Genomic DNA, 72,089 nt, shown 5'->3' with positions numbered 1-72,089 from the left:
ATAAATGCCTAGAAGTGGGATTGAAATATCACATGGTAAGTCTAACTTTACCTTATGGGATATTGCCAACATTTCTTCCCAAAGGAAATGTAGAGTTTTCCATTTCCCATCAGCAATGTATGAGAATTCCAGTTGCTCTGTATCCTTGTCACCATTTGATATTGTCAGTCGCTTCAATTTTAGCTATTCTAGTAGATGTATAATGGTACCTCATTCTTATTTTAATTTGCACTTTCTGAATATTTTTCTTCTGGTGTTGATGGGTTGAACCCAGGGTAACTTGTGTGTTAAGCATGCACTCTTCCTTGAGTTATACCCCCAGCTGCCCACTGAACAATTAATACTTCAGACTATTGTTTACTTATGTTTTCTTTGGTGAATATTTGTTTAAACATTTGGAGCTTCCATTTCTTCTTATGCCCATCTTTTGTAGTTGGGAAATTATTCTAAATCTTTTGATTGGGTGCATTTCCTTGATATATTAATTTTTCTCGTGTACCTGGAGCTGTTTTCTTTATCCTGGAAGAATCCGTGGTGTTGGTGACTGACTGCAGTTATGGTATTAATGACTACAGCAGTGTTCATGTTAACAATCTTTGCTTTGAAAGAGGTGAACAAATGGACAGTGTTCTTCCTGAAGATATATGAACTTGACGTAACTGCTTTCAACTCTGTGTTGTACTTTATATGTAGACTTTTCTGTATAGCTCTGGATTTTTGAACAATGGAGAGTAGGCATTAAAAGGCAGGAAGTTGTCAATTTTAATAAGTGGAAGAATTTTCCAAGAGTTATCAATGACCAGTAGCAGAATGATCTCTCAGTGAGGAAACAGGTTCAGGTTTAGATGCAGGCCAAGAAGGAAGGCCATCTGGCAATGATGCCATCACTTTTATTAGCCAGGGTACAGAGAGCAAGAGTGACCTTCATGGTACTGATGGACACAGATTCTGCAATGCTCAGGGTCATGTAGACAGAAAGTTTTGATGAAGCTCAAAAGATTATTGGATGTACCAATAATAAAAGATTATTGGTTTTGAAGCATGTACTAACTCCAGCCTCTTTTAGAGTGACATGTCACTATAATCAGACTGCCATGGGGCACATTCTGACTCTTGCTGGCTCTGCTAATTCGAGTGGGTTACTTCCTCATAGGCTTGTTGAGTGAGTTCCGTGGGATAATGCATACAGAGTTGGGTAGTCCGTCACCCACTGGGCACATTCAGACTTACCCCTGTCTTGCTGTCTCAGCTCTCCCAGAGAATGTATACACTCCCAATTATGCAGGAAATATTTTCTCTATTTTGTCACCTTTCTAAGTAAATAAGGATCTAAAATTCACTCCCCTTCATGAGTATTCACCAACAGGTTTCCAACCAGGGTTGCCTCCACATGGATGTCTGATCGGGGAACCCGATAATCCCAGTTATTGCACTTCAGCCTATGTTGTCTAAGTCAGGTTGTTCCTTATTCTGTCCTGGGCCCAGTTCTGGCATTAGTGTTTACTTAATATCTAAAGAAGGTATTCTATTTAAATTTCCACTCTCATAAGGTTTTAGAGTCATGAGGATGTTTTTTTTTTTTTTTTCCCCAAAGAAAAATCACATGGATCCCTCACCTTGCTCTTCACAGTTCCATCCCGTCTGCAAACACATCCCCTCATTTAACCATCCATAAAAGCCCAGTTTCAGGGCGGGCCACACAGTCTGTTTCCACTTTCCGCATTCTGGTTGTCACCTAAAGGGGAAAGGTCCCTAAAACCACGACTCGGTGAGATATTCTAACAGCCACTTCCAAGGGAGTGTTTCATAATATTGCCCAGTCACCTGGGTCTGGTCTAAGAGGAGCAATATTGAGCATCTCTAAATGTCTCCAGGCTTCGCCCCGCCCCCCCCATTCAGAACTAATAACTCCCTGAAATGGAAAAGGAAAGATGAATTTCTGCAAGTCTTTGCTTTCAAGTTTCACTGCAAGTCATTTGCACAGAAAGTCAAAACATCTGTATCGAAGAGTTTGATCATTTTCTGAAAGACTCTGCCTTTTCATTAGTCAAACATATCATACTTTACTCCATGTCGGAGGATGACAGCAATTTGGGGAATTGAAACTGTAGGATCTTAGAGCTCAATGGAACCTTAGAAATCATCCAGTCCCATTTTTCTTTAGTGTAGGAATTTCTTCAAGAGCATTCCAAATGGCTTCAAAAAGAAGGAACTTGGCGTAACTGTTTTCAACTCTGTGTTGTACTTTATATGTAGACTTTTCTGTATAGCTCTAGATTTTTGAACAATGGAGAGTACGCATTAAAAGGCAGGTAGTTGTCAACTTTAACAAGTGGAAGAATTTCCCAAGAGTTATCAATGACCAGCAGAATGATCTCTCAGTGAGGAAACAGGTTCAGGTTTAGATGCAGGCCAAGAAGGAAGGTCACCTGGCAATGGTGCCATCACTTTTATTAGCCAGGGTACAGAGAGCAAGAGTGACCTTCATGGTACTGAATTCTGCAATGCTCAGGGTCATGTAGACAGAAAGTTTGATATTCTATTTAAATTTCCTGGGTGGAGGGCTTCTGGTGCATGGTAAGACGGGTTTTTCTGGTTAGAAACCTTTTTCTTTGCTATAGCAAAATGTCACAAATGACTTCCTAACCATTTGGGGGTCAGGCATAATTTTGTCTTCTGTGACATTTGCCCTCTGGTGTTATTCCTGTGAGTACGTTACACTGCATGGTAAAAAAGAACTTTGCAGATGTGATTAAAGTCAGTCATCGGCTCACTTTAGGATCGAGAGATTAATTTGATCCTCAGTATCTCAAACCAGAAAAGATACCACATTCTTGTCAATTGTTCTGTTCCTTGACCACCCTGCTCATGGACACTGACATCTAAATGGCCAAATACCCAGTGTTCCCAGGACTGAGAGTCTCTCAGAATGTGGAACTTTTGAAACTGGGAAAGTCCTAAGAAAACCAAGATGAGTTGCTTATACAGCCTGGTCTTACCAGATACTTGTTTATATAGACTTCGTTGCAATTTGAGCGTGGATTTGTGATCTAATGTTGGTCAGGGGGATCAGAAGGAAATCTCCTGACAAGTAAATTAACAGAGAGGTACAAAGAGAAACACAAAATACAAATAAAAAACACCCTTTATCAATTTCAAAGAAATGTCACTAGTACTATTCACATTTGGTGGAAATGTATTTGAACATGAACGTATTTATAAGAACTTTTGTGGGCTAATTTGCAACTGTGACCTCTCAACTCTATTTGATGGTCTTAAGTTCAGATACTTCTAATTTTCCCCACCTGAAGGGAGACAATTCACAGATTTGTTGGGGATGCAGAGCAGAAAAGTTATTTGCTTGTGCCTGTGTATGCATGATTCTTCTTATTGTCTTTGAGTATGTGAAGCTGTGAGGGCTGGAGCTCAGTCATCCGTCTTGTGATCATGAGCAGTTAAGCCTAGGGATCAAATCCATTTGATGATGGAAAAAAATATAACAAAAGAGTCTGGTCTTGAAAAAATGGCTGGTCCATGGCACCAACCCTGCAGCCTCTTACTTCTGAATATCTTGTTAGAAGAAAGAATATGTGAGCCACTTTTAGTCTGATGTTTTATTTCTTGACATTAAAAAAATTTCTCATGGATAAGACACTGTGGTAATTGCTCACTCTATACTTCCTGAACACCTGTGTATGCTTTTATGCGAGCACCATAGAATAGAATCTCTAATAGTACTTTTCTCACATTCCATTGCCATTATGAGTCCCAATTTCTGCTTATTTGAAATTCTGGCATATAAAGATGAGTTTTCCCTCAAACACAAGTGTCAAAGGTAAGGAGAGAGTGGCAAAGAGACTTTGTCAATAGAGCTTAGGAGAGATAAAGGCAGTTGTGGAAAAGCAAGCCAGCTTAAGAACTGTTTTCTCATATCTTTGAAGGACGGAGGTCCTGAAAGGCTCAGGGTGAGTTGACAGAGTACATTATTGTGTGACATTATGCAGGGCTGTGTTTGGGTGACAGAAACCTGAAAATTTGGGGAAGATGAGTAAGAAACACTACCTGGCATATTCTGTATATTTAACTTTCCTGCTTTGGGTTTTAGAGACAGAGTCAAAGGAGTAGACAAGTCAAAAGTGTGAGGTATAAATTTGAAGTTAATAAATGTATAGGTGCAGAGCTGGTTTTGAGGGGGAAGATGCAGCTCAGTGTGGATTCTATCAGCAGGAACATAGAGTGGGTTTTAAGCACATCTCAACAGATGTGTTAGCGCCAAATACAAATAAAAACCACCCTTTATCAATTTCAAAGAAATGTCACTGGTACTATTCATATTTGGTGGAAAGCCTTGATAACTGTGAACATAAACATATTTATAAAAACTTTCATGGGCTTATTTGCAACTGTGACCTCCCAACTCTATTCGAGGATCTTAAGTTCAGATACCTCTAATTTTCCTTTACCTGGAGGGAGACAAATTCACAGACATGGTTTGCCGCAGTCCGGCTGCAGCAAAATAACCAGGGGGTGATGAGCAACTTGTGTAGATTGATACAGCAGGAGTGGGAGCCGTTTATTGTAGGACAGGAGGGGTATATATACATTACACACAACTTATCTTAATTAACATAAACTAGATACAGCAGTCAACCAATAAGGAATCTCTACACTTAATGGCTCACTGGCGTTACTTCACAAACCACTCCCTCTGGCAAAATGCCAGGCGCCATCCTGACTGGTTTACAGACCCTAACAATGGTTAGGATACAGAGCAGAAAAGGCATTTGCTTCTGCCTCTGTAGGCATGGAACCTTCTTTGTATTTTTATGCTCAACTTTTATCAGGGTCAAGGGATGGGCAACAAATAGTTCCTGAAACTCACATCTTATCTTGCTGCTCCACTGCTTAATTACTTGAAATAGCTCTCACTGCCCATAGAAATAATCTCTGAGCTTGACTCAGTGCTTTATTTCAGCTTCTCTGGCTGGGCTCATTGCATGAGTTCAGCTTGTCTTGACTGCAGCTGTGTTGTGGTAATCACCATGACTGCTCTAGATGACCCTCATTGGTTTTTCTTGCATAGCTTACCAACATACTATCAATAGGGCAAACCATTAGAGTGGTAGGTGAAGTCTCAAAACTGGACACTGGCTATAGGAATGTGCCGGATTCTTTGATATTAGCGATAAATCATGTATGTTCCATCTTGAATGAAGTCACTTGTGTCCTAAGCTATATATTTACCCCCTTTTCTGACCTAATTTAAGATTTTGCTGCTTGCCACCCAGGACTACATTTCTATAAGTCTCCCCAATAAATTGCACTCAGTGCAATTCTAGATCTCTCTCTCTTTCTTCAGTCTCACGGCACTCTGGGGCTGGATTTCACATACCAAGATAGGGCTGATCAGGAGCACTCATCTCCAGACCCTCTGCCGTTGAATTTTGTACCCTCTGATTGCACTAGGTGTAATTACTATTCCACAAACCTATCTCCTGGTTTTTCACCTATGTTCCTTTAATTGATACAGTACCATCTTGGGCACATTTTTAATGCATTCCTGGTAAAAATCCTACATATTATTTATATCCAACACAAAGCCAGCTCCTCCCTTTGATGTAGGTGAGTACCTGGCCAAATGCCTGGCATAAATAATGTGCTAAGTGTCTATGGAATTGATTTGAGATGAACCAGGTTCAAATCCGGCTCTTTGTGAATTTGTTTGCAGATTGAATATATACAAAATAAATCCATTGCCTTTCCCCAAATCTATTGCCTTTCCCATACAACCAATTGAATATTTAAAAGTAGCCCCAGGCATCTACTTAACCTTTGCTTGTTCAGACTCTTCCAGTGATTCTAATGATGACTTGTGTGAGTTGCTGATGCTCAATCTTCATTGGTGTGCAGAACTTTTATGCATTTGGCCCACACACAGGTTCATGAGGAAGGCAAAGCAAATATCAATCTGTTGTTATTCTCATGTTGGAGATGAAGAAACAGCATTAGGAAAGACAAGTGACTTGCATGAGGTCACATAGCTATGAAGTTGGAAAAGCAGCATTTGAGTTCATTTGACTCATATTTCTATGTTCTTTTATATGCCGTGTTGAGAACAAATATTCCCAGTACCTCTATTTTGAGTCATCTCTGAATTTTTTTTTTTTTCAGTACTGGGGATTGAGCCTAAGGGAGCTCTACCACTGAGCTACATCCCCAGACCTTTTTATTTTTTATTTTAAGACAGGATTTTGCTAAGTTTCCCAGGCTGTGCAAGAACTTGCAATCCTCCTGCTTCGGCCTCCTGAGTAGCTGGGATTACAGGTGTATGTATGCTACCATGCTCAATTGTGTCACTTCTAGTTTGAATAAAATAATTTTACTTTTGATTGACCAGTAGGAGAAGTTTTGTTTTACTTGCTGAGATGCTTTATTTTGTCATTGGAGGTTAAGGGGGGAGCTGGAAAGCCTGGCTAACATTGAGCACACATGTCCCACAGGTGAAATGCAGACCGTAAGACCCATGTATATGGAGAGGCTTGCTGAGAGCGCCCAGACAGTCCCAGACAGAGGAAATTCTGCACTCTGTTCACTGTAGTCACTTGAGGTCTCCATCTGAAAGCTACTGGGCTGTGGGTAAGGCTGAGCTATGACATGACTTATAGGTATAAACACTGTTGATTCACACAAGAGAAGTGCCAAATTTTGATCAGGGGATCTCGATGGCGTCCTAAATTTTGGAAATGGCTTTATTGGGTCCAAGGAAATGCCACTTTTTAATGTGACAACCAGCCAACATGTATTCTTCTTTCTCCTCCTAAATTTAGGATTTGTGTGAATGTGTATTTTTTAGTGTGTCATGTTATGTGTATTGTATATATATGTGTATACAATATTTCCCAGTGTGTATTTGTAAAACCATCATGTTTTGTTGTGTATTTTAAGTATGTGAGCTGGGTGTGTGCTTTGTGTTGTGTGCATTTTGTTTGTATGTTGGGTATGTGTGTTGTGTGTATTTTGGTATGTGTATATTTGCTGTGTATGTATCATGTTGGTGTGCTGGAGTGTGTGTGTTTTGTAGTACCCACTGGGTATTTGTGTGATGTTGGTGAGTATGTGTGTGTGTGTGTGTGTGTGTATGTGTGTGTGTATGCACATACTCTGCTGGCAGAGGGAGAAATCATTGAAGAACAAGGAATGTGTCTTACCAGGAATGGCAGGGATGTTGAAAAAATCTTCTCTAAGTCCCTAATCTCTTCACCCAAGATTAAGCAAATAAAATTGTTGGTTTGAAGAAGTCAGATTCTTGATGACTCCAAAGAGACAGAGGCAAAGTGAGTCAAGAAGCTTAGCTTCCTATCAGCAAAGAGATAAAGGGGCTTGGGCTCTGAATGACAGTTTGAGCAATATACGCTAATCCGATTACCAGGGAATTCAGTGTCAGTCTATATTAATGGTGGATTTTTTTTATAAATGCGTGCTAAAGAGTCAGTGTTCATCATCCAATGACTTCAGTTGTTGCTCAGGATGAAATAGCCCTGGCCTGAGACTCAAGGTTAAGGGGCAGGAGAGGGGTGCGGCTGGGGTGAGGGGCAGTGAGGCTCATCTCTCATAAGGGTCCTTTGTTCTTCAGGGCTTTGTTGAAACTGTCAGCTTCTGCTCAGAGGACAGAAGAGGGAGTGGGGGGAGTGAGCTATGGCATAGGGAGGGGCCTGAATTCAACACTAAGTAAATTCCACTTTGACTTTCCTAGGTGCCTCCTTTAACCTCAGGCTAAAACAATTCCTCATTTTAAAACTCGATGTTCGGTGGGATTTAGCATCTTTTAATGCTTTGTGTATTTGGAAGAAATAGAAGGCAATGTGGTGTGAAAGAAGAGAGAGGTGTATTTCCATCACAGAGCTAATTAATCTCTGGGGGACTTGCATGGAAATCCTGGTGTGAGACTGAGCGTAAGAGTACAATTTGCAGGTAACAAACACACTCTTGGGTCCTGAATTCCAACCTTTTGGCTCCTCTATTCCAAATCCAAACCAGGCCCTTAAAGACTGACGCTCATTACTTAGCTGAAGGCTGATGTTTTGTGTATTTCCATAATGAAAGGTGTATTTCTAGAGTAGATATCCAGGACTTTTATGAGTAGGATTATGGTTTGAATATGGTTTCACCTGGAAAGTGACTGGCAAATAATTTCAGTATAAATACTCCTAGCCTAGGTGCGTGTTTGGGAAATGCCTTTCGAATTTGGGGCACTGTGAATTTAAGCCTGGATGTGATCTCTAGGGAAGGGACACCCAACATTTCCTCTAAGAATGCAGACATTAGGCCTGGGCCGAGAAATCGGTTAACTTGGTTGAAGAACAGCAAGTAACTTTTAGCTCTGGTTAGAAATCAAACTTAAGTGGAAAAGGGGGAGACCCTACACAGTTTCCACGAGTCTGCTTTTTCTAACACACAAAAATGTGGGGTGATCTCACATAGAGGACCCTCTTGTTCCAGCTTGGAACAAGTCTAGCTAAATACATTTATCATTCTCTAAAGGAGTCTCCAGATTGGGAGGCCAGTGGGACCTAAATTTAGTTGACCATCAACAAAACTTTGAAGGTGCTTATTGAACATATAGATTCCCAGACCAACTCTAGACCTCATCAGAATTTCAAAGAATAGGGTTCTTATAGTAGCTCCCAATTTAAGGATGATGATCAGCCAAATTTGGGAGCTACCAGTGTAGGACATCTTGGGCACGAGGAGGAAGCAGAGGACTCCAAGATGATTTAACTTTGTCTTGTTGTCTAATGATTATTGGCCTTCCCCTTTATTAAAACCTCTTTTTTAACTTAACACCAAAAAAGAAAATCAAATAACCCAATCAATAAATGGGTTAAGGAACTGAGCAGACACTTCACACAAGAAGATATACAATCAATCAACAAATATGTGAAAAAATGCTCCACATCTCTAGCAATTCTCTAAATGCAAATCAAAACTAAGATTCACACCATTCAGAATGCAATTATCAAGAATACAAGCAGCAGTCAGTTTTGTTGAGGATGTGGGGGAAAAGCACAATCACACATTGCTGGTGGGACTGCAAATTGGTGCAAACACTCTGGAAAGCAATATGGAGGTTCCTCAGAAAACATGGAATGGAACCACTATTTGACCCAGTTATCCCACTCCTTGGTCTATACCCAAAGAATTTAAAATCAGCATACTACGGTGACACAGCCACATCAATGTTTATAGCAGCTCAATTCGCAATAGGTAAATGGTGGAACCAACCTAGATGTCCTTCAACAGATGAATGGATAAAGAAAATGTGGCACAGAGAAGTTGGGACAGAGAATAACTGTATGGTCTGCATTGATGACTGTAGTAAGTAGAATTGATTGGGGACCGTGTTCCAAGCAGAGCAAGAGGGAACAACGGATGGAGAAGGGAACAAAGGAGGTACATTGGTTGGAGATCTTTTTGTAAATGGAGCAAAACTGAACCCCACCCCTCTACCCCCCTCCCAAATGGAGAAGGGAACAGAGATGATAGAAATTGGATGGGAAAAGGAGAATAGAGGCTGTGTGTTTTAAAATGGAAACTCATGAGGAAAATTAGCCTTCATTAAAGTTTGGAAAGGCTCTCTAGATTTACTTCAAGGGCTGTGGACCTATAAATAAATAGATACCAGAACCAACCAACAAACAAAAACTCTTGTGATCGAATCTTAGTAAACCTTGGAATATTACTCAGTCCTAAAGAAGAATAACCTTTTACCAGTAAATGGATGGTTCTGGAGACTATCATACTAAGTGCAATAAGCCAATCCCAAGAAACCAAAGATTGAATGCTCTCTTTGATGTGTGGATGCTAACACACCACAAGGGGTAAGGGGAGGAAGAATAAAAGTTCAATGAATTAGACAAAGGGGAATGATGGGAAGGGAGCTGGGTGAAAATAGAAAAAAAACAGTAAAATGAATCTAAGATAATTTTATAAAGTATTTATTTTTTAGTTTTATGTGGACACAATATCTTTATTTTTTTATATTTATGTGGGGCTGAGTATTGAACCCAGTGCCTCATGCATGCTCAGCGAGCACTCTACCCCTAAGTCACAACCCCAGTTCTCTAACATACCTTTTTCTATGCTCATATATGAATAAACCACCAGTAAAATTTCACATCATGTATAACCACAAGAATCAGATCCCAATTAAAATAAGTTACACTCCATGTATGCATAATATGTCAGAATACACTCTCCTGTCATGTAGATCTAAAAAGAACAAATTAAAAAAAAGAAATAAACTTTCTAAGAATATTTAAAAAATAAAGAAGTTCACCTCCAATATGTTAAAATTTACCAATAGAATGCATTTTACCTCTGGGAGGTTAAAAAAAAAAAAAGAATCTTAGTAAACCTTGGACAATAAGTAGATGAAATGGAGTGTACTGATGGTAGTTATCCAAAACTATACACCTTCTGTGTGTTCCTAATACCTTGTGTATATAATCCATCACTCTACATTTGCTTGAAGCAAAGCAGGCTGGAGAATGAGATTCTCACGGAAAAGCCAATGTGGGCAAAGCCTAACCCACAAGGGGAGCTCTGGAGAGAAGAATCTCCCTTCCCGTCTGCCTCTGGGGAAAGACAGTCTGTCCTGGGAGCACCATATTTGCACAGACAGTAGTTTTAGCTCATTGCCTTGCAAATAACTACAAAATACAAAAACATTAAAAAAAATATGAGAATTGGGACCATGAAAAGAACAGAGCTAAGTGACTGCCCATAGATGTCACTAGAATGAAAGGGAACTTGCCTTGCAGGAAGCTGGATTCCAAACTGTTTCCACTGACAAGATTAGGACTTCATTGATTCTGCTGCTACCCTTTGTCTGCATCACAGGCTGCCTAAACCCATTCCGAGGGAATCTCACCCTTTGTATTTCCATATCAAAGACGGACTCTGGTTCTCTCTCGCCTTGCCTTAGTGGCAGTTTGACAGCCAATATCCCACCTCCAATCAATGCGCTCTGCCAGTCATGTCTACAATGGAAACTTCCTAACTTCTCTGCTCTGAGAAATGTATTCTTTTCAAATTATCTGGGAGGGAAGTCTCGGTGGGCAGGGGGGAGTAGGGGAACCCTCTAGGCTTTTGGCTCTGGAGGTGAGATGAGACCCTCATCAGCAGCCAAGCTCACCTCCTCTGATGTCTGCTGGAATCAGAATTTAGTGGGATCTAGAATGAAACACTTGAGAACAAGATAAGGGCGATATTTTCGGGTTTAGTTAACCTTTGTTTCCAGCTCTTCGACTGATTCTGTAAAAAATCTACAAAGGCTCAGACAGGAAGAAGTTACTCTCTGATGCAGATCATAGTTAGGAAAAAAAAAAAAAAGTAATGTTTTCCACCTCCTTGATTCCATTCCTCCTTCCTTCCAAAAGTTTACTCCTTTTTTTTCCGCTGCATGAAAAAGGACTTGAGACAATAACATATTGTATAAAAGGAAAAGTCTTGGTTACAACGAGTTTTAGATAGGAAACAGAATGGAGAGCCTCATTTATTTATTATGACCAGCAGTACTCAAACGCGCACTCAAGTAATATTTTTAAGGCTCGGATTCTCACTGGAGACATAACTTTTAGACACTGGGGTATGAGAAAAGCTTAATCTTTCAAACCCCTCGCTCAGAAGGCAAACCTATGTATCAAAGGTTAAAATAAAATAAACCTTCTTGAATAGGCTAAGCCACTGTTTCCCTAACATATTTGATCAGAAAAATTGCAGTCACCCCTTGGTTTCCATGAGGGATTGGTTCCAGGACCTTCTCCAGATACCAAAATCTCAGGATGATCAGGACCCTTTTATAAAATGGTGTAGAGTTTACATATAATATGTGCATATCCTCCCATGGACTTTAAATCATCTCCAGATTACTTATAATACTTAATAGAATGTAAATGCTATGTAAATAAGTGTTATACTTAATTGTTTAGGAAATAATGATCAGAAAAATCGCCTATACCTGGTAAGTACAGATGCAAATTTTTTGTGAATATTTTTGATCTGAGGTTGGTCGAACCAGTGGATACTGTACTTTCTTTACATATCCTTTATTAAAAAAAATGTGGATCTGAATGGATAGAGAAACCGTGGTATATATACACAATGGAATATTACTCAGCATTGAAAGAGAATAACATCATGGCATTTGCAGGTAAATGGATGGAGCTGGAGAGTATCATGCTAAGTGAAGTAAGCCAATCCCAAAACACCAAACTCCAAAACTTTCCTTTGATATGAGGATGCTGACTCATAATGATGATGGTGGAGAGCATGGGAGGAATAGAGGAACTTTAGCTAAGGCAAAGGGGAGGGAGGGGGCAAGGGGGTAGGAATGACGGTGGAATGAGTTAGACATCATTACCTAAGTACAGATATGAAGACACGAATGGTGTGAAATACTTTGTGTACAATCAGTGACTTGAAAAATTGTGCTTTATATGTGTGATATGAAATGAATTGCATTCTGCCATTATGTATAACAAATTAGAATAAATAAATAATTTAATAAAAAAATTATGGATCTGGGACACTGGTCTTCTCTACCTGTCTCTTCTCCAACCAAGACTCCTCTTTCCTCGGACTCTTCTTTATCCTTTACTACCCAGACACGGACTTTCCTTAGTGCTTAACATTTATTTGTGGGTTTTTTTTCCCCTATGCCTTGCTTTGAGGTTTTAATTTGGTTTTGTGGATTTACACAGAAAACAAATTTGATTCAATGTAAAGTCTTGGTCTTTGTCCTCTGCTCCTGTTTGCACTCCCATGTGTCTTTCTGATGAATCCACTTGGAAGTCCCACTGCCTCACCCTTCCCAACTGAACTCAATTCATCCTTTTCTCCAATCCAGTCTTCACTTCTGCTTTCTTTCTGTGTTAATTGCATTGCCCTGGTTCTACCTTGACCGTCTGGAGGTCATGTTTAACTTTTCTCCCCCCTACTTGGAAAAAAAATGATTTCTGATATTTTCTATAAATATCTTGAGGACTCTTGCTTCTAGGGGAAAATACTTAATATTAAAAGAAGGATAAAAATTTAAAAATGCACAAAGAGGCAAATATGGACACGTCTGTTTGTGCCTTTAAACAACTGGAATAGATGATTGGTGTCATAAAATGTAAGTTTAATTGGAAGCGTATTTCCAATGAACTGTAATGAAATTTTGCCCCCACCTCCTCAACTTAAATAAATAAAGGAGGAAAATGAACAACAGGATGAAATTAAAGAGCAAAAATATACTATTTACCAAACTACAGGAAGATGAATTTTGGAGGAGAATATGTGCTGGGCTGTGTTGGGAACACACGGAGAAGAGAACACACCCAGTTAGCAAGTCTGATGCTAACACATCAAATGCTCTGCCACCCAGCAGGGGTGTCTGTGGCTGTATGTTTTATTGTGGCAGTAATACTTATTAATTGGGATTCATAACATATGAACTCTCTGTGTGGTCTGGTGAACGTGGATCCAGTGTTCCTTCTGCTTATTCTTTAAAATATACCTTGACCACATTAGTTAAATGCCTTGTTTGTAGAAATTATTTCTTGGAGTTCTGTTTCTTAATCCCTTATTTATTTGCATGCTTACCAAATAAAAACACAAACTGGCCAAGAGGTTAAATGAACAATACCTGTAATTTCATGCAAGCCAGTGGCTTAGAGTATGTCCCAACACCTGTTTCTGCTTCTGCATATTTATGTGCTATTTTACAAAGATTATTCCTCATTGATTATCAATATTAATGTTACTTTACTGGTTCATGGCTATTTTTTCCCTATTGGAATATTTTACTTTTTTTTTTTTTTTTTTTTGTGTGTGTGTGTGTGTGGTACTGGGGATTGAACCCAGGGTCTTGTGCATATGAGGCAAGCACTCTACCAGCTGAGCTATATCCTCAGCCCCAGATATTTAACTTTTATTACTAAGTTTTAAGGATACTTTTATTAATGGTTACTATTTAATTATGTGCAGTATTTATTTGGCATGTGTTCTATGCCAGATACCATTCTGAACTTTCACAAATGACACTGGTTATGACTTTTGATCCGTCTGTAAGGTATGTACAAAGATTATTTATTATTTTGATGTAGAATTGGAGACCATTTAGGAAACTTGTTCAAAGATTTGTGACTTATAAACTTAAGAGCCAAGGTTTTATGAAGCAAGATGATTCTAAATCTCCTTGATATTCAGTCTTTGAAAGAGGAGATGTTGAACGTTCCTAACTCAAAAATCTAGAATTGTATATTTAAAAAAAAATTGAAAAATTTTTCATAAGTGAAACATTTCCTACTATGAAACTTTGTTTCATGTACAAAATTATTAAAAAGTATTGTATAAATTCAGCTTTGGGCTATGTGTATAAGGTATATGTGAAATGTACATGAATTTCAAATTTGGATTTGAGTCCCATCCCTAAGATATCTCATTACATATGTGCAAATATTCCAAAATCAAAAAAAAAAATCAAAAATTCAAAATACTTCTGGCCACAACAATTCAGATAAGGGATATTCAACCTGGATTAATATTAAAGGCATTAGCCGTTTGGGTATGTTGTATTGCCTTTTGATTTTTCAAATTGACACAAAAAAGGATGAGACTTAAATTGCATTTAGCAAATAATAGAGGAGCCTTTTAAAGATTAAATCTTTTAAATAAAATTTCTTGAACAATCTCTTATTTCCCTCCACATATTTTTTCCAGTATCTTCAGACACTTTGGAATATTGCTTATATTTATTTTGCTTAACTATGTTTATTATTTTTTGAAACCTATCTCTTCCATTGCATTTTCTTGTTGATTTCCATTTCCCTTCTTGGGGGAATCGCTCTTCTCCATTCTAGCAATGTAATTCATCAGGAGCTTCCATGTCCTCAGAGATACCACCCACAGTTGATTGGCCCAAAGGTGGGCCTCCCACCCAAGCAAGGATAGCCTGCATCTCATTCTGGTGGTAAGAGGCATGGGAAGTGAGACCTGGGAGCTGAAGAACCATGTTTCAAGCTGGGTGGAGGAAATCAGGTTACAAGGAAAGACACTGAAGCTGATACACAGAGTAATGAAGACAAACAACAATAAGTATTGGCGAGGATGTGGGGAAAAAGGTACACTCATACATTGCTGGTAGGTCTGCAAATTGATGCAGCCAATATGGAAATCTGTGAATGGAACCACCATTTGACCTAGCTATCCCTCTCCTTGATCTAAACCCAAAGGACTTAAAAACAGCATACTACAGGGACACAGCCACATCAATGTTTATAGCAGCACAATTCACAGTAAACTGTGGAGCCAACCTAGATGCCCTTCAGTACATGAATAGATTAAAAAAATGTGGCATATATACACAATGGAATTTTACTCAGCAATAAAAGAGAATAAAATCGTGGCATTTGCAGGTAAATGGAGAAGATAATGCTAAGTGAAGTTAGCCAATCCCAAAAAAACAAATGCCTAATGTTTTCTCTGATATAAGGAGGCTGACTCATAGTGGGGTAGGGAGAGGGAGCATGGGAGGAATAGATGAATTCTAGATATGGCAGAGGGGTGGGAGGGTAAGGGAGGGAACAGGGGATTAGCAAGGGTGGTGGAATATGATGGTCATCATTATCCAAAGTACATGTATGAAGACACAAATTGGGTGTCAACATACTTTATATACAAACAGAGATATGAAAAATTGGGGTATATATGTGTAATAAGAATTGTAATGCATTCCTCTGTCATTTATTTTAATCAATAAAAAATTAAAACAATTAAGAGTTGGAAGGGGACTATATCCAGCCAGAGTAAAAGCTCCAGTTTCTAGGAGACTAAATTTCCAGCTATTTGTCCTTGAGGAGTCCTGATAGCAAATGAGATACCATGTATCCTGCCAATAAATTCTATTTCGCCTAATTTAGGTCAGAATGGTTTCAGCAACGCAGCCAAAGGAACCCTGAATAATGCACTGACCATTAATGTTGTGTAAAATGGCTATCAACTTTTTAAATATTCTGTTACAAGTGATCAAAAAAGCTATTTATTATTTGAAATAGTTCTTACTTAAACTTTTTGGATTCCCAGAAACTAATGCTTATCATCTATGAATGATGATAATGCTATCCCTTAATCCCATATCTATACATATAGATGAACACATATTTACATGTACACAACCCTACATAATGCCTCCTTGCTATATTTTTTTCTGATAGCTTTTGTAAGATCTTTCCAAATTTACTTAGAATAACAGCAGTACTGGCATTCCTGCGGTTCCTGATTTTAAGAAGGCCTCTAAACTTTTAGGGTTAAGTATGATCTTTGCTGTTGTTGATTTCAGATAGTTATACATTATCATGTTAATTGAAAGTTCTTTCATCTGTGTTTTACAAAAAAGCCATGCTTTTAGAGATGTTAGGAACAAATTTTCCATTTAAAAAATGCTTTTAGCATCTCTAAAGAAAATGGTATGCTTTAGAAGATCTCCTTTGATCCAAAATATCATTAATTACGTTCATAAATTTTTTAAAAAGACTAATTCATTTTTGCAATTCTGGAGAAAGACCATTGTGATTTTTTTCATTGTGTAGGATTTATTTAACATACTATTATGTTTGCTTTGCTAATATTTTTTTTATTAGTTTGCAAAATTAATCTATATTTTTAAAGCATTGTTTTTTTCAGGCCCTGGTATCAAGAAAATGTTAACTTTGTGAGATTTACTTGCTTTCAATTATTAAAATGCTGTATGAATTAGCTGTCTCTTGATGTTGGTTTAAACTACAGGTAAACTTCCTGAGCCACTTGAGGGTTCTTCAAAGTTATTACCTTTTTTAGGGGACTATTTCTGTTTTCTACTTTTGTCAGTTTTTGGTTTTTTGCTGGAAAATATTCATTTAATTGAAATAATACATGGATGAGCAGATTTGTAAATAGCATTTTGTATTAAGATCTCTTACCTATCTGTGATTACTTTCTCTTTCTCACTTCTAATTTTATCTTATAGAATTAACCTTGCTAGAGCTCCATTTTATGGTCAGCAAACCAGCTCAAGTATTTATTAATCAATTTAGCTTTTCTTCCAAATATATGAATTTGTCATTCCATAGAACAATTTATTAGAACCTTCCTCCTACTTATTTCTATTTTATTTTCCTTTTATTAATTTCCCAATTTGTGTGCAGAGTTCATGTATTTACATTCTTTCTAGTTTGCAACCAAACAATCGAAAGCCTTGAATTTTCCTAGAATTCAGATTTGTCTTTATCAAATAAGTATTGATGCTATTTATATTGCTATTTTCAACTTAGCTTGCCATGCCAGTTTTGATTCTAGGAGTTACAAAATGACAACAGTTTAAATTTCAATGTGGCTGAGCTGTTCATTTTTTTTTTCTATTATCTAGTTTGATCGTGTATGACTTGTTTTAACTTTTCATCGTTTCGACCAAATTACCAGACAAAAACAACTTAGAGGTCAAACCATGAGCCCAAAAAGTTTATTTGGGCTCATGGACTTAGAGGTTCATTCTATAGCTAGCTGGCTCCATTGATCTGGACCTGAGATGACCCTGCATATCATGTAGCAAGGGCTTGGCAGAGGAAAGCTGCTCAATTCATGGCATCCAGGAAGAAGAAGGAGGAGAAGGTAGAGGGGGAAGAGGAGGAAGAGGGAGTAGAAGAGGAAGAGGAAGCAGCAGCCACAGCAGCCAAGGAAAATATTTAGTATACAAAGGCATACTCCCAGTGCCCCACTTTCTCTATCCATGCCCTGTCTGTCTACAGTTACCACCCAGTGGTCCATTCAAATAATTAATCCATCAACTGGATTAATCCACCATTGAGGTTGCAGTTCTATCATTCAATCTTTTCCTAAAAACCTTATCTTTGAATCTTGCTGCATTGGGGACTGTGTTTTCAAAACACTAGTTTTTTGGGGGGAGGACCATTCCAGATACAAACTACAGCATGGCATCGTAGTCAGGTTTTTGTTGCTGTGACCAAAATACCCAAGAGCAACTTAAGGGGAGAAAACATTTATTTTGGACTCAGGGTTTCAGAGATTCAGTACATGGTCAGCCGATTCCATTGCTCTGGGCCTAAGTTGAGGCAAAACATCATGGCAGAAGTGTGTGTCGGAGGGAAGCTGCTACACTCATGGTGGCAGGAAGGATAGTGACCGGGGAAAGGGGACACAGGGATGATGAATGTTTCCAGAACATGGTCCAAGTGACCCACCTCCTCCAGTCATGCTCTGACTTCAATTCCCATTCAAACTAGTGTGGACTGATTCGGTTCCAGCTCTCAATGTCCATTCATTGCACCTCCAACACATTTCTGCAATAATAAGAATTCTGGGGGCACACTTCATATTCAAATCCTAACACATGGCCAAAGAATATGGCATGGATCATTCGTTTGGGGAGGAATTTACTTTTTGTTTGATCTAAAATAAGGCAAAGGGTACTAATTTGAGTAACAACACCACTAAAACTCCCCGAATCTATTCATCTCTTCATTTCTACTTCCTAATTATATTATTCAGATCTTCTTAATCTTATAAAACCTTGAAAACTTCCATGATAACGTCCCATTTTTTATGTCATTTCTCCAAAATATGACAAGCTCACTGTTTTATTTATGTATTTCAATACATGACATTTCATCCATAAAGATTTAAGTCAATTGTAATTTCTCTGTTTTTATACTCTGCAGTGAGTATAAGAGTCTTACCTTGTCCATTTCAGAGATTTTGCTCTGAATTCTACATTGTTTAATGCTGATGTGAATGTTTGCTTCTGAGTGTGACCACCAGTTGCCAGATTCAACTTTTCGACAGTTTCCTTTGATTATTATTATTATTATTATTATTGTGGTACTAGGGATTAAGCCCAGGGGTGCTCTAGCACTGAGCTACAACCCTAACTCTTTTTGTGTTTTAATTTTGAGACAGTAGACAGCATTTCTGTTAGGGTTTGGATGTGAGCTGTCCCCCAAAAGCTCATGTTTGAGACAATGCAAGAAGGTTCAGTGGAGAAATGATTGGGTCATGAGAATCTTAACCCAATCAATGAATTAATCCCCTGATAGGGATTAACTGAGTGATAACTGAAGTGGAAGGATGTGGCTGGAGGAGGTGGGACTTTGGGGTGTATCTTTTGTATCTGGAGAGTAAAAACTCTCTACAATCACCGTAATGGTAATGTGTGCTGCATCCTTCTGCCACACTGTGCATCTGTGATGTCCTGCGTCACCTGGATCCCCGAGGAACGGATCCCTCTGTTGACCTCTGAAACCACGAGCTCTCCGATAAATTTTTTCCTCCTCTACAATTGTGCTGGTTGGGTCTTTAAGTCACGGGAGCGAGAAAGCAGATTAAAACAATCTCCTTTAGTTACTGGCCTTAGAGGCTGGCCTCAAGCTGAAAATCCTCCTGCCTCGGCCTCAGCAGTTGCTGGGATTTGTGACCGGCATTCCATCAGTTTGCAATTCATCTAACAAGACAGTGTGAAGTGCGAATGAAAGAAGATGAGGGGCTTGTGTTCATGGAAGTTAACAAAAACAAAAGTTGTGAGAAAAAGTGAAGAGAAGGAAGTACATTTAAAAGCTGATGGGGAAAAGCCAATATAGAAGACGGTATTAAAATTCCAGATGAGAAAAGAGATAATGGATGGAATTAAATCACCAAAGAACTATTGGAAACAAGGTGAAGATCATAAGTTGGGTGGTTTAGCTTAATGCAGAAGGAGGGATGCCTCTTCTCATCCTGTTAGGAAGGTGGACTTGAACTTCAGGAGCACTGGTATCTTTGCAAATAGGGTGGCAGGAAAACAAATTAAATTTTCATTTTCTTACTTCTGTTTTACCGTGAAGCAGAGAGTTGTCTGCTGAAAAAGAGAAGTTTGATCATGTACAAATTTTCAGTGGTGGAGGTTTGAAATAGTCACCATATTAAATGGGATAAAATCAATAAAAGAAGGCATCGATGAATTGTCCCCGAGTACAAAAAGCTCAGGAGAATGCAAAAATCACAGATTTTTAGGTCAAACCTTTTTATGAGTGTGTGTGTGTGTGTAATTTCCTTCCCCATTACTTGGCAGCCTGGAAGAAGGACTAGAGACAGTGAAAAGTTCAGTCCATCCATGGGATGTCTTTTGCTGGGCTGATGTCACTGAAGAGCAGCAGAAGAGATGGAAGACGTGGATGAGAGTCGGTGGAGATGTTAGGCAATGGGATGCAGAAGGAATGAGAATCAGGATTGAGATACAAGGGTGAGCTGAGATGGGGGAAGTTCAGGACTGTGTGTGTGTGTGTGTGTGTTGCTGGGATTGAACTGAGGAACTTGTACTTGCTAAGCACATGCTCTCTGTCACAGTTTCACGTCTAGCTTCACGTTGGATTCCAGATTCAAAGTTGAATGACAGATGCAAGAAGTCATAGAGAGAAAACTGAAAACCTAAGAGGTGTATTTCCAAGACATAATGTCTTGGGCCATGATAATGTGAGGATGAAAGTATCAGAAAGCAGAGATGACAGAGTGACTTCCGTTTTTTGAGAGGGATGAGGAATGATTAGGGATATAGAGACCTGGGAAGCTTCCCGTTGTCTTGTATTTTTGTTCTGTGTGCTAAGAGACCTTACTCAAAATTTATGAAATATGCACATTTTGAAAACCCATCTAAGAAGAAATAGAAAACTTGGAATACTTCAAGTAAATTAGATGAATTTAATAGAATTAAAAAAAAATTGCTGCATATGAGAATTCAGTTCCAGAAATCTTTTCTGTTAAATCTTTTTTTTTAAAGAGAGAGAGAGAGAAGAGAGAGAGAGAGAGAGAGAGAGAGAGAGAGAGAGAGAATTTTTTAATATTTTTTTTTTTTAGTTATTGGTGGACACAACATCTTTGTTTGTATGTGGTGCTGAGGATCGAACCCGGGCTGCACGCATGCCAGGCGAGCGCGCTACCGCTTGAGCCACATCCCCAGCCCCTCTGTTAAATTTTTAAGAAAAAAAAAAATGAAACTAATTCCACACAACTCTTATTACAGACAATCAGAAAATAAAGAAAAATAAAATTCCCAACTGATTTTATCAGGCATCTACTACACACACACACACACACACACACACACACACACATGCAACACCCAGAAAAAAATTTAAGAGAAAATAAAACTACAGAACTATAACTCTTTTAAATTTTTTTTTCAGTTGTCGATGGACCTTTATTTTATTCATTTATTTGTATGTGGTGCTGAGAATTGAACCCAGTGCCTCACAGATGTGAGGCAAGCATTCAACCACTGAGCCATGACCCCAGCCCCAGAACTATATCTCTTATAAAAACCAATGATAAAAGTTTTATGAAAGTTTTACCAAATCACATCTAATAATATATAAAATTAGTAGTACATCATGAGAAAAATGTATTTATCTTGGGAATGCAAGGTTGGTTTAACATTAGAAAATCAATCAATATAATCAAGATATTATACAAAAAAATGAAGTTATATGATTATTTCAGTAGCCATGAAATAATTTTTAACATGTATTTATAATGAAAGCTTTTAGTAAGTTAAGAAAGGGAATCTTAAATTATTAAGAGAGGGAAATTGGCTCACCCTAAGAGATTGCACTGTACTCCTGGTAGAAGCTTTAGGATTTCTCCCTGAGATCAGGAAAAAGGAAGTGATGTCCTCTCTCATCCTGTCTACTCAACATTGAGTTGAATCTTATTGGGTGCAAGAAATCAAGAAAAGTGAACAAATGGCACAAGAGTGGTAAGGAAGAAGTAAAATTGTCTTTATTCATGGATGATGTGTGAATGTACAAAGAAAATCTAAAAAACAAACCAAGAAACCATCAGTAGTCTAAAGGGAGTTCAGTAAAATTTCACATAGGGTCAAAATAAAAGAATCAGTTATATTTCTCTATACTGGCCTCTATGGCTTGAATGTGGTGCTCCTCCAAGTTCATATTAATTGCCAAGTGACAGAGTTCAGAGATTGGCCTTTGGGAGGGGATTATATCTTGAAGGTGGGTCTTCCTGGAGATTAGTGCCCTTGTGAAAGAGATGGAGAGCATCTACTTGACCCCCCTTTTGCCCTGTTATAATTTAAGGACACAGCAAGAGGCGCCTCCCCACATACTGACTCTGTAGGCACTTTGCTCTTGTAACTTCCCAACCTCCAGAACTGTTGAGAAATAAATGCTATCATTCACAAATTACTTGGTCTACAGGACTTTGTAAACTAAAACACTAGTAACTTCTATTAGAAAATTTAAAAAATTTCATTACCATAGCATTCAAAAATAAAGAAATCAACATAATGAAAGATATTCAAGATGTATATTGAAATCCACCTAACATTATCAAGGATAATTAAAGACCTAAGTAAACAGGAAGTAGAACAGTCAGGCACTGAAAATGATCTACTGACTCAGTGTAATCCCAATTAATATCCTAGAAGAAATTTCTTTTTATTATTGTGTTTTTTTTTTCAAATCTTCTTACATTTATTAAAATTGACTTTAATTTTTAGTCGAGTTTTAGGTACAAAAAGAATTTTGACTTGAAAGTATAGAGTTCCCCCTGCCCTCACAGCCAACCTCCCACACCAGTTTAGCACATTCGTTATATTCAGCGAACCCACACCAACATAATATTTTCATCTAAAGCCCGTAGTTTACATTGGGTCATACATTCCATGGGTCTTAACAAATATACAATAACATTTACCTACCATTATAATATCATAGATAATAACTTCACTAACCCAAATTCTGCATACCATATTTTCATCCCTCCTCCCTGTTAACTCCTACCAACTAATGTCCCCTTGGTTTTACATTTTTTTTACTTGATAGGGTTGGAATCAAAGAGTTATGTAGACTTTTTAGACTGGCTTATTTTGCTTCATAGTATTAAGTTTCTTTCATGTATTTTTGGTGGCTTGATGGTTGATTTCTTTTTTTTTTTAATATTTATTTTTAGTTATCGGCGGGCATAACATCTTTGTATGTGGTGCTGAGGATCGAACCCGGGCTGCCTGCATTCCAGGCGAGCGCACTACCGCTTGAGCCACATCCCCAGCCCCTGGTTGATTTCTTTTTAGTGCTGAATACTGTTCCATTGCCTGGATGTGATATTCATTCATTCACCTACTGAGGGATATCTTGACTGCTTCCAATTTTTGACAACTTTGAATAAAGTTGCTATAAATCTCCATGTGCAGTTTATTTTGTAGATGACATTTTTTAAACCATTTTCAATGGATATTTCTGGATCAGGAAGCAAAAGTATGTTTAGTTTTATAAGAATCTGACAAATTATCTTCCAAAGGGGCTGTACCGTTTTTGCACTGCCACAGCCATGACTCTTTGTTCCAGTTGCTCCACATCCTTGTCAACATTTGGAATTGGCAGTGTTTTTGACTTTGATCCTTCTACCTGGTGTGTGGTGGTAGCTCATTTTCTGAATATGCAATTCTCTAGAGACATAGGATGCAGAAAGTCTCTTCATTTGCTTATTAGTCTTCTGTGCACTTTCTTTGGTGAGTATCTGTTCACATCTTTTGCTCAATCTTAACCAGATTATGTTATTGACTTAATACTAATTGCTCAATCTTAACCAGATCTGTTATTGATTTCTAGTATAATTCCATTGTGTTCTTCTTATTGTTGAATTTGAAGTTCTCAGTCGATTGTAGATAATAGTCCTTTATCTGATATGTAGTTTGCAAATATTTTCATAGTTGGTGTCATGTCTGCTCATCCTATTCACAAAATTTAATGAAATACAGCTTGTTAATTATTTCTTTCATGGATTGCATGTTTGGTATTGTACCTAAAATGTCATCACCATACACAAGGACACTTAGATTTTCTCCTGTGTGATCTTCTAGGAGTTTTAGAGTTCTGCATTTAGATTTATGTTACATGAAATAAATTTCGATTAAGTTGTATTTTCATTTTCATTTTGTTTGGATTTAAGAAAAATTTTATTGAAATTTCATCTTTAATCAATGTTTTATTTAGAAATATGTTTCATAATCACCAAGTACTTTGGGATTTTCTAACTAGATTTCTGTTATTGATTTCTAGTATAATTCCATTGTGTTCTGAGAGCATATGTTGTATGATTTCTATTATTTTAAATTTGTCATGATCTGTTTTATGGTCCACAATGTGGCTTATCTTGGTGACTATTCCACATGAACCTGAAAAGAATGCATATTCTCCTCTTGTTAAAAAAGTGGTCTACAGATGTCAATTATAGATGGCTGACTGACAGTGTTCTGGAGTTCAACTATTTCCTTACTGATTTTCTGCCTGCTTAACCTGTCCATTTTATGATAAAGGGTGTCAAAGTCTACGAGTATAATAATGAATTGAGCTATTTTTCCTGACAGTTATATCATTATTCCTCAGGTATTTTGAAACTTTGATGTTGGGTCCGTACACATTAAGCGTTGGAAGGCTTTCTTGGAGAACTGACTCCTTTATCATCATGCAATTCTTCTCTCTACTCCTGCTAATTTTCCTTACTTTGAAGTCTAGCCTCTCTGAAATTCATATAACAATTCCATTTTTCTTTCAATTAGTATTAGCATGGTAAGTTTTTCTCTGTTCTTTTAATTTATGCATGTCTTCATATTTGAAGTGGCTTTGTTGTAGACTTTAGTTGGTTCTTACTTTTTAATCTGCTCTTAGATATCAGTCTTTTAATTGGCATATTTAGACCATTGGTGTTTAAAGTGATTATTGACATCATGGATTAATAGCTAACATATTTCTTTTTTTCTCTCTTCCCCTCCTTTTCTGTGTTTTGTGGTTTTAAGCATTTTATATGATTCCATTTTTCTCTCTGAACATGTCAGTCATATTCCTTTTCTTTTTTTAAAAAAAACATTTTTAGTATCTTTCCACAGAGTTTGCAATAGTTATTTACGGTTAATACTAGTCCATTGTCACATTACACTACTTCATAGGTTGTGCAAGTACTGAACTAGAACAAAATATTCTTAATTCTTTCTTGTGAAGAACTAATCAACTTTTCTGTCAACCTGACTAACTGGGCTAAAGGATGCCCAGCTAGCAGGTAAATGTTATTTAGGGGGTGTATATTTTAGGGTAATTTTGGAAGAAATTAGTTCTTAAATCAGAATTTTGACTTCTGTGGGTGCACCCATGAATGCATATATATTTTTTAAATGGCACATTGGCAAGAGCACCATTAAAATATCAGGTGCTCTTTGAAATTCTGGAGAGCAACGTGAAGTGGGCCTTTGCAAAGAAGAGGGGTGGTGCTTATTAAGTTGATATATTTGTTCCCAGTTTTCACAAGAAACTTTAACACTATATTTCCTGCATCCAGGCTCCTTTTAGGATTTATTCCCTCCTTAATATAGTAAATCCCCAATAAATGTCAATGATCCCAGATACCGTGGGACCAAGGCTTAAGTTTTTGAATTATGGCAACTATAGACACTTGGCACCATGTGGTTCTGAGTTTTGGGGGTTCAGAGACATTTACCTCATAAATATTATACATTTCAGGAAAAAAAAACAACAGACTCTCTAAGACATAGAAATGTTAATAACAAAATGAAAGCATTATCTGGGCAGGAAAGGGCCTCTTGTTAGTTAAGTAAGTCTACTGCGCACCAGACAAAGTGCAGAACGGCATCTCCAGCTCCCAGGCCTGGGCCCAACTATAAACGATCCATTCAAGTCTCTCAGAGTCCATGTGTTAAAGGGCTTCCAGATGTCCTCAAAGGCAGGCACTCTGTTCTGTAATCTGGGTCTCATCGGCCATGTGGTGTTGATTTGGTTGCTGTGATAGAGCAACGTGGGATGAAACACAGGCTCTTTTGCAAGTTCCCCAAGAGTTGGAAAATTGTTTAAGGCCTCATCATTCATTGGGTTGGAAGTCCCTGTGGCAAACACATCCTGATTTCAGTGGGTTAAGGAGATGCGTAGGCACTCTCAGGAATATAAATCATTATCTCAGCCCTGAAATGACCCCAGATATTTTGGGATCTTAAAAAAAAAAAAAATTCCCATCCCATGGTCAGAAGCAAGGTGCTAAATTGGACCCGTTAAATGCAAAATAATAATTAGAATCTTCAGTGTCCACTCTTCCTTATGGGTCTTTTATTTCATTACCCAAAGTGATTATTCTCTTGGTAACAGCCAATGAATGCTCCCAATACAGCCTTACAGTGACATTTAGAGAATCAAAGACAATTAGAATAAAATGCGGACATTAGAGTCCCTATTTTGACTCTCCTAGCCTTCAGATTTCTGCTGCAACGTCCACTATGATCCTAGGGATGAACCCTTCTGTCCTGAGTGTCTTTTAAAATAAGACCACCTTGACTTGGAAGCTGAAGGGGGGATCCACTGCATTGAAATAACCACCCTGAGTTGCCAGGAGGTTGAGTTAGGGACATGAACACTGGGAGCAAAACCCGGAGCCACTTGGTCTTCGTCTGTTTAGGCTGCTCTCACAGAATACCACAGACTGTGTAGTTTTTAAAGAACAGAAATTATTTCCCATAGTCTTGGGAGTTTCCCATAGAACTTGGGAGTCCAAGATCAAGATGTCAATATTTGGTGTCTGGCAAGGGTTCACTTGCTGTATCCTCACTGTGGGGAAGGCAGATAGCTGAAGGTGGCTATTAGAAAGGCCTTAATATCAATAAAAAGGGAGGAGCCCTTGTGGTAACACCTCCTAAGAGTCTCATCTCTTTGTTGTTGTTATTTGTAATCCAGCTTTTTTAAAAATGTTTTTATTGGTATGTGATAATTATACCTAATAGTGAGATTTATTGTGACATATTCTCACATGCACATAACATAATTCGATCAATCCCATTCCCTGGTATCTCCCTTTTCCTTTCCTTCTTTTCACCCTCTTATCTTCTTCCTCTATTCAACTGGCCTCCCTTCTATTATTATTATTTCTAAATTAGTTCCTTGTAAATATATGTATGTATGTATATATGTGGATGTGTGTGTTTTTATATATATAGCGGTATTCATACATAGACATAGCATAACTTGGTCAATTTTGTCCCCCCAATACTTTCCCATGCTTTCTCTTCCCCCCATCCTTTTTCTCTACTTTGTGATAAGCCTTCTGTGTTCTTCAGATTACCTTTTTTTTTCCCTCTTACGACCTCCCACATATGAGAGAAAATATTTTACCCCTGATTTTCTGAATGTGGTTTATTACACTCCCATTCCAACCATTTTCTACCAAGTGACATGATTTCATCCTTCTTTATGGCTCAGGAAAACTCCACTCTGTGTACGTACCACATTTTTTTCTCTCTCCATTTGTCTGTTGGTGGACACCTAGGCTCATCCCATAACTTGGCTATTGTGAATTACAGTGCTCTGCATGTATCACTATAGGATGTTAATTTTAATAATTATTTTGGAAAAATAACAAGGAGTGGAATAGCTAGGTCATATGGTGGTTCCATGTCTAGTTTTTTAAGGAATTGCCATACTGATTTGCTAAGTGGTTGTACTAATTTGCAGTCCTACCTACCAATGTTTAACCCTACTTCTAATATCACAACACTGCAACCGTGAATATTTGAAGGTGAAAATTGAAATCATAGCCCATCAGTAAATACAATCTTGTCTGCTCTGTTCACTTTTCTGTCATAGTTGTTCTCAACAAATTTTTCTGATCAGTTTTCTAGGGAGGAAAAGTCAGAACAGAATTTAAAAGGACACAAGACAACATCAACAACAACAACAATAATAACAATAACAACAAAAAAGAAGTCTAACAGTAAAAAGATAAAATGAGCAAATAAAGTTCTGAGGAAGGCTGAATTTCTTGAAAGTTTTTATATAAAAAAAAATTGAGCCTGTTTGGAATTAAACTAGGACACCTGGTAAGTTTTCATTCATCCAACCAGATGCAAAAATAATCAGAACTCATATGCAAAAGCATAGTAAGATACACAGAAAGAAATTGGTACCTTGGTATCATGAAATAGAGAAGTTTTGGCAAATGTAAGCATGCACTGTGAATTACCCTGTGCTTCATTTTCTCCTGCCCCTGGTTACTAGCCTTCAAAATCAGGAAGTAACTTTCTGATCCATTTGCCTGCCTCTGACTGCTTACGCCTTTCCACATTTCTACCAAACTTAATGTCGTCTATGCATCTTCTTCCCCCTCAAAAGCCATCTGTGGATTGCCTGTTGAATAATGACCTTTGTCTCAGGGCATTCTAAGCCCAGCACCCAAATTGGCAAGTAGGTTTCAATTAGTGCACCAACTCTGATGGATCTTTGTCCTCTCTTTCTGGACCCTCGTGTTGAAAAGGGATCTAAAGCTACATCTGAATCCAATGAGGAGGCGTGTTGTGATTGATTGGGGATGCCTGCCATGGTTTTGGTAGCTGAGTGCAAGCCCAGGAACACATATTTCCTATCCCTACCAGACACTATCAGGTCTCATCTATCATTCCATCCTTACGACTCATTGCATTATCCCAGCTCTTTTTTTTTCCAGCAACTCCAAATTATCTTATGTTCGGTTAAATTAGGGTAAAAATGTATAAGAATGTCTTTCTTATTAGAGTGCCAGCTATTTAAGATCAGACAATCTATTCCACTTAATTTTTTTTGTATACATCCCCTTTAGCCTTCTTATCACTTTTCACTTAGTTGATACTTTTACCAATTCTCATCTGGCCCTTTTCACTATTCTCCTATCTGACCGTCATTGTATTGTGGTTAAGCCCTCCAGGGCCTCCCATTTCAATTTCCTTAGGTTGACTTGGAAGACCCCCAACTTTCAGTTAATACTAATCTTTCCAACATTGTCTCGGTATATCTTCAAATGCAATGTGAGATTAAGGTCAACTTTAACCATCAGTTTCTTGGGGTCAGGGTCCATGTCTCATTCACCTATGTATCCTACACCACTGTTGCTTACAGTACTGTGGATTTTAAATCAATGTTTTTTGACTGACTGACTAAATGAATAAACCCTGAGTACGGAATTGTTAGTACGTGTGTGCCAAATGAAGTGAGTTGAGTTCTGGTAACATTAAGTAGCTCTGGAAGATGGACCGAGACCTACCAGTCCTAGGAGCTCTGATTTCTGTCTCTGCTTTCCTCCCTCTTGCATTGCCCAGGAATGAAACTCACAGTCTTACTAATACTAGGCAAGCACTTCACCACTGAGCTATACCCTCAGCCCCAACGACTTTGAGAAATGCTCAGACTACAGAATTTTGCAAGCCTTTTCTCCCCCTCATATAAGCCTCAGCTCCAATGCCACCTTTTCCCATAGATTGCATTACCCTACTTATTTTCTTCACCTAGCTTTTCATTTATCTTCCTTATCTTTTGACTATTTACTATCTTCCATCTTTCCCAGGACCATGTAAATCATGCAAGAGCATAGACTTTTCATAATTGCTTTGTTTATTGTAGTATTACCAGATCCTGAAATAGTTTCTAAGTGTGGTTCAGTTTGTTGAACACTTGAATTGATGAATTCTCAGTACAGTTTTCCTTTGATACCCCGGAGAGGGGAGTGGTTACAGATCCTCTGTGAATACCAAAAGCCACAACTGCTCTGAGTCCCTAATATAAAATGACACAGTATTTTCATATCATTTATGTGTAACTTTTTGTATACTTTGAATCACCTCTAGATTACTTCTAACACCTAATACAATGTAAATGCTCCATGAATAGTTACCAAGTTGTATCATTTTTAGAATAATGAGAAGGGAAAAAATGTATATCTTCAATACACATACATTTTTAAAAAACTATCTTTTTTATCTGCGGTTGGTTGAACACTAGCATGTGGAACCTGAAGATATGGTGGGTGGAATGTTCTGGTCTTCATTTAGGACCTAGAGAGAGTGGTTAATTGGGACAATCTAGGTGGTGGCTGAAAACTTGGAGATGGTTAGGAAGAGAAAGATAGTGAAGTAAATTACTCAAAATACTCCATACCTAGTCTCAGGAAAGAGAACTGGAAGTAGTTAAGTAAAAACCCTGCCAGTTTTAGAGTTTGGGGAAGATGTGAGGCTCGGAAGGGAAGACAAGGAGAGATAACACTGATAGGTTGGCATCATGTGGGCTAGGATGGCTCCGGAGGTCCCCGATCCTGGGGCATGTTGACAGTCTAGGAGAATTTCAGGGAAGGATTCTGGTATTGGGATGGTGACATGTTTCCAAAATTGTGAGACAGAAAAGGAGACTTTGAAGTGGATAAGACTACTACTCAGGTCCTGATGTTGTGAGTCTTAAATTAAGAATTGGAGAAGAAATATGAACTTATAAACAGAGCCATGCACTTTGAAGCCTGCAGATTGGGGAATGCTAAGGAAAGAGGAAAATAGAGAAGGTTTGAGGTTCAGAGAAGAAACTAGAAGTCGTTGAAGGTCTGTCGTATATTCCTTACCATATCTGATTACTTACATGAGACATCCCATTTAATCGTGTGCTACCCTGCATAGTGGATACAATCAAATCCATTTTACAGGTGAGGAAATGAGATCTCGACAAAATTAAAGCACTTTCCAAGTTACATAAGTAATGGAGAAGCCAGGATTTAAACCAGTGGCCTGGGAGACTCCCAGATCTGTTCATGTTCTTATTTGGCCACAGTAGTTTTCTGTATCGCCGTGATTCATACTCTCTGTCCTTCTGTGGTATGTGTGATAAATGATCACACAAATGACATACTTCTATCTGAATCAGTAATTTTGAGATGTCATCTGATTCTCAATCAGTAAGGCATATCAGAACGAGAATATAATATTACCATGGGATAACCTTAAATTTGGGTGGAAAACAAAAGACTATTGTATTCCCAACTTGCAATTAAAACTAGTTGAGACACCAGGATGTGAATGGATCCAGGCTTAAAGGGGACACTTAATTTGCTCAAATCTTCCTGGGTCACCATAGTTGGTATGGAATTAAATTTTCAGGAGGTGAGAAAATACACTTTGCTATTATTAAAATCGATTAAGAAAGAGACAGTGAAATGGGCAATACATCTGAATTTGGAGCTCAGTCTGATAAAAGTTGTTGCCCTGGAACAATAAGTGGAAAATTAGCTGGACTGAATCCTTGGTTAATCCATGATTAATGAGGGATCAAACTTCCTTTTGTAAGTTGAAATGTATTGTGGATGAAGAACTAAAGTCAGGATTAGTTTTAACAGCAAATGTAAAAGATAGACTGATTCTAACTCTCTAAATGTAAACGAGAGCAACCCTAGCTTATTTGGATTGATCTCTGAACTCTCTGTACAAAATTCTAAGTATTTGTTGATTTCATAGACAATAAAAATGTGATCATTTTGTTTGTTTCCTTTGACCGCTATAAAAAAATTCTCACAAATTAGTGACTTTAAATGAAAGAAATTTATTCCCTTATCATCTTGAGACTAGAAGTCCAAAATCAAGTTGTCAGCAGGGCTGGGCTCCCTCTGAAAACTGTAGGAGAGAATCTTTTTTTTGGCATTTTCAGTCTACCGTTGGCTCCAGATATTTCTTGGTTTGTGACCACCTAACTCCAATCTTTGAAGATCCTTAAAGTAATCAGAGAGCTATTTTTTTTTTTTCAAAATAAGGTCACATTCACTGGTTCTGGGAGGTGAGGGAAGAGAAGGACCTATTTTTGAGGGGCCATCAGTCAAAATCCCTACGGTCATATTTTACCATGTAGAGGACATTAGCATACAGGTGAAAATGGCAAAGGACAAACACACAAGACAGATTTGTAGAGGAAGCGTCTACATTTTTGTGATGTGGGATATCTTAAAGCTGGATGTCACAATGGGTTTCAAGACAAATCGTATGACTACTGACATCTAGAAGTACGTTTTCTCCAAGAGCAAGAGGATGAGATATTTTCTGGAGGACTTCTTGTCGAAGACTGAACTTCTAGGGAAAAGGTAATTGGATGGAATGGCTTCTACAATAGTGATGGTTCCTAACCTAGAATACCTTCCCTGCATACCACTGCCTGACTTCAGTCAACCATGCAACAGGCGTTACCATGGGGCTCAGTTCTGGTCAATAACCTGTTAAAGCCAATGCTCATCAGGTGTTCTGGTGCTTACAGTTGAAAGCATTCCTTATTGACAGAGTTGCTTTGCTAGAAGAATTCAATCTTTTTTTTTTTTTTCTAAACAAGATTTTTTAAAATTACTTTGCAGGCTCCAGTCTCAGAAAGGGAGAAACAAAGAATGAAACTGTTTTCCTCTGACTTAGAATAATGGTGAGGTCACCATGAGGTTTGGCACTGCAGCTGGTGGACTCTGAGCCCTTCTCATCTCCAAGGTGTTAGTTGGTAGTGGAAGCTTTGCTAGAGGTCTGCTCTTGTTATCCAGCTAGCATTTTAAGAAATCAGCAGCTTAAAGGAGGTGACCAAGATGGAGAGAGGACCCGGGAGAAATCTGTGGATCCATCGTGGTCTTCAGATTGGCCTTCCAGTTTTGTGATTGCACCTACCACTCAGAATGCAATCACATTTGCCCAATTTTTATGCAAACCTATGTACCAGACTTTTCCTCCAAACCTTCTGCCTTCCAGTTTTTGTATGCACACATACAAATTCATACATACATGTGTTTTAAATTACATAGAGTTAGAATATGAATATCTTTGTTATTTCAAAAGCAAACCAACAGTACCAATAAAATTAAGAACATCATTGACTATTTTACTCCCATTCCTAGCAACCAAAGATAATGATTCATGAGTCTTTGGATAATCTTATAGGTTTCTATTTGTGCATTTATAAAATGCACATACAGAAAAATTCATAGTTCAATTTTTTGGCTGATTGCGTGAATGCATTTAATATAAATGATCTCATATAGTAAGGACAATTGTGTAATCTTTATTTTGAAAAAAATAAGGTATTATATATATTTACTTTATATATATATATATTTCCTTCCCTTATTGATAAACATACCTATTTTTTGCATCATGGTGTTTATAGCTGCCATTCTTTTCTTATTTCTGATTATAAAGGAATGTTTCTAATGTTTCATTTTTAGGTATGATAATCAATGCTGGTTTTGTTTGATACATTTTACCAGGTTAATAAAATTCTCCCATAACTTCAGTTTGTGAGAACTTTTTAAAAATAATAAATGAATGTTAAATCTTATTGTTTTAATTTTTAAAAATTTGTTTTAATTAGTTCAACATGACAGTAGGATGAATTTTGACACACCATACATAAATGGAGTATAACTTCTCATTCTTCTGGTTGAACGTGAGGTAGAGTAACACTGGTCATGTAATCATATATGCACATAGGATCATAATGCTCAGTTCATTCTACTATTATTCCTACCCTCTTACCCCTTCATTCTCCTCTGTATAATCCAAAGTACCTCTGTTCTTCCCTAGCCCATGTGCCCCTTGTTGTGAATTAGCATCTGCATATCAGAGAAAACTTTGGCTCCTTGGGATTAGCCTGTTTCACTTAGCACAATATTCTCCAGTTCTATCCATTTAGCTCCAAATGATATAATTTTATTCTTCTTTTATGCTGAATAATATTCCATTTCATATGTACTCACTTCTTTATTCATCTGTTGAAGAGCATCTAGGTTGGTTTTATAGTTTAACTATTCTGCATTGAGCAGCTATAAACATTGATGTGGCTGTGTCACTATAGTATGCTGATTTTAAGTATTTTGGGGATAAAACAAGGAATGGGATAACAAGGTCAAATGGTGGTTTCATTCAAAGTTTTCTGAGGAATCTCCATGTTTTTAACTGCTTTCCAGATCGGTTGTACCAATTTGCAGTCCCACCAGCAATGTATACGTGTACCTTTTTCCTCACTCATCAACACTTATTATTCTTGTATTTTTGATGATTGCCATTCTGACTGGAGTGAGATGAAATCTTAGTTTTGATGTGCATTTCTCTAATTGCTAGAAATGATGAACATATTTTCATATATTTATCAATCAATTGTATTACTTCTTCTGTGAAGTGTCTGTTCAGTTCCTTAGCCCATTTATTGATTGGGTTATTTGGTTTTTTTGGGGGGGTTAAGTTCTTTTAGTACTTTATATATCCTGTAGACTAATGCTCTATCTGAGATGCATGTGGTAAAGATTTTCTCCCACTCTGCAGTCTCTCTCTTCACAATCTTGATTGTTTCCTTTGCTGTGAAGAAGCTTTTTAGTCTGATTTTATTCTTTTTTTTTTTTTTTTGGTTTATAACCCCCATAGGTGCTTTACCAACCCTTTTTATTTTATTTTATGTTTTAGTTTTGAGACAGGAGGCAGGGTCTCACTAAATTAATTAAGGCCTCCCAAATTCCTGAGGCTGGTCTTGAACACAATCCTCATGCCTCAGCCTCCTGATTTCTTTTTCTCACATGCATACTTTTTAGGAGAAACTGAATTTCTGGTTAGAATTGGGTTCAGAGCCAGTCTCCTGTTTGGAAAAATCCAAGATCAAACTTTGTTCTCACCACAAGTTTTCCAGAAAACTATAAATTGGGATATATATATATATATATATATATATATTTGTTTTTTAGTTGAACACAATAATTTTTTACTTTGTTTATTTTTATGTGATGCTGAGGATGGAACCCAGGGCCTCGAACTTGCTTGGCAAGAGCTCTACCACTGAGCCAGAACCCCAGCTCTGAATTGGGTTCTTATCTAGTTGATAATAAAGTGATCCCTATCTTTTAAAAAATTGTTATTATTTTAAATTTTTAAAATTTGTTCTAATTAGTTATATATTACAGTAGAATGCATTTTGACACATTGTGCATAAATGGAGCACAACTTTCCATTCCTCTATCTGTACACAGTGCAGAGCCACATCGGTAGTATAGTCATATATGTATGTAGGGTGATAATGTCTATCTCATTCTTCCGTCTTTCCCATCTCCACCACTCCACCCTTCCCTTTGTTCCTCTCTGCAGAATCCAAAGTTCCTTCATTCTATGCCCCTCACCACTATGGATCAGCCTCTGATTATCAGAGAAAACATTTGGCCTTTGGTTTAGGGGGTTTGGCTTATTTCACCTAGCATGATATTCTCTAGTTCCATCCATTTACCTGTAAATGCCATAATTTCATTTTTCTTTAAGGCTGAGTAATATTCCATTGGGTGTATGTACTACATTTTCTTTATCCATTCATCTGATAAAGGGTATCTAGTTTGGTTCCATAGTTTAGCTACTGTGAATTGAGCACCTATAAACATTGATGTGCCACTGTGTCACTGTAGTATGCTGCTTTTTAAGTCCTTTGGGTATAAACCAAGGAGTGGGATAATTGGGTCAAATGGTGGTTCCATTCCAAGTTTTCTGAGGAATTTCTATGCTGATTTCCAGAATGGTTGCATCAATTTGCAGTCCCACCAGCAATGTATGAGTGTACCTTTCCCCCCACATCCTCACCAACATTTATTATTGCTTGTATTCTTGATAATTCCAATTCTGATTGGAGTGAGATGAAACCTGAAAGTAGTTTTGAATTTCATTTCTCTAATTGCTAGAGATGAACATATTTTTATATACTTATTGATCAATTGTATTTCTTCTTCTGTGAAGTGTCCGTTCAGTTCCTTAGCCCATTTACTGGTTATTTTTTTTTTTTGTGTGTGTGTGTGTGTGTGTGTGTGTTAAGTTTTTGAAGATTTTTTTTATACCCTGGAGATTAGTGCTCTATCTGAGGTGCCTGTGGTAAAGATTTTATCCCATTCCATAGGCTCTCACTTCATGTCATTGACTGTTTCCTTTGCTGGGAAGAAGCTTTTTAGTTTGAGTCCATCCAGATTCTTTAAGGCTGAGTAATATTGATTCTTAATTTTACTTCTTGCTCTTTAGGAGTATTGTTAAGGAAGTCAGTTCTTAAGCTGACATGATTGATAGTTGGGCCTACTTTTTCTTCTATTAGGTGCAGGGTCTCTGTTCTAGTGCCTAAGTCCTTGATCCACTTTGAATTGAGTTTTGAGCATGCTGAGAGGGATTAATTTCATTTTGTTGCATATGAATTTTCAGTTTTGCCAGAACCATTTGTTAAAGAGGCTATCTTTTCTCCAATGTATGTTTTTGGTGCCTTTGTCTAGTGTGAGATAACTATATTTATGTGGATTTGCCTGTGTGTCTTTTATTCTGTACCATTGATCTACGTGTCTGTTTTGGTGCCAATATAATTTAAAGTTTGGTATTGCAATGCCTCCTGCTTCATTCTTCTTGCTAAGGATTTCTTTGGCTATTCTGGGTCTTTTATTTTTCCAAGTGAATTTCATAATAGTTATATGAATAATGTATTGGGATTTTACTAGGAATTGCACTAAATCTGTATAGTGCTTTTGGTAGTATGGCCATTTTGACAATGCTAATTCTGCCTATCTAAGAGCATGAGAGATCTTTCCATCTTCTAATTCTTCTTCAATTTCTTTCTTTAGTGTGTTATAGTTTTCATTGTAGACATCTGTCACCACTTTTGTTAGATTGGTTCCAAAATATTTTGGATTGTTTTGAAGCTATTGTGAGGGATTAGTTTTCCTAATTTCTCTTTCAGTTGATTCATCACTGATACTTAGTAATGCATTTGAATCAAGGGTGTTAATTTTATGTCCTGCTACTTTTCTGAATTCATTTATTAGTTCTAGAAGTTTTTGGTGGAATATTTTAGATTTTCTAAATATAGAATCATTGGCAAATATTGATAATTTGAGTTCTTTTCTTATTCATATCCCTTTTATTTCTTTCTTCTAATTGCTATGTCTAGAGTTTCCAGGACTCTGTTGAATAGAAGTGGTGAAAGAGGGCATCCTTGTCTCGTTCCAGTTCTAGAGGGAATTTTTCCCATTTTTCTCCATTTAGAATGGTGTTGGCCTTGAGTTTAGCATAGATAGCTCTTATGATGTTGAGGTATGTTTCTACTATCCATAGTTTTTCTAGTGTTTTGATCAGGAAGTGGTGCTGTATTTTTGTCAAATGCTTTCTCTGCATTCATTGAGATGATTATGTGATTTTTGTCTTTATGTTTATTGATATGATGAATTATGTTTATTGCTTTCCATACATTGAACCAATTTTTCATCCTGGGAATGAACCCCACTCGATCATGGTGCACTATCTTTTTAATATATTTTGTATACAATTTGCCAGGATTTTATTGAGAATTTTTGTATCTATGTTCTTTAGGTATATTGGTCTGAAGTTTTTTTTTTTCCTTGATGTGTCTTTGTTTGGTTTTGCTATCAGGTTGGTACTAGCTTCATAGAATGATTTTGGAAGGGTTTCCTCTTTTTCTATTTCATGGAATAATTTGAGGAGAATTGATATTAATTCTTCCTTGAAAGTCTTGTAGAACTTGGCTGAGAATCCATCTGGTCCTGGACTTTTCTTGATTGGTAGGCTTTTGATAGGATTTTCTACTTCATCCATTCCTTCATTCTATAGTGTATTCTATGTATTTTGTTATAGAAACATGAAACAGACTAAGACAGAGGCCTTCCCATTGAAATTGATCTGTTTAAATTGTGTATGTCCTCCCATTAAGTTTGGATAGGTCATATGTCTCTAGAAACTTGTTGATATCTTCAAGATTATCTATTTTATTGAAGTATATATTTTCAAAATAGTTTTCTGATTATCTTCAGTATTTCAATCGTGTCCCTAGTGATATTTCCTTTTTCATCATAAATTTTATTAATTTGAGTTTTCTTTCTCTCTCCCTTAGCATGGCTAAGGGTTTATCCATTTTATTTTTATTTTTTTCAAAGAACCAACTTTTTGTTTTGTCAGTTTTTTTGAGTTGCTTCTTTTGTTTTGATTTCCTTGATTTCAGCTCTGATTTTTATTTTCTGTCTTCAATTGCTTTGGGTGTTGATTTGTTCTTCTTTTTCTATGACTTTGAGATGGAATCTTAGGGCATTTATTCATTGACTTTCTTTTTTTTTTTAATGAAAGAGCTCAATGCAATGAACTTTCCTCTTTTAGCACCGCTTCATGGTGTCCCAAAGATTTTGATGTGTTGTACCAGTGTTCTCATTTACCTCTAAGTATGTTTTTATTTCATCCCTGATATTTTCTGCTATCCATCCGTCATTCAATAGCCTGTTAATTAGTCTCCAGGTGTTAGAGTAGCTTCTATTTTTAATTTTATCATTGATTCATTGATTTCTAATTTTATCCCATTGTGATCTGATAGAGTGCAGGGTATTATCTCCTCTCTCTCTCTCTCTCTCTCTCTCTATATATATATATATATATATATATATATATATATATATATATATTTGCATTTGCTAATTTGCTAAGAGTTGTTTTGTGGCATAAGATATGGTCTATTTTAGAGAAGAATCCAGGGAGCCTGGAGTCTCCCTTCCACATACATCTGCTCATTACTCTTTCACGGCTGTCTGTGAAGACCCTGTTATACCATGTAGTGCCATAACAGAGATCCTTCACTAGACATTATGCAATTAGGACTTTCCAGCCATCGGAATCATGATCCAAATAAATCTCTCTTCTTTATAAAATACCCAGCCTTATGTATTTTGTTATAGCAACATGAAACAGACTAAGACAGAGGCCTTCCCATAGAGAATTTGTCTTCACTGCTCTCTTTCCCCACACCACTATCTTTTAAGGTCACCCCTGAATGGGAATGATGTGAACAGCATTCCATTACCAATCTGCACCAACTCCATCAAGCTAACCCTCTGTGAATTCTCTTAGGTAATTCTTCTGTTAGCAAGTCTCAGGGAACTCTCATGAGGTCATAGTGAGAACCAAAGAAAAGATGTCAATCAGAGTGGCAGTAGAGGTATCACAGGGTCCGGGCCACCTTTCATGCAGCTGCACCTGTTTAAGCACAATCTCTTTTAACATGGGGCTTTGAGATCATCCAGCTCATGATGAGCTGTTCTGGTCATAAGGTCATTGAATATCTCATAGTGAGAAACTAACTGTATCAGGACCCAGTAGCCTCCAGGAGCTGCACTTTGAATGATGTATAGTTCTTTGTAGTAGAATGTCCATAGCACTGCTTGGAGAACCCTAGGGGTCTTCTTGCAGTCTTTCAAGTGGGACTAGCCAAAGGACTCATGTGGCATCTTTTTATTCCACAGATGCTCCAACTATCATGGGATCTATTGGTTTGTATGGCCCAAGCAGCAAGGCTGCTTTTACTGAAAACTGGACCTGTTACAGAATCTTTCCTTGCTCTTGGTTCCAGTCCAAAGCCATAAACTCTCCAAGTCACCTTATAAATGGATTGAAGTAGTGTGTAACAATGTGAAGTATTCTGCAGGCAAAACCTAAAGAAGCTTAACAAATATCATGTTTATCTCTTACAAGCAGTAACTAAAAGATGAAGTAATCACCCTTTACTTTGTAAGGGATAGCTGTGCATGTCCTGCAGTTGTCTGGTAGGACTCTGGATCTTCACAGGGTTGATTTCTCACTCTCTGGATTATTTTTTAGTAGTATAGACCCACCTCTCGTTCATTAATAGGTATCTTCAAAATAGTGGATCAATGTGATTTTTTTTTTGAATGCCAAGATAGTAGATGTCCCTGTGTCCAAAAATGGAAAAATTCCACTCTGGAAAGCAGTATGGAGATCCCTCAGAAAACTTGGAATGGAGTCACCATTTGACCCAGTTATCCCATTCCTTGGTATATACCCAAAGGACTTAAATTCAGTGTTTAAATTTTATAGGAGCTCAATTCTTTTTTTAAAGAGAGAGTGTGACAAACTGTCATGTATGACTAAAAAAAATAAATAAAAATTTAAAAAAATAACATAAAATTTAAAAAGAAAAGCTAAAAAAAGAGAGAGAGAGTGTGTGTGTGTGAGAGAGAGAGAGAGGGAGATAGAGAGAATTTTTTAATATTTATTTTTTAGTTTTCGGCCAACACAACATCTTTGTTTGTATGTGGTGCTGAGGATCGAACCCGGGCCGCACGCAGGCCAGGCCAGCGCGCTACCACTTGAGCCACATCCCCAGCCTCAGGAGCTCAATTCTTGATAGCCAAGCTATGGAACCAACCTAGGTGCCCTTCAACAGATGAATGGATAAATAAAATGTGGTATATATACACAATAGAATATTAATCAACCATAAAGAAGAATGGAATTATGGCATTTGCCAGTAAATGGATGGAACTGGAGACTATCATGCTAAGTGAAATAAGCCAATTCCAAAAAACCAAAGGCCAAATGATATTTCATATGTGGATGCTAACACAATAAGCCGGGCCCCAGCAGGGGGAGAATAGAAGTTCTTTGGATTAGACCAAAAAAAATGAAGGGAAGGGATGGGGAATAGGATTAGAAAAGACAGTAGAATGCATTGGACTGTATTGACCATTTCGCATTCATCAACTTGATTGGATTAAGAGATACAGAGGATTAAGAGGTTTATGGGTGTGTCAATGAGGGTGTGTCTAGGAATGATTGGCATGTGAGATAGTCAACTGAAATGGAGACCTCCCTAAGCATGGGCAGCGCTATCCAATAGGATAATGTCTTGGACGGAATAAAAGTTGGAAGAACAAGGAAGCAGCAACAGATGCAAGCTCCATTCTTTTTGAACAGGTTCTTGATTTCTGCTATGATCCTTTGAAGTTATCGGACTCTCACTTCTTTACTCTTCCAAAGTGGACTCTGCCAGTAATTCCCCAGAAACCTTCAGTCTCAGACTAGGGTAACACCATGGATCCCTCTTGTTCTGTGGCTTCAGCATCTTGGACTATAAAGCTACTGATTCTTCCAGCTCTCCAGCCTGCAGACGGGACTCTCCATCTTCCAGTCACCTAAGTCAACCTAATAATTCCTCTTTTTATAATTGTATTTCCTGTTGATTCTGTTCCTCTAGAGAACCCTAGTACATAAACATAACTTTTCTATGTTCATATATGGATACATGATCAGTGTAACTTCACATCTTGTACAACCATAAGAATGGGATCCTAATTAGGATAAGTTATACTCTATGTACATACAATATGTCAAAATACACTCTACTGACATGCATATCTCAAAAGAACAAATTTTAAAAATGGAGAATTAACATAGTCCTTTGACCGTAATCCATGAATATACTGCTGTCATTCTGTGCAAATGGAAATGGCTTCAATCCTTCTTTTTGGCTGATATGGAAAAGAATATGTTCACCAGATCAATAACTGCATATTATCTACCCAAGGCTCTATGAGTCTTCTCTAGTGAAGCTACCACATCCAGCTTCATGGCTGCAATTGGGGCTACTCCTTTCTAAACTCAAGTAGTCCGCAGTCACCCACCAGCTGGTTTTTATAAAAGCCAAAATGATAACTGAATGGGAATCACCAGGCGGCATCCTTTTTATCTTTGAGAGTGGACTTGAATCTGTACCTTGCGCCTCTGAGATGGGATATGGTTTTTATTTACTCTCTTGGTGGGTAGGAAAGTGGGGCAAGGGGCTTCTATTTGGCCTTTTCTACTATAATTGCTCTTATTCTAAAGTAAAAATGAAACCTGGGTCTCCCAATATTTTAACTGACAAGTGACAACTTGAAGAACCAGCTGTCTCCCTCCCTGAACATCCTATCAGGCTACATGAGGCACAGCCACATCCACCCTCTCAACTCTTCAGTTCCTCACCCCAGCTCACTCCAGCTGCTCCGTGAAGCTGTTGTTGTTTGTCCTGAGGCTTCTCTGCTGTAGCCAGTGGGACACCTACATCAATCTTCTCATCCCTTCTGCAAACATGCAATGGAAAATGGGAGGGAATTGATGCCCCTTACCCATGGGCAAGGGTCCTGTAGACGAATCCTCCCATGTTATGTCCCTTAGACGGGCAGTTGTAAGGCCCATTTTATGGCTCTCTGGAGGGATTTCTAGAGACAGCACATCTGTTTCCCACAGTGGTGATTATCTTTTACATACCCTTCATTTCACTTTTCTATTAACTCACTTTTACTTTGCCTCATCCCTACTTCTCTTCCCTGAGATTGCTGACTGAAATTAAGTAACTACATGCAAACTCTTGTCAAAGCACTTAGAATTATGACTATGGCACAATAACTCTAGATGTGGTGTGGAACTTTTAATTAAGTAGAATTTATGCCTGTTATAGAAACTCAGAAGACACCTGTAGGTATTTAAAAGAAAAATCCATGCCAGATTCTACTAGCCAGACATAAACTTTCTAGACTCTTGTCTATGCATACACACCCATACACACACACACTCACACATACACATCACTTATACTTTTTTGAGGGGAGTACCAGGAATCGAACTCAGGGGCACTCAATCACTAAGCTACATCCTCAGCCCTATTTTGTATTTTATGTAGAGACAGGTCTCACTGAGTTGCTTAGTGCCTCACTTTTGCTGAGACTGGCTTTGAACCCATGGTCCTTCTGCTTCAGCCTCTGGAGCTGCTGGAATTACAAGCATGAGCCACTGTGCTTGGCTATACTTATACTTTTATACTTACTATATATATACATACACACACACACACACACACACACACACACTTTTTTAGCTGTAGATGGACACAATACCTTTATTTTATTTATTTATTTTTATGTGGTGCTGAGAATTGAACCCAGTGCCTCACACATGCTGATCAAACACTCTACCACTGAGTTACAACATATAATTTTTGAAAAAATGGGACTAGGCTTTTTTTTTTCTTAACTTGTTCTCATTTTATATATTATAAACATCTGTTTATGTGCCTCTTTGGACCATTGTCTGATATTTAATTGCTGCTTAATAAATGTTTGTTGAAATGATTCTTAAAAATTGAGTTTAAAGTCAGGTGTCTTGGTGTATGCCTATAATCCCAGTGACTTGGGAGGCTGAGGCAGGAGGATCACAAGTTTGAGGCCAGCCTGGATAATTTAGTGAGACTCTGTCTCAAAAATAAAAAAGGCTGAGGGTGTAACTTAGTGATACAGTGCTTGCCTAGCATGTGTGAGGCCCTGGGTTTAATCCCCAGATCATGAGAAAAAAAAATTAAATTAAAAAAGACTGCATGTGTATAAGTACCCTATCACATAGTGCTAACATAATTGTTTCAAACCAGTCTCTTACACTTAGATATTAAATAGTTTCCCAGTTGTTTTTGCCAGCTTTGCATTGTCATGACCAAAAGACCTGACAAGAACAACTTAGGTGATTTAGCAAATATTTCAGAGCTTCAGTCCACAGTCAGTCAACTCCACAGCTCTGGACCCAAGTTGAGGCAGAACACTGTGGCAGAAGGAAGCAGCTCAACATGGCAAGTGGGAAAAAAAAAAAAGTAGCAGTCTATCATGATGATTGAAAGCACAGCCATGGGTGTCAGGCTGATGGATTAGAATATTCTGCTATATAATTTGAACCAAGTTGCTTAACTTCTCTAAGTCTCAGTCTCCTTGTGTAGGAGGCTCGTCCATGCTATGGTGACAAACAATTCCATTAACTCATTCCATTAACTTGTGTAAGAATGTGATAAAAATAGATAATAATTGTAGATGATGCATCATAGGGTACTATAAGCACTCAGTGTTAATTTGTGCAAAGCACTTAGAATAATGACTATGGCATAATAACTGTTCAATAAAATTATTACAGATTACTTCCTTAAGATTAGTATCTAGGAGTACAATTTCCTGGTCAAAAGGTGTATGTTTTTGAGGTTTTAATGTAAATTGCCAAATTTTGGCCTGGATTAATAATCATAAGTAGCATACTACAGAGACACAGCCACATCAATGTTCATAGCAGCACAATTCACAATAGCTAGACTGTGGAACCAACCTAGATGCCTTTCAATAGATGAATGGATAAAAAAATGTGTCATTTATACACAATGGAATATTACTCAGCACTAAAAAATAACAAGATCATGGCATTTGCAGGGAAATGGATGGCATTAGAGCAGATTATGCTAAGTGAAGTTAGCCAGTTCCTCAAAACAAATGCTGAATGTCTTCTCTGATATAAGGGGGGATGACTCAAAATGGGGTAGGGAGGAAGAGCATGAGAAGAAGATTACCACTAAATAGGGAAGAGAGGTGGGAGGGGAAAAGGAGGGAAAAGGGGAATTGCACGGAAGATGGAAGGAGACCCTCATCATTATACAGAATACATGTATGATGTTGTGAGGGGAAAAAGAAAAAAAAAAAGAAATGTGTCACATTAGATTGGGTAGAGAGAAGTGATGGGAGGGGAGGGGGAAGGGGGGATAGGAAGGGCAGCAGAATAAAATAGACTTTATTATTGCTGTATGTATATAGGTGACTGTATGACCAATGTGATTCTGCAACCTGTACACTCAGAAAAATGAGAAATTATACACCATTTGATTCAAATGTATGAATTATCAAGAGAAAAAAAAAACATGTTATGTGATTGAAGGCACAGGAAACTGTCACCTGCTATGTATTGTGCTTAAGGGATTATTTAATTCTAAAATAAAGGAATAGGAATTATCTGTTAAAAAATAATCATAAGTAAATATTCATATTGTTGCTCAAATTAATATTTATGTGGCTACAAATATATGAATCATTCTTAATTCAAGAGGATAAGCATAAAATATTCTTAAAAATCACATATTTTGATTTTGGAAAAAGTGTCCAGGATCATCTAGTTAAATCTTTTATCAGCGAGGATAGGCTCGTCCATGCTATGGTGACAAACAATTCCATTAACTCAGTCATTTAAAACAATAAAGGTTATTTCTCCCCCATGCTGCCTGTCCAGTGTATTGTAGCGCAGGGGTGGTGGAAAGGTGGGTGTCTACTACTTAGAAGTCATGCACTCGGGCTAATCAGGCTTCCATCTGGTGAGATAGTTCCATGCCTCATGAGGCAGGAAAAAGAGACAGTGGAAAAGCACGCACTGGCTTTATAGCTTCAGCCAGATTGACTCAGGTTAGTTCAACTTGTCTTTCATTTTTCAAACAAGATACGGCCAAAACTCCTTCACTTACATTTTGGAGAACTACACTCCTTGTGCTCGGGAGAGAAGAAACAGGCTTTACTTGTGAACCAACTTAATGACAACTGACTAATGGACTTGTGTTTTTAGGTTCCTGTGGCCTATTGAATTAGAATACTATTTATTCTTTGAAACAGGTAATATATAGTCACATGGTTCAAGCGGCGAAGGGGATCTGGGGGTGTAGTTCAATGTAGTGCGTTTCTCTACATGTGAGGCCTGGGGTCCATCAATAGCACTCCAAATAAAATAAATAAGTAAGTAAGTAAATAAGCAAATAAATAAATAAAAATGAATAAAAATGAAAGAAAGAGATAAAATTCAAAAGGTACTAAATGTTATAGGGTCAAACATCTATATCCAACCCTCTTTTCACTTACTTGGAGCCAACCAATATTAATAACTGTTTTTTTTTAAAGAGAGAGAGAGAAAGAGAGAGAGAGAGAGAGAGAGAGAGAGAGAGAGAGAATTTTTTAACATTTTTTTTTTTTTTTTTTTTAGTTTTCGGTGGACACAACATCATTGTTTGTATGTGGTGCTGAGGATCGAACCTGGGCCACACGCATGCCAGGCGAGCGTGCTACCGCTGCAGCCACATCCCCAGCCCTTAATAACTATCTTGTTGCTTCTGGAGATGTTCTGTACATATACTGTATGTATTAGCAAATATTATGTGTGGGCTGGTGAGTCTGTTTTTGCTTTCAGGCCCATTAATCACCTGCTCTAGTTTCAATATGAAATCTTCCCCAAAGGCTCCTGTATGAATGGAGGAATTGAAAGGTTAATAAAATAGGTACTTGTCACTCTGTTTTTCTGTATGCTTAACAAAACACTATTGAAATCTTAAGAACTGTCTGCTAATCTTGTTCCCAGAATGTGCTGTCCCCAACTGCCAAACTGCAAAATGTAACTTCCCTCCCTGCCCTCTCCAAGAAAAGTATATAAGCTCTGCTTAAGCTGTTCTCAGGGCTCTTTGCTCTATCCCTCTTTGCTCTATTCATGTGAGCTCTGAGCCCCAGCATGCTGGACCCCAATAAACCCTTTGCTGTTGCATGAGACAGTCTCTTGGTGGTCTCTTCCTCCGATGCTCGCCCGACCTTTACAGAATGGCTGGAGATGAAATAATTGGATTGCAAGAGCAGTAACCAAATCAGTCCATCCTAATTTTATTGACTGCCTGGATGGTTGGTATAGGCGTGGGGAGTGTAGATGGAGGAGGTGGGTCACGGGAGGCTGTCCTTGGAAGCATTATTCTATCTTTGCCACTTTCTTTTCCTGGACTCTTTGACCCTCCATCAGCTGAGCAGCTTTCCTCCTCTGGGCCCTTCCCCGGTGATGTGTGGCCCCACATTGGACCCAAAGCAAGGAAGCAGGTCATTTATGCACTGAGACCTCTGAAAATGTGAGCCCCCAATAAACTTTTCCTTCTCTCACTTGTCCTTGTCCTATATTTTGGTCACAGGGACACAAAATAATGATTAAAGCAAGGGGATGGGTCCTTTGGTTTTCCATCCCCTTTTAATCCGTTCCCATTAGTGGCTCTCCCATGTTCCTCTATTGCTACGGCAGCCAAGGTTCTCAGAACCCAGGTTCCTGACAGTTGTACTTCTCAGTTACTGGATTCAGTACCTGAAGGACTTCAGGTAGCCTGTGTCTGCCTGAGGAGTTGGAAGCTTCTCTTTCTGCAGAAAGTAAATAGAGTCAGGTGTGACAGAGTCTACAAGGTACTTGAGTGTGTGTGTGAGAGAGGAGAGAGGAGAGAGAGAGAGAGAGAGAGAGAGAGAGAGAGAGAGAGATATCTCAAGGGAAAGCCAATGTTTGTATATTCCTTTCCCCAATGACTTGCTGGGAATCACAGGAAATGCTGAACTTCAGATGCCATTAGATGATGTCAGGATGGGCATTTAAATAGCTGTATTCTTTCTAGAAAGTAATTGAACACCAATTCTCATAATTTAAAAATATTTGTAATCTTTGAATCAATGATTCCACCTGCAGGACTACTTAAAGAAAGGCAAAAATGGGTGGATAAGGTGTTTTAGTATCATTAGTAAGGCCATTCTTAATGGTCTTAATTATCTAAGGTTCATTGATCACCTATGTTAATGGTCGATGAATTCATTAGGTTTCAGCTCTCACAATTCTACTCCTCTGACCTCTGAATATTCTGGAATTAACAAGAGCTTACGATGGACACCTCACATCCAAAATATAATATTCTGCCCCTGTCTCAGGTGATCACCAAAGAGAGTTAATGAGAAAGTTCTTAAGGATTACAGAATAGCCATATATGTGTTTCCTGCAGGTTGTGCTACAAAATTTAATAATCTCACTGTCTTTGATGTGAATTCCCATATATATAGATGTGTGCATACATGCATATATGTAGATAAGAGGAAAAAGAAGAATATAAAGGAATGTACCAAATTCTTTCCCTGAGGATTGTCATTCTCCTTGGATGGTGGGATATATGATATTTATTTACACCAATGACTTTCCTATACTTTTCAAATTTATACAACTATCTTTTATGGCAGGCAGTTCTTCCCACTGTAGTGATAAGACGAAGCATGCTCTCAGGTGGAGATGCTCAGTGCAGAGGGTCATTATTCAATAAAATGAGTTTTTAAAGAGAAAGAACTGCCTCTTGTGCCCTTGACTGGAGAGTGCAAATACAGGATGCACTTCTGCCTCAGTGGGATAGCTGGGAATGGATAAAGGAATGGGCATCATTTGGAAAAGTACATGAGTAGCTTCCCCCATATCATCCATTAATGTTTTTCTTTTGAATTTTCCAGGGTCCAAAGAGACTGGGCATTTGAGCTCTTGGACCCCATGGACGACTCGTCCTCTGGCAGCAGCTGCTCTGACATAGAGCAGTCCGTTTCAGAATCCAATTCCCACCAGAGCCTCTCTATAGGCTATTTCCCCTCCGAGGAAAACGTTGCCAGTGAGGCTATCACACCGGGTGAAGATGTGACCTCTGAGGATCCCTCCCTCCCTCCTGACCAAGGGCCATGGGGAACCCAAAGTGTAAGGGGACCCATGGGGAGAAGAAATGAAATTCAGGAGAAGCCAGAGGAGCTGGGCGAAGAAGACATCGACGAGGTCGTGAATGCCTATCTGCACAGCCTCCAAGAAGACTCAGCACCTAACTCAGCTCAAAGTGACGATGACCAGAGGATGGACAAGTACCAAAAGGAAACAACAACCCAGACTGTATGGGAACTGGATGATTTCTCGAAAACCATTATGGTATGTCTAGACAGTCTGAATGATGATGAAGATGATGACCCTGTGCTCTCTTATTCTCCCCAGGAGGAAGATGTCCATCTGTCCATCAGTGTGTCTTCCCAGATGCTTCAGGTCAGTCCCGAAGAAGAGGAGGAGGCTTGTCAGGACTTGCCCAAATGTATGCCACAGGAAAATGGAGAGAGCAAGCAGTTCCTAAAAATGCCTCCTGAGCTTGAGGAGGATGAAATTGTTGAGGTGAGCACAGAGCTGCCCCCCTGCAGAGGAAGGACAGGCCCAGTGGGGGTGCCAGGTGGGACAGCATGGAGTCCTTGTACCTGCTGTGAAGCAGAGGAGGACCCCAGTGTCTGGGCAGATGAGCTATGGGAGAAGGTCCTCAACCAGGAAAGGGGTCAGGGAAGAGGTGTTGGGCAATGCCAGGGAGCACTGAGAGAGAGAGGGGGGAGGACAGAGAGAAGCCCTGTACAGACCAGTGTGTGTGCCTGTGTGTGGCTTTAATGTGAGTGAGTCTGACACTTTGCATTGACAGTTGGCTCATTTTGGTAACAAAGTAAATTGGAAATCCATAAATGAGTGATATTGGCCCCATTGCTGCTGACCCTGAATGTCTCTAAGGCCTCCTCTTTGTCTTGGCAGATGGAAAGCCAGGAGCCTGGCACTGCAAAGAGCTCCCCAGGGTCATCAGAGCAGCCAGAGGAGGGGGACCTGCCTTCAGATAAAGAACGCACTTCCTGCATGAATTTCCAGGGCTTTTTCCATTGGCTCAGGAAGCGATTCGTGTCCTCCCTGCCAGGGAGAAAGCGCCGCCGTGAGAAGGCCAAGAAGGTCTCATCCTGCTGGCGCTAAAGAGAAGACATTTGGTTGGAGGCCACAGACCCCAACCTCAAGAATCCCTCTAGTTGGGAACCCTATGCACCCAGTATTTTAATTGATTCCCCAGCCCGTGTTGTAGAGTTATCATGGTTCTGTGTTACCCTAATAAAGTTCTTGTTTTCCCTGTCTTCCTCCTCTTCCATCATAACATCTGGGCCCAGGTTGAAAGTAGGTAGGTTGACCAGAAAACTGAGGTTGACTCTGAGGACACCCCAGGGAATATCCTGCCTCCTAAACAGAAGGCCTTCATTTCTCTCTCCCTAGGCCCCTTCCTGTGTTGCTAGTTCACCTCCAGGGTCACCATCCTCCTCCTCACTCATCCACAGATTCCTTCAAAAGTCTGTCTTCCACCTTTTTCCATCACCCTATTTTACCTTCATTGTTCACGTTTTGAGAAGCCTGTGAGTATTTACTCTTAGAGTCTTCCTTTCCTCAATTTCAACCTCTGTCTCTCCTTCCCTTCCACAGACCTTGAGAACATAGACTTCTCACTAGTATAATATACCAAAAAAAGAATATCTAGATTTTGGGGGTCCCAGGGCTCCTCATTCAAGAGTTAAAGACACGGGCTGGGGATGTGGCTCAAGTGGTAGCGTGCTCTCCTGGCATGCGTGCAGCCCGGGTTCGATCCTCAGCACCACATACAAACAAAGATGTTGTGTCCGCCGAGAACTAAAAAATAAATAATAAAATTCTCTCTCTCTCTCTCTCTCTCTCTCTTTAAAAAAAAAAAAAAAGAACCGTACACCTATGGCCATAAAGGGTTGTGGGTGAGGTCATCTGTAGCAAGTACACGAAGTGTACTAAAGAAAGAATTCTTCAGCCTGAGAGGGTTGAATGGGAAAGTTTTCATAAAAAGCATGACATAAAGTCCATTTAAATTGGTATTTTCTATGTGCATTTGGTTAAAATACATAAAAGTTTTATCAGTTTAACCCCTTTGAAGCATACAATTCAGATATACTGAGTGTATTCTCACCTCCATAAATTTTATCCTCAGAGTAAAACAATATATTCACATGAAATAGCATTAAAACATGCATAAGGTGGGCATCAAGATGACAATAGTGCTCATGAGGCAAGTGGGAAGCAAACAGAATAGCAAAGGGGCAGATCAGGGGTCTAAGTATTATCTATAATAAAGTCTTTTTGCGGGGTGGGGGTACTAGGGATTGAACTCAGGGGCACTCAACCACTGAACTGGTTCCCCAGCCCTATTTTGTATTTTATTTAGAGACAGGATGTCACTGAGTTGCTTAGTGCCTCACTTTTGTTGAAGCTGGCTTTGGACTTGCCATCCTCCTGCCTCATCCTCCCAAGCTGATAGGACACAGGTGTGTGCTATCATGCCTGACTATAATATATCCTTTTTTTAAAAAAAACATTTTTTTAGTTTTATTTTATTTATTTATTTTTGTGTGATACTGAGAATCAAACCCAGCGCCTTGCAGGTGCTATGCGAGCGCTCTACTGCTGAGCCACAACCCCAGCCCTCTATGTTATTCTTATTAGAATGTAGTGAATCAAATATGGCAAAGTATTAAGGCCTGAAAAACTTAGTTGTAAAACATGTTTTTTTTTTTTTCATTTTTCCTACTTTACTGTGTTTGCTTTTGACCTTTTCATCTTGGCCTCGGTGTGCACTTCCAGAGAAGGTGCATGCCTACTGAAGGGCATCCCTATGTCCCTCAGCCCACTGCTCCAAGGGTGACATCTTACACGACTCCCACAGTGAGCAGACCACGGTGGGAACTTTGGTGCAGTACCATTGACTAGCACAGAGACAGCCCTGGAGCGGCCCCAGTTCTTCCACTAAGGTCCTTTTCCTACTCTGTGAGATCACTAGAAACACAAGTTGCACTTAAATGTACTTTCCCATGATTTGGCTGCAGTGTGTGACAGGTCCTCAGTCTTCCCTCACCTTTCATGATCTGACAATGATCAGATATTTTGTCACATGTCCCATAGTTGGAGTTGTCTGTCACTTTACCATAACTTCAGTAAGGTGATGCATGTGGGCAAGAATCCACAGAGGCTTTGTTGAGGGTTCCACACAACCTGTGACAGGTTCAAAATGCCTCTTTTTATACTTTTAAATAACATCATCAATTCATAAATGGAAGCCAGGTGAAGTGGTGCATCCTGTAACCCAACTACTTTGGTGACTGAAGCAGAAGGATCACAGGTTCCAGGTCAGCCTGGGCAACATGGAAAGACCCTGTCTCAAAATAAAATTTAAAAAAAGGGCTGTGAGAATAACTCAGTGGTAGAGTGCTTTTCTAGTGTGCCCAAGGTTTGATCTCCGGCATTACAAGGAAGGAAAGAAAGAAGGAAGGAAAAAAGTAAGGATGCAGGGAAGGAAGGAAGGAAAGAAGAATGGATAGAAGGAAGGAAGGAAGGAAGGAAGGATGGAAGGAAAGAAGAATGGATAGAAGGAAGGAAGGAAGGAAGGAGGAGTATAGTATGTAATCTGGAATCTCTAGAAAAACAGAATAAGTAGGAAATTGTAGTCTGTGTGTGATGGTGCATGTTTGTAATCCCAGTGGCTCAGGAGGCTGAGGCAGGAGGATCTCAAGTTTAAATCCAGCCTCAACTACATAGCATGGCACTCTTAAGTAACTCAGCAAGATGACTGTCTCTAAATAAAATATATGTTAAAAAATATCTGAGGATGTGGCTGAGAGGCTAATCACTATTGGGTTCAGTCCCTAGTACCAAGAAAAATAATAAGAAATGTGAAACACATAAAAGATTGTACACATAGAGAGAAACTTTTTCAAGTTATGGGCCCATGGAGTTATGGAGGGTGAGCAGTCCAGGACCTGCCATCCACCAGCTGGAGACCCAGGACTGCCAGCGGTAATGTTCTAGTCTGAGTCTGAAGGCTGGAGAAGCAGGAGGGCTGATGGGACAAGTCTAGTCCAAGTCCAGAGGCAGGGAGGACTGATGTCCAAGCTCCAAGACAGTTGGGCAGAGCAGTCTTCTGTTTTATTCAGACCTCCAATGGATTTGGAAGAGGCCCACACACACTAGGGAGGACAATCTGCTTTACTGGGTCTACTCGGTTAAATTTCTTTCTTTATTTGTTTATTTGTTTGTTTGGGTACTGTGTGTTGAACCCAGTGGCACTTAACCTGTGAGCAACACCCCCAACCTATTTTTATGTTTTATTTAGAGACAATCTCACTGAGTTGCTTAGGGCCTTGCTAAGATGCTAAGACTGGCTTTGAAATGACAATCCTCCTGCCTCAGCCTCCCAAGCCACTGGGATTCTAGGCTTGCACCACACCATACCTGGCTTAGTGGAACAAATATTAATCTCATCCAGACACATCCTCACAGACACACCTAGAATGATGCTTAATCAAAAAATATCTGGAAACTTAATAAATAGCCCATGGAGTTGACAATATAAAATAACCATCATATGGGCTTAACTTATAAATTAGAAGTTTCCTGTATGTATTTATGTTCCAAGTCCTATTGAGTCAAAAGGATTTCAGGAAGTGTCCCATCTCTTAAAGTCACTCCAGCTATTGACTTTAGATCTAAAGCATAGATTCACAACTTATTATCATTTTTTTCCCTTTTTTATTGATTTTATTTTTTTAAAACTACATGACAGCAGAATGCATTACAATTCTTATTACACATATAGAGCACAATTTTTCATATCTTTGTATATAAAGTATGTTCACACCAATTCATGTCTTTATACATTTACTTCTTTTCTTTTTTTTTTGCATTATAATTCTTATTACACATATATACCACAGTTTTTCATATCTCTGGTTGTATATAAAGTATATTGACACCATTTTGTGTCTTCATATATGTACTTGGATAATGATGTCCATCACATTCCACCATCCTTGCTAATCCTCTGTCCCCTCTTCTTCCCTCCCACCCCTCTGCCCTATCTATTCCTCCCATGCTCCCCCTCCCTACTACACTATGAGTCATCATCCTTATATCCAAGAAAACACTCGGCATTTTTTTGTGGGGGGGATTGTCTATCTTTACTTAGCATTACCTTCTCCAACGCCATCCATTATCATTTTTAATACCTGAAGATTTATTATGATCTTACTTCACGAGAAGGTAGTTTATGGCATTTTAGATAATCAAACTGTCATCTAAAAGAGCAAGGCCAGCAAGTCTGATTAAGGCCCTAGAAGGAAAGGAACACTGGGGGTATTGTGAAGGAGGGCTCCAAGTCCCCTAATCTGTTAGGAGAGGTAAAAGGTCGGTTTTCACTGGGAAGTGACTGTACTCCTCAGCATGACCACCAAGGAGGTGTGTGCCATTGCTATTTCTATGATGCTTTAGAAAAACATTCTAAGTAAATAAAAAAACCTATTAAACTACAAACAGTATCATTTTTTTTCTGGGGCAAGAGAGGGTGTGAGTGTCTGGGATATTCACTACCTTATTTGCACATTTCAAATAGGGACAAAAGGTGTGTGTTCGTGTTCTCTTTTGTCAGCTGAGTACAAAAATGCATTTCAGAGAAATGGTAAAAGTAAATAAAAGTTCAATTTTTTTTGAGCATCTCTGTTTTTTTTTTTTATTTCCAAGATCTGTGCTTTATTTTCCCTTTTAAGCAGCATTACTGAGATATACTTCACATACCAAGGTCTATACTGCAAGTTAAGTGGTTTCTTATATATTCACATGGTTGTGAAACCACCACCCCCATTTAACTCTAGAACATTTTCATCACTCAGAAAGAAACTCTGGACACATTAGGAGGGAATCTGTTTTTCCCCAGCAGTCCTCCCCCATGATGGGCTGGTGCACTAAGGACCCAGAGCAAGGGAACCAGTTACCTATGACCTCTGAAAATGTGAGGTCCCAAAATACTTTCCCTTCTCTAAGTTGTTCTTGTCATATGCTTTGGTCACATTGAAACAAATAAATCACTAAAGCAAGGAGATGGGTCCTTTGGTTTTCTATCACCATTTTCCTTCCACCTTTGTGACTCTCCTGTGTTCCTCTGTTGTCACGGCACCCAAAGTTCTCAAAGGATTCTAACAGTTGCACTTCTCAGTTACTTCAGTACCTGAAGGACTTCAGGTAGCCTGTGTCTGCCTGAGGAGTTGGAAGCTTCTCTTTCTGCAGAAAGTAAATAGAGTCAGTTGTGACAGAGTCTACAAGGTACGTGAGTGTGTGTGAGAGAGAGAAGAGGAGACAGAGAGAGAGAGAGAGAGAGAGAGAGAGAGAGAGAGAGAGAGATCTCAAGGGAAATCCAATGTTTGTATATTCCTTTCCCCAATGACTTGCTGGGCATCACAGGAAATGCTGGACTACAGATGCCATCAGATGATGTCAGGATGGGCATTTAAATAGCTGTATTCTTTCTAGAAAGTAACTGAACCCCAATTCTCATAATTTAAAAATATTTGTAATCTTTGATTCAATGATCCCACCTACAGGACTACTTAAACAAAGGCAAAAATGTGTGGATAAGGTGCTTTAGTATCATTAATAAGACCATTCTTAATGGTCTTAATTATCTAAGGTTCATTGATCACCTATGTTAATGGTCGATCAATTCATTAAGTTTCTGCACTCACAATTCTACTCCTCTGACCTCTGAATATTCTGGAATTAACAAGAGCTTACGATGGACACCTCACATCCAAAATATAATATTTTGCCCCTGTCTCAGGTGATCACCAAAGAGAGTTAATGAGAAAGTTCTTAAGGATTACAGAATAGCCATATATGTGTTTCCTGCAGGTTGTGCTACAAAATTTAATAATCTCACTGTCTTTGATGTGAATTCCCATATATATAGATGTGCGCACACATGCATATATGTAGATAAGAGGAAAAAGAAGACTATAAAGGAATGTACCAAATTCTTTCCCTGAGGATTGTCATTCTCCTTAGATGGTGGGATATTTGATATTTATTTACACCATTGACTTTTCTATACTTTTCAAATTTATACACCTATCTTTTATGGCAGGCAGTTCCTCCCAGTGTAGTGATAAGACAAAGCATGAGAGGTATCAGGTGGAGATGCTCAGGGTAGAGGGTCATTATTCAATAAAATGAGTTTTTAAAGAGAAAGAACTGCCTCTTGTGCCCTTGACTGGAGAGTGCAAATACAGGATGCACTTCTGCCTCAGTGGGATAGCTGGGAATGGATAAAGGAAGGGGCATCATTTGGAAAAGTACATGAGTAGCTTCCCCCATATCATCCATTAATGTTTTTCTTTTGAATTTTCCAGGGTCCAAAGAGACTGGGCATTTGAGCTCTTGGACCCCATGGACGACTCGTCCTCTGGCAGCAGCTGCTCTGACATAGAGCAGTCCGTTTCAGAATCCAGTTCCCACCAGAGCCTCTCTATAGGCTATTTCCCCTCCGAGGAAAACATTGCCAGTGAGGCTATCACACCGGGTGAAGATGTGACCTCTGAGGATCCTCCCTCCCTCCCTCCTGACCAAGGGCCATGGGGAACCCAAAGTGTAAGGGGACCCATGGGGAGAAGAAATGAAATTCAGGAGAAGCCAGAGGAGCTGGGCGAAGAAGACATCGACGAGGTCGTGAATGCCTATCTGCACAGCCTCCAAGAAGACTCAGCACCTAACTCGGCTCAAAGTGACAATGACCAGAGGATGGACAAGTACCAAAAGGAAACAACAACCCAGACTGTCTGGGAACTGGATGATGTCTCAAAAACTATTATGGTATGTCTAGACAGTCTGAATGATGATGAAGATGATGACCCAGTACTCTCTTATTCTCTTCAGGAGGAGGATATCCAGCTGTCCATCAGTGTGTCTTCCCAGATGCCTCAGGTCAGTCCCGAAGAAGAGGAGGAGGCTTGTCAGGACTTGCCCAAATGTATGCCACAGGAAAATGGAGACATCAAGCAGTTCCTAAAAAAGCCTCCTGAGCTTGAGGAGGATGAAATTGTTGAGGTGAGCACAGAGCTGCCCCCCTGCAGAGGAAGGGACAGGCCCAGTGGGGGTGCCAGGTGGGACAGCATGGAGTCCTTGTACCTGCTGTGAAGCAGAGGAGGACCCCAGTGTCTGGGCAGATGAGCAATGGGAGAAGGTCCTCAGCCAGGAAAGGGGTCAGGGAAGAGGTGTTGGGCAATGCCAGGGAGCACTGAGAGAGGGAGGGGGGAGGACAGAGAGAAGCCCTGTGCAGACCAGTGTGTGTGCCTGTGTGTGGCTTTAATGTGAGTGAGTCTGACACTTTGCATTGACAGTTGGCTCATTTAGGTTAAAAACATAAATTGGAAATCCATAAATGAGTAATATTGACCCCATTGCTGCTGACCCTGAATGTCTCTAAGTCCTCCTCTTTGTCTTGGCAGATGGAAAGCCAGGAGCGTGGCACTGCAAAGAGCTCCCCAGGGTCATCAGAGCAGCCAGAGGAGGGGGACCTGCCTTCAGATAAAGAACGCACTTCCTGCATGAATTTCCAGGGCTTTTTCCATTGGCTCAGGAAGCGATTTGTGTCCTCCCTGCCAGGGAGAAAGCGCCGCCGTGAGAAGGCCAAGAAGGTCTCATCCTGCTGGCGCTAAAGAGAAGACATTTGGTTGGAGGCCACAGAATCCAACCTCAAGAATCCCTCTAGTTGGGAACCCTATGCACCCAGAATTTTAATTGATTCCCCAGCCCGTGTTGTAGAGTTACCATGGTTTTGTGTTTTCCTAATAAAGTTCTTGTTTTCCCTGTCTTCCTCCTCTTCCATCATAACATCTGGGCCCAGGTTGAAAGTAGGTAGGTTGACCAGAAGACTGAGGTTGACCCTGAGGACACCCCAGGGAGTATCCTGCCTCCTAAACAGAAGGCCTTCATTTCTCTCTCCCTAGGCCCCTTCTTACTGTATTTCCCCTATTTATTTCTTATTTAATGTATTTCAACATGTTTTATCATTAACTCCTATCTGCAGTGTCAGAGGCAGCAGGACCCCTGTGACTCCCACGTGGCAGGATGGTTTGGGGGGAACTTGTGGGTCTGGAGTGAGTGGCAGAGGGCAGTGAGTCACTGGGAAGGCCATGTCAGTCAGTAGTGTTAGACAGTCAGAGAGCTGTTCTGATGACCCTGGGGACCAGGTGGTTCTAGCATGTTATTCTAAAATGTCCTGGCATGGTGGCTGGTTCTAGCAAGTCGGTTGGCATAAGGGGCAACATGGAGGGGGGGAGGGTGAAGGCTGGGCATGCCCCCTTAACCACACTAAGCCTGGTGTCTTCATTCATAAGTTCTGGAAGATGTTATTACAGACCTCACAGGGTTGTTCCAGAATGAATGAGATAAAGCAAGCCCTGATAACTACTGTGGCTCGCTGTAGTGTTCATGTTCCTGCAGATCTCCTAATCACAAGTCATTCAGGGATATCTAAGAGGGACTGAAAGTCAATTCTCATGGAGCTATTTCCCACACTGAAGCCTTTTTACAAAAACTTAACATTTTCAGCAGATCTTGATTTAACAAGTTCTCTCAATTCACTGCACTGTGCTCCCTGAATTTCCTTTGCAAGTGTCAATAAAATCTCCCTACACTTTAAATTCTTTGAGGCTGGCTGAACTCATCCTTCTTGCCGACTCTTCCTGTGTTGCTAGTTCACCTCCAGGGTCACCATCCTCCTCCTCACTCATCCACAGATTCCTTCAAAAGTCTGTCTTCCACCTTTTACCATCACCCTATTTTACCTTCATTGTTCACGTTTTGAGAAGCCTGTGAGTATTTACTCTTAAAGTCTTCCTTTCCTCAATTTCAACCTCTGTCTCTCCTTCCCATCCACAGACCTTGAGAACATAGACTTTTCACTAGTATAATATACCAAAAAAAGAATATCTAGATTTTGGGGGTCCCAGGGCTCCTCATTCAAGAGTTAAAGACACGGGCTGGGGATGTGGCTCAAGTTGTAGTGTGCTCTCCTGGCATGCCTGCAGCCGGGGTTCGATCCTTAGCACCACATACAAAGATGTTGTGTCCACCGAGAACTAAAAAATAAATATTAACATTCTCTCTCTCTCTCTCTCTCTCTCTCTCTCTCTCAAAAAAAAAAAAAAAAAAGAGTTAAAGAACCGTACACCTATGGCCATAAAGGGTTGTGGGTGAGGTCATCTGTAGCAAGTACACGAAGTGTACTAAAGAAAGAATACTTCAGCCTGAGAGGGTTGAATGGGAAAGTTTTCATAAAAAGCATAACATAAAGTCCATTTAAATTGGTATTTTCTATGTGCATTTGGTTAAAATACATAAAAGTTTTATCAGTTTAACCCCTTTGAAGCATACAATTCATATATACTGAGTGTATTCTCACCTCCATAAATTTTATTCTCAGAGTAAAACAATATATTCACATGAAATAGCATTAAAACATGCATAAGGTGGACATCAAGATGACAATAGTGCTCATGAGGCAAGTGGGAAGCAAACAGAATAGCAAAGGGGCAGATCAGGGGTCTAAGTATTATCTATAATAAAGTCTTTTTGGGGGTGGGGGTACTAGGGATTGAACTCATGGGCACTCAACCACTGAACTGGTTCCCCAGCCCTATTTTGTATTTTATTTAGAGACCGGATGTCACTGAGTTGCTTAGTGCCTCACTTTTGTTGAAGCTGGTTTTGGACTTGCCATCCTCCTGCCTCATCCTCCCAAGCTGATAGGACACAGGTGTGTGCTATCATGCCTGACTATAATATATTCCTTTTTTTAAAAAAAATATTTTTTTAGTTGTAGTTCGGCACAATAATTTTATTTTATTTATTTATTTTTGTGTGGTACTGAGGATCAAACCCAGTGCCTTGCACGTGCTATGAGAGCGCTCTACTGCTAAGCAACAACCCCAGCCCTCTATATTATTCTTGTTAGAATGTAGTAAGTCAAATATGGCAAAGTATTAAGGCCTGAAAAACTTAGTTGTAAAACGTGTTTTTTTTTTCATTTTTCCTACTTTACTGTGTTTGCTTTTGACCTTTTCATCTTGGTCTCAGTGTGCACTTCCAGAGAAGGTGCATGCCTACTGAAGGGCATCCCTATGTCCCTCAGCCCACTGCTCCAAGTGTGACATCTTACACGACTCCCACAGTGAGCAGACCACGGTGGGAACTTTGGTGCAGTACCATTGACTAGCACGGAGATAGCCCTGGAGCGGCCTCAGTTCTTCCACTAAGGTCCTTTTCCTACTCTGTGAGATCACTAGAAACACAAGTTGCACTTAAATGTACTTTCCCATGATTTGGCTGCAGTGTGTGACAGGTCCTCAGTCTTCCCTCACCTTTCATGATCTGACAATGATCAGATATTTTGTCACATGTCCCATAGTTGGAGTTGTCTGTCACTTTACCATAACTTCAGTAAGGTGATGCATGTGGGCAAGAATTCAGAGAGGATTTGTTGAGGGTTCCACACAACCTGTGACAGGTTCAAAATGCCTCTTTTTATACTTTTAAATAACATCATCAATTCATAAATGGAAGCCAGGTGAAGTGGTACATCCCGTAACCCAACTACTTTGGTGACTGAAGCAGAAGGATCACAGGTTCCAGGTCAGCCTGGGCAACGTGGAAAGACCCTATCTCAAAATAAAATTTAAAAAACGTGCTGTGAGAATAACTCAGTGGTAGAGTGCTTTTCTAGTGTGCCCAAGATTTGATTCCTGGCACTGCAAGGAAGGAAAGAAAGAAGGAAGGAAAAAAAGAAGGATGGAGGGAAGGAGGAAGGAAGGAAGGAAGGAAGGAAGGAAGGAAGGAAGGAAGGAAGGAGTATAGTATGTAATCTGGAATCTCTAGAAAAACAGAATAAGTAGAAAATTGTAGTCTGTGTGTGGTGGTGCATGGTTGTAATCCCAGTGGCTCAGGAGGCTGAGGCAGGAGGATCTCAAGTCAAATCCAGCCTCAACTACATAGCATGGCACTCTTAAGTAGCTCAGCAAGATGACTGTCTCTAAATAAAATATATGTTAAAAAATATCTGAGGATGTGGCTGAGAGGCTAATCACTATTGGGTTCAGTCCCTAGTACCAAGAAAAATAATAAGAAATGTGAAACACATTAAAGATTGTACACATAGAGAGAAACTTTTTCAAGTTATGGGCCCATGGAGTTATGGAGGGTGAGAAGTCCAGGACCTGCCGTCTGCCAGCTGGAGACCCAGGAGTGCCAATGGTAATGTTCTAGTCTGAGTCTGAAGGCTGGAGAAGCAGGAGGGCTGATGGGACAAGTCCAGTCCAAGTCCAGAGGCAGGGAGGACTGATGTCTAAGCTCCAAGACAGTTGGGCAGAGCAGTCTTCTGTTTTATTCAGACCTCGAATGGATTTGGAAGAGGCCCACACACACTGGGGAGGACAATCTGCTTTACTGGGTCTACTTGTTGACATCCACAGCCGGAGGGGCCCCAGCTAACTTCCAGCTGCCACAAACTTCCAGCTGCCGGCTGATGATTGGCTCACAGCGGCCACAGCAACATCTAGCTGATTGGCTCCTCTGTGGTGATTCTCATTGGAGATGCTCATTGAGCTGTTTCCCTGCCCTTTCAGACTACCAGCTGATGATTGGCTCACAGCAGTCCCAGCAACATCTAGCTGATTGGCTCCTCTGCGGTGATGCTCATTGGGATGTTTCCCTGCCCTTTCAGGCCATGGAGCTGCTCATTGGGGGACTTTTTTGGCTCCGCCCACGCGACCCAGCCAATCGGCCTCAAGAGCAGGATGATTGTGGGAGGTGGAGAGGCTGGTGGTTTGGGAGAGAGGCTTGTAGGAAGCTGGTGGTGGCAGTTGAGCTCTGAGTGTTTTTCCTGAGGACCTGTTTTGTTTGGCCTGTGTGGTTGTAAAAATAAAGTTTGTTTCTTTTGACAAGTGGCTCCTGAATTGTGCCCAGCCAGATTTCGGCATTTGGTGGCTCATATAGGGAGCGACTGAGGGTAAGTAAACTGCTCACCCCTGTGTAAGTGTGTCAGAAAGAGGAAAAGATTCAAGTAAAAGAGAAGGTCTTTCAAGCTAGTCAGACAGAAGAAGGTAGTTTAGGGCAGAAAAAGCCATCAGGGGAAACGTTACAACAGGAGACTGCTACTAACACCTTTCTATCACCAGAGGGCATAAGTGTCCAATCAACAGCACCACCTCCATATGCTGGGAGGCTCCCAACCCCCACAGTTGACAATTGGGATCCTGAGACAGGATCTCAAGTATTAACATGCCCTGTATTTGAGGTAGGAGGGCAGCGAATTTACCATGCTTTAAATTTCAAAACAGTGAAGCAGCTAAAAGAGACTGTAACAACCTATGGTCCTCAAGCACCCTTCACTGTAAGCTTGGTTGAATCCATTACCAACTTGAACATGACGCCAGAAGATTGGGCTAATATGTGTAAAACTGTGCTAAATGGAGGACAGTACCTGTTATGGAAGGTTGCCAATGAGGAATTTTGCAAGGAGACGGCTAAGCGAAATGCAGCAGCTGGTTATCCTCAGAGAAATCTAGATATGTTGTTAGGAAAGGGACCTTATGAGGATCAGGAGCAACAAATTGCATATGATCCTGGTGTATATTTAAAAATTGCTGTAGATGCAGTTAAGGCATGGAAGACTTTACAAGGACATGGAGGTTTACAAAGTCAATTATCTAAGATAATACAAGGAGCTAATGAATCTTACGCTGAATTTGTAGATAGGCTTATTCAAACAGTTACCAGAGTTTTTGGGAATACAGAACAAGCAATGCCATTAATAAAACAACTGGCTTATGACCAAGCTTATTGTTGGTGCAGAGATATCATTAGACCATGGAAACATGAAGATTTAAACACATATATTAAATTATGTAGAGACATTAATGAACAAGAGCAAGTCATGGCAGCTGCAGTAAAACAGGCTTTAGATGCCAGAGACATTAATGAACAAGGACAAATTGTGGCAGCTGCAGTAAAACAGGCTTTAGATGCCAGAGACATCAATGAACAAGGGCAAATTGTGGCAGCTGCAGTAAAACAGGCTTTAGATGCCAGGCCAAGAACATGCTACAATTGTGAACAAACAGGACATTTTAAAAGGAATTGCCCCATAGGAGGAGGGTTTAACAAAACTAGGTATCAAAGGAGTAGAATACTGGGTATTTGCCCACGATGCTGTAGAGGGAGACATTGGGCTAATGAATGCCGTTCTCAAACCACCATAGAGGGTACTCCATTAACAAAAAACGAACAAGGACCAAGTGTTTATCCACGATATCGTGGAGAAAGGCATTGGCCCCAATGCTCCGGGGCCCAAAACCACAAATATATGGAGCACTGGAGGAACCCAGCAACCCCATCAGGGTAGTGCCCAGGACACATTGTCCATCAGATCCCTCATTAGACAAACCAGAAGGAGCGCAGGGTTGGACATCTGTGCCTCTGCCAGATCAGTACTAACTCCAGAGATGGGAGTTCAAATCATTCCCACAGGGGTGAAAGGACCTCTTCCCAAAGGAACAGTAAGTTTATTATTGGGACGCAGCTCTTCTACTCTAAAAGGACTTATGAGAAGTCCTGAGGTAATTGATCCAGATTATGAAGGTGAAATAAAAATTATAGCCAGTTCTCCAAAGGGTATATCAGTAATTTCACCAGGAGATAGAATAGCACAGTTACTAATAATACCAAGCCTACATGATAAATATTCCAGTTGTGCTGTAGAAAGAGGTTCCAAGGGATTAGGCTCCACAGGTGTAGATTGGGCTATGCTGTCTTTAAATTTAGATTCTCGCCCCATGCTAAAACTAAATATTCAAGGACATGAATTTAATGGGATACTAGATACAGATGCAGACCTTAGCATCATCTCTCATCAAGAATGGCCAAAACATTGGTCATTACAACAAGCCACTCAAACACTTCGAGGCCTAGGAGTGGTGACTAATCCCCATAGAAGTGCAATGGTATTAGATTGGAAGGATCCTGAAGGATGTGAAGGAACTATACAGCCATATGTATTGGATCATCTTCCTATAAATTTATGGGGACGAGATGTCCTAGATCAATTAGGTTTGACATTAACAAATAATATCAACCAAAATGCACCCACTATTATGACTAGACAAGGTTTTAGGAAAGGAAAAAGATTAGAAAAACAAGAACAAAGTATAGCAGCACCAATACAAATAGATCAAGGAACAGACAGACATGGGTTGGATTTTTAGAAAGGGCCACTGAGACAATAAAAATTACTTGGAAATCAGAAAGACCAGTATGGGTTCCTCAGTGGCCCCTGACTAAAGAAAAGATAAAAGCAGCCCATGACCTGGTCAAACAACAATTAGCGGAAGGACATATACAACCTTCCATATCTCCCCATAATACTCCCATTTTTGTCATCAAAAAGAAATCTTGTAAATGGAGATTATTGCAAGATTTAAGAGCCATTAATAATGAGATGGTTATTATGGAACCTGCTCAATCGGGGATTCCTCAATTGTCTGCTTTGCCAAAAACCTGGTATGTTTTAGTTATAGATATTAAAGATTGTTTTTTTTTTCAATTCCAATTCATCCTGAGAATAGTCCACGTTTTGCATTTACTATCCCTGCACTGAATCATGAAGGTCCTGATCAGAGATATGAATGGAAATTACTCCCTCAAGGGATGGCTAACAGCCCAACTATGTGTCAAATTTATGTTAACAAAGCAATCCAGCCACTTAGAAATCAAAATCCTGAACTACAAATATTTCACTATATGGATGATGTATTATGAGCACACAAAGATAAAAAGACATTGCTAGAATGTTATGCCACACTTACAAACTTATTAAAAAATTATAATCTAGAGATAACAATAGATAAAGTACAATTAAATTTTCCAATTAATTATTTAGGAGTTCTATTATCCTCAACCATGGTCCGTCCACCAAAAATTCAAATACGAGTAGATCAACTCAAATCACTTAATGACTTTCAAAAGTTATTAGGAGACATAAATTGGATAAGGCCTTATTTAGGTATACCAACAGGAGAGTTGGGACCTTTATTTGATATCCTAAAAGGTCCATCAGATCCAAATTCACCCTGAATGTTAACGCCTGAAGCAAGAAAGGCATTAAAAATCATTGAAACATATATGGAAAGTATGCATTTGGATAGAATTGATATAAGTTTGCCTTTATTATTTATTGTACTACCAACAAAAAATATTCCTACACGAGTATTTTGGCAAGAAGGTCCATTATTATGGATACATTTATCTTATTGTCTTAACACTATTCTTACTAGGTATCCTGAAGCTGTAGGACAATTAATACTCAAAGGAATAAAAGCAGCAAAGGGAGTGTTTGGAATTTCTCCCAATAAAATTATTACTCCATATACTATGAATCAAATTGATGAGTTAGCTAATAAGTTAAATACTTGGGCAATAATCATGTGCAAATCTAATGTTTCATTTGATAACCACTTACCATCTAATCCTTTATTGTCTTTTTGGTCATCGCATCCTGTAATTTTTCCAAAAATGACAAGAAAAACACCTATCGGGAATGCTCCAAATATATTCACTGATGGATCAAATAATGGTACAGCAGCAATAGTTACACCTGATCAAACTTTTACATTTTTAGTACCCAAACAATCATCTCAAAAGGTAGAGCTTAAGGCAGTATTACAGGCTTTTGTGACGTTTAAAGATTCTGTATTTAATTTATTTTCCGATAGCCAGTATATAGTTAATGTTATAGTATCGCTTGAAGATGCTGGTAGGATTTCCCCTTCCTCTACTGTTTTCTCTTTGTTTTCCACTATACAAAGTCTAATCTGGGACAGAAAAGATCCATTCTTTATAGGACATATCAGGGCACATACAGGATTGCCTGGAGCCCTTAGTTTGGGCAATTATTTAGCAAATAAAACTACACATGACATACATATTTTCTCTACACTAGAAGAAGCTATAAATTTTCATAAAAAGTTCCATGTCAATGCTGATACTTTACAAAAGCATTTTAAAATAACTAAAGAACAAGCTAGACAAATAATAAAACAATGTCAAAATTGTGTGACCTTTTTACCACAAATTAACCTTGGAATCAATCCTAGAGGATTGATACCTAACCATTTTTGGCAGATGGACGTCACACACTTGCCAGAATTTGGAAAATTGAAATATTTGCATGTTACAGTTGATACTTCTTCTGGATTTTTTGATGGGCTCCCTTCATGCCGGAGAAAAAAACTAAAGATGTTATAGCTCATTGCTTACAAAATTTTGCCACTGTGGGCGTTCCAAAACAGTTAAAAACAGATAATGCCCCTGGTTATACTTCTACCTCTTTTAAACAATTTTGCTCATCATTTGGCATTACTCATATAACAGGAATCCCATTCAATCCACAGGGACAAGGCATAGTTGGAAGAGCTCATCAAACTATTAAAATGTACTTATTAAATCAAAAAGAAAAAATTGGGAAGGGGTATATATTCCCCAAAGATAAACTTAAAATAACCCTTTTTACTCTAAACTTTTAAAATTTGGATTCATCAGAACTTAGTGCTGTGGAAAGGCATATATGTCCAAAAAATGTACGTAAGCCCAAGGTACTTTGGAAGGATATTCTAACAGGACAATGGAAAGGTCCTGACCCAGTAATTGTCTGGAGTCGGGGGTCTGTTTGTGTGTTTCCACAGGGAGAACAGCAGCCGATTTGGATTCCAGAGAGATTAACTAAGGTCCTGACCCAGTGATTGCCTGGAGACTGGGGTCTGTTTGTGTGTTTCCGCAGGGAGAACAGCAGCCGATTTGGATTCCAGAGAGATTAACTAAAGCGATTTCTACAGACCAAAAAGAAGATGATTTGGCTCAAATCCATAACAGCTGATATCCAGAACTCCAGTTTGGCTATTCTTACATCTGCAACAGAACCAGGATGCTTTTTTCAATATCTATTTTATTATTGCCCTTTCCCATATCATGAAGTTCTATTTTGTTTTTTGAGCTCATACAGACCTAGGTTAATGTTTTGCTGATCAGTTCTATTTTTTTGACTATAGAGTTTTTAAACATTGCAATGGAGGTTTCACCTGTAAAAAGTTATAAGGCCTTTACTATTATGTTATGTGTTATATGTATTATATTATGGGTGCACACTTGTGTTTTGTGTTATATGTTTGAATGTATGTATGTCCATATATCATATATGATGAGCGCTCATGAAAAAATGGATCCAAATTTTTTTTTAATTTATGTGATTTTAATGGTTTAATTTAAATTGGGTAAACAGCTGTTGAGGATTGTTTTAATATGTGAACAAAAAAGGAGGTTAACAGATCTGTTTGTTTACTTTCACCTTTCCTTTTCATTATATTTAATAATTCTCTTAAAGATAATGTAAATTGTTAAGAAAATTGTTTTCTTTTAGTGCCTTCTGGAATGTTACATAATTTTTTCTTTAGCCATTATTGCCAGAATTCCTATCTTCATCCCAGTGCCAGTGAAAACAATGTAAATTATTAAGAAAATTGTTTTCTTTTAGTGCCTTTTGGAATGTTACGTAATTTTTTCTTTAGCCATTATTGCCAGAATTCCTATCTTCATCCCAGTGCTGGTGAAGACAAAGATAAAACCAATCTACAGCTTCTGCAATAGCCATCACTGAACTGCTTGCAAAACTTGCATGGACTATGTATCACTTGTACGCATTGTGAACTCACCTGTATGCATTGTGAACTATCTGTTGGTGCAGTGACTTATGGTAGTGTTGGGGTATTTTTGCTGATGATGTCATCGGTGGTGCAATTTTTCCAAAAGGAGCCGTCAATTGGCTTGGTGTATCTTCCTCCCTTCTGCTTGTATCCTTCAGCTAAAATTTGGGGGTCTACAGAGGTGAGGCAAAGAACCTCACCCCCCCCCACTGGTTCAAAGACCTCTCCACAGGTGTGGCTGTACTGGACCGGTAGTCAGTGACGGGTAAGATCCAATTGCAAGCGCATGTGTGCCATTGCTATTTCTATGATGCTTTAGAAAAACATTCTAAGTAAATCAAAAAACCTATTAAACTACAAACAGTATCATTTTTTTCTGGGGCAGGAGAGGGTGTGAGTGTCTGGGATATTCACTACCTTATTTACACATTTCAAATAGGGACAAAAGATGTGTGTGTGTGTGAGTGTGTGTGTGTGTGTGTATGCTCTTTTGTTGGCTGAGAGAAATACAAAAATGCATTTCAGAGAAATGGTAAAAATAAATAAAAGTTCAATTTTTTCTTGAGCATCTCTCTCTGTTTTTTTTTTTTATTTCCAAGATCTGTGCTTTATTTTCCCTTTTAAGCAGCATTACTGAGATATACTTCACATACCAAGGTCTATACTGCAAGTTAAGTGGTTTCTTATATATTCACATGGTTGTGAAACCACCACCCCCATCTAACTCTAGAACATTTTCATCACTCAGAAAGAAATTCTGGACACATTAGGAGGGAATCTGTTTTTCCCCAGCAGCTCCTCATCTACTTTTTGTTATCTCTATATTTGCATATTCTGAATGCTTCCTTTTCCCATTAAAGGAAGCATTTGATATGTGATCTCTTGTGAATGGCTTCTTTCACTGAGATCCTCTTTTCTAGGTTCATAGATGTGGTGTCATGAATCAGTACTCCTTCCTGAGTAATGTTCCATGGTGTTATCCGCCATATATAGTTTACCCCTTCATCCACTGATAGACATTGGGGACATTATGAGTAACACTTCAATGAACATTCATGTCCAGGTTTGTGTGTAGACAGAGTCTTCATTTCTCTAGGGTGCATGCCTAGGAGTCGCATTATTGGGCCATGCAGATTGAGGAACTGCCAGTCCGTCTTTGCATGAGGTTGCACCATGATCTGTCCCCACTGGCAGTGGACAAGGATTTGGCTTCTCCACATCCTCAGCAATACTTGCTATTAATTGTCTAATTGATTGAGGCTGTCCTGGTGCTTATAAGGTGGGAGCTCATTGCATTCTTGATTTGCTTTTGATGGCTAATGATGTTGAGCATCTTTTCATGGACTTGTCCCATGGAGCATGATGTTCCCCACAGGGGAGATTCTTCCAAGAAACAGCCTATGGGTTTGCCTGTGGACTGGGTCAGCTCTCCCACAGTCTTCCAGGAAGAAGTGGGGGCTCAGGTCCCTAGAGATGAGGGCATGTGGAGATTAAGGGGTTGGGGGCTCTGAAGGCAGATTGCCTCTGAATCCAGGTGCCTGGGGTTATGACTTTGGAATGTGAGCCAGTCACCTGACTGCGCATGTTACATGTTCTTCTGTGAAGCAGGCAACCAATGAGACTTAGCTCAGAGGCTTCTTTGAGCCTAAAAGGAGCTAACACCCAGAAAGGGGACATGTGGACATGAGCACAAGACCCTGCATATACTCAGGGAGGCCATGGTCACTCATGGCAGCCTGGGCAGCCTGGGGGCATTTGTCAGGCTGCATCTCTTGGAGAGTAGGTGTTTCTCGCCAACCCCAGCTCTGCCTATTCATTGCATCATGCCATCAAAATTCTGAAAGAGAGAACTTCCACAAACTTAGAGAACAGAAAGTAGGTATTTGAGTCCAGTCAATAGTGAAAAATGGAAGATGGTTCTGGCACTCTGTAAATACTATCTTACTGAATGGAAATAGAGACATGTATTTGGGAAACATCTCATGAAACTGACAGATCCCAATGAGCTGAGGTTCTTTTAGGTCAGATAGTTATTTATTGGCTTTGTTCTACCATTACATAAAGTGTGTGTGTGTGAGTGTGTGTGTGTGTGTGTGTGTGTGCGCACGTGCATGCGGGAGTGCACATGTTTTTGTTGTTGTTTATTTGTTTCTTTATTTATTTAGGTGTGCTTAAACTCATGTCTCTTTGTTGACAAATACTTACGGGGTCATGAAGCCTTCACCAAGATTTCAAGGGAAGACTTGGAGCCAGGCAAAGTGTTGATGGGCAAAGTCCCTGTAGGTGCCCCTGAGAGACCAATCTTTGATGTAGTATATGTAAAGTGAAGCTGTGGTGGAGACCTCAGGAATGATGAAATGCCAGACAGCCAAGCTGGGGGCTGCAGAGACTGCCAGGCTAAAAGACAGCCCATGAGCCCTGCAACCAAGCTCTGGGAAGTAACAGCTCACCGTCAAGTGTCCTGGTCACTGTAGGTGGACTCAGGGGACCTCTCTGCCCAGCTGGGTCTTGGTCTTATTTTGGCCTCAGTACTTCTGCTGTGTCCTAGTCCCTCATTTCGAAATGGGAATGATTATTGTGTGCAGCTGTATTTAGGATATATGAAATTTCTCTTTGACTTTTCCAAGGCATCAAAACCCAGAGTTGGTCTGAGGTCTCAGAGGAGACTTGGACTTGGCCTGAACTTTTGGGAAGTACCAGAGCTATGGACACTCTGAGACTCTTAGAGACAAACGCCCTGCATCTTGCTCTGTGAGAAGGATAGGAGCTATTTAGAGACAGGGGTAGAATATTATATTTTGGATGTGAGGTGTCCATCATAAGCTCTTGTTAATGCCAGAATATTCAAAGTTAAGAGGAGTAGATTGTGAGAGCTAAAACCTCATGAATTCACCCTAGCTTGAATGAACTGACTGGATAGTAACAGTAAGCAGTGGGACACGTTTGGAGGAGGTGAGTCAATGGGAGTCGATCCTGGAGGTGTTCTTCCTGTGGCCCTTTCCTGTCTCAGTTTTCTGACCCCCATCTGTTGATACATTTCCTCCACTGGGCCCTCCTCCCATAATAAGCTGCTGTGAGGACCCAGAGCAAGGGAACCAATTAACTTGAAAGGTTAATAAAATAGGTACTTGCTTAACAAAACACTATTGAAATCTTAAGAATTGTTTGCTAATCTTGTCCCCAAAATGTGCTGTCCCCAACTGCCAAACTGCAGAATGTAACTTCCCTCCCTGCCCTCTCCAAGGAAATTATATAAGCTCTGCTTAAGCTGTCTCAGGGCTCTTTGCTCTATTCAAGTGAGCTCTGAGCCCCAGCATGCTGGACCCCCAATAAACCCTTTGCTGTTGCATGAGACAGTCTCTTGGTGGTCTCTTCCTCCGAGGCTTGCCCGACCTCTACATCTGGAGACCCCAGCGAGATCCGGCAGTGGCGGACGAAAGACCCCAATGGGCTCCTCTTGGGGTCAGTAAGGTGCCTCTTTCTGGTTTCTGCTTTCTGGTTTTTGTTTTCTGGTCTCTGGTTTCAGGTTTCAGGTTTCTGGTTTCAGGTTTCAGATTCCTGGTATCAGGTTTCAGGTTTCAGGTTTCAGGTTAGGGCTGGCAAAGTGGCTGTAGGTGAAGAGCGTAAGTTCTCTCCGACGGTGGCTGACAGACGTGTCACAGAGCCACAGGCCACGTCCCTGGGGGACACCCCAGAGGACTCGGGAAATCGAGGAACAATAGTCTCCTCGACTCAATGATATTTTGTTTCGGATTCTGTATTGCCAGCCCATCGGGTTTTGCCGGCTACTCAGTCCTGGTCTCAGTGTTGGACGTCCATTGTCTGTATTTATTGTCTTGTCTTATCTGTGTCGTGTGTCGTTGCTATCACTGTTTGTGTATCTTTCATTATGGGACAGAGCACTTCAAGGCCTCTGTCCCTGACCCTTGATCACTGGACCAAAGTCCGCTTAAGAGCTCAGAATCTTTCTTTTTCAGTAAAACGCCGGACCCTGCAGACTCTCTATGCCTCAGAATGGCCCATCTTTGGAGTTGGATGGCCCCCAGGAGGATCTTTCTGCTTCCCACTAATTCAAAAAGTCAGAAATATTGTCTTTCAGCCGGAGCCACATAGCCATCCAGATCAACAGCCGTATATCTTAACTTTTCAGGACCTCTGCAAATCTCCTCCATGGGTGAAGCCTTTCCTTGTCCCTGCCCCCACTCCTATTCCTTCCCCCACAATTCTATCTCTCAAACCCTCTGCTCCTCCTCCTCCTCAACCCTCTGTTCTCCCTGAGTCTCAAGATTTGACTCTACTGGACTCTCCTCCCCCTCCTTATCCCCTGCCCTAGTCCCCCAACCCCCAAAACCCTCTAAGTGATTCCCCTGCTGCTGATTCAGCCTCTCCACCGTTGGAGGAGGCTAAGCCAGCCCAGAGCCCTCCAGATGACTTCCCCCCGGCACACACAGCCCCTCCTCCCCTGGAGGAAGCTGGCCGAGCTAAAGAACTCACCGATGGTGAATGATTAAAAACCCTAAAGCCCCCATGATACTCCCCCTCTGTCCTTACAGGCCAATGATAGACGATGGCCATGGAGGAGAAATGTAAGCCTACCAGTATTGGCCTTTCTCCTCTTCAGACCTATATAACTGGAAAAATAACAATCCCCCTTTTTCTGAGGACCCCACCCGGCTCACAGGTCTAATTGAGTCATTGATGATTTCACACCAGCCTACTTGGGATGACTGCCAACAAGTCCTAGGCACTCTCTTCATGACAGAGGAACGAGAGAGAATCCTCCTGGAAGCTAGAAAAAATATCCTCGGACCAGATGGGCGACTGACACAACTTCCCAACATAATTGAAGCCAACTTCCCCTTGAACCGACCCAACTGGGACCCCAACACCTTTGAAGGTAGGGGGAACACCTGTCCACTTATCGCCGGGCTCTAATAGTGAGTCTCCGAACGGCCGCTAGGCGACCAACTAATTTGGCCAAGGTAAGAGAGATTATTCAAGGGCCTGATGAATCTCCCTCTATGTTTCTAGAGAGAATTATGAAAGCATATAGGAGATATACTCCTTTCGATCCTCAGGCAGAGGACGAAAAGGCATCTGTCACGATGGCCTTTATTGGGCAAGCTGCCCTGGATATTAAAAGAAAGTTACAATGCTTAGATGGATATGACTTTTAGAGATTTAGTCAGAGAAGCCGAGAAGGTATACTATAAGAGAGAAACTGAGGAAGAAAGGGAACAAAGGAGGGAGAAAGAAAAGGAGAAAAGGGAGGATGAGAGAAGCAAAAG

The 72,089-nt window shown here is 39.5% G+C and overlaps 2 protein-coding genes across 2 annotated transcripts; both read left to right on the top strand.

The window, feature by feature from the left end:
* The first annotated feature begins 47,875 nt into the window (after nucleotides 1–47,875).
* On the top strand, nucleotides 47,876–49,138 carry LOC143410563 (uncharacterized protein C12orf71 homolog). The gene is made up of 2 exons (XM_076871418.1): nucleotides 47,876–48,529; nucleotides 48,929–49,138. Exons 1-2 carry the CDS (start codon nucleotides 47,876–47,878, stop codon nucleotides 49,136–49,138), a joined length of 864 nt encoding a protein of 287 aa, XP_076727533.1.
* Nucleotides 49,139–51,956: 2,818 nt separating this feature from the next.
* On the top strand, nucleotides 51,957–56,709 carry LOC143642318 (uncharacterized protein C12orf71 homolog). The gene is made up of 3 exons (XM_077110638.1): nucleotides 51,957–52,024; nucleotides 55,405–56,098; nucleotides 56,500–56,709. Exons 1-3 carry the CDS (start codon nucleotides 51,957–51,959, stop codon nucleotides 56,707–56,709), a joined length of 972 nt encoding a protein of 323 aa, XP_076966753.1.
* Nucleotides 56,710–72,089: the final 15,380 nt, after the last annotated feature.

Source organism: Callospermophilus lateralis, chromosome 11, assembly GCF_048772815.1.
Source record: "Callospermophilus lateralis isolate mCalLat2 chromosome 11, mCalLat2.hap1, whole genome shotgun sequence".
Classification (NCBI taxonomy): Eukaryota; Metazoa; Chordata; class Mammalia; order Rodentia; family Sciuridae; genus Callospermophilus; species Callospermophilus lateralis.
This window is presented reverse-complemented; position numbering and strand designations above follow the sequence as displayed.

Excerpts from the sequence above, each read along its gene's own strand:
- LOC143410563 (XM_076871418.1), top strand. The coding sequence starts at position 47,876 with ATGGACGACTCGTCCTCTGGCAGCAGCTGCTCTGACATAGAGCAGTCC. Across the intron at positions 48,530-48,928 it reads AGGAGGATGAAATTGTTGAG|ATGGAAAGCCAGGAGCCTGG; the intron begins GTGAGCACAGAG and ends TTGTCTTGGCAG.
- LOC143642318 (XM_077110638.1), top strand. The coding sequence starts at position 51,957 with ATGGAGTTATGGAGGGTGAGCAGTCCAGGACCTGCCATCCACCAGCTG. Across the intron at positions 52,025-55,404 it reads GAGACCCAGGACTGCCAGCG|GGTCCAAAGAGACTGGGCAT; the intron begins GTAATGTTCTAG and ends TGAATTTTCCAG. Across the intron at positions 56,099-56,499 it reads AGGAGGATGAAATTGTTGAG|ATGGAAAGCCAGGAGCGTGG; the intron begins GTGAGCACAGAG and ends TTGTCTTGGCAG.